This window comes from Acomys russatus, chromosome X (genome assembly GCF_903995435.1).
Source record: "Acomys russatus chromosome X, mAcoRus1.1, whole genome shotgun sequence".
Classification (NCBI taxonomy): domain Eukaryota; kingdom Metazoa; phylum Chordata; class Mammalia; order Rodentia; family Muridae; genus Acomys; species Acomys russatus.
Window position 1 is genome coordinate 87,949,184 of NC_067169.1, and position 72,089 is coordinate 88,021,272.

The window sequence follows — 72,089 nt, forward strand, 5'->3', positions numbered from 1 at the left end:
GAGAACAAAGCGACAGCCTACAGACTGGGAAAAAATCTTCACCAACCCTACATCTGACAAAGGTCTAATATCCAAAATATATAAAGAACTCAAGAAATTAAACACCACCAAACCGAATAACCCAATTGAGAAATGGGGCTTGGAACTAAACAGAGAATTCTCAACAGAGGAGTATCAAATGGCTGAGAAACACTTAAAGAAATGCTCAACCTCCTTAGTCATCAGGGAAATGCAAATCAAAACAACTCTGAGATTCCATCTTACACCCATCAGAATGGCTAAGATGAAAAATTCAAGCGACACCACATGCTGGCGAGGATGTGGGGAGAGAGGAACACTCCTTCATTGCTGGTGGGAATGCAAACTAGTACAGCCACTTTGGAAATCTATCTGGTGCTATCTCAGAAAAATGGGAATAGGGCTTCCTCAAGACCCAGCTATTCTGCTCTGTTTTACATGTTGGTGCTTACCTTAACTTCCTAGTAAGAACAAATATGTTTGGGTATAAGAATGTTGGGTAAATAATTCAAGGAAATCTGTTATTCCTACCACCATTGTGGCAGACTCGTGTACTTACTGAATGTGAACACATCTTGTAAATCAGTCTCAGTTATCCCTGAGTAGCAAGGGTAGTTTGTGCTTTCCATGAATATGACTTCTGAAAAACATGCTCCAAATGTCTTGCCCCAACTGGAGGTGTAATCTGCAATTCATACTTGCTCCACTAGATGGCAAATGTGCAGCAGTAGCCAAAATGTGGCTGGGTTTCCAGAACCCCCAGAAGGAATTATAAAATAGGTCTAGGACTAGGGCAGCAAGTACTGAAACATGAGTGCTTTTAAGACAAAGTACAGTGACTCTGTAAGGGAACTAAATTGAATATAGCCCAATTCCTTGGCAATTTGTTGACACATTCTTAAGGTTAAGCACTCAGATACCTCCACTACATGACAGAATCTGCCTCAAAGACTTAGTAGCTCAAAACAAAAACCAAACATTTCACATTGATAATGGAGATAATTTTGTCTATGTTTCCAAGTATATACTGTGAAATATTATGAGGACATAAAATTATTTCACTGTAGTAGGCATCCCTAAATATCTAGATTTGTTAGAATGCTTACATATTTCCTAACCATGTCTAATTTGGGTATACATTTATATTGCATTTAATTTAATAGTGCGGCACCTGTGAAACAGAGATTATCCCTAATAAACAGTGCCAAATGCAAAACAAATAGTATAATCTTGTCATCAAAGCATTATATTTAAACATCAAGAACAAGAAAAATGTCTAGTGATGGAACAATAAAATTTTTAAAATATTGATGCTTCCCAAATGAGAAGATGACAGAGACAGTTAGCTACCTGAATAGTCACCTAAAATTGGAAAGCTACTAACCTGCACTCCCAGCATACTCAGGTAGTCAAGTTCTGAAGTCTCTGATGGGTTTGAAGACCAGATAGTTTAGAATCTTAGTTGTTTAGGAGTTACGATGTTTTTAGGTTTAGATAAGTGTTTTAAGTTGCTAATGACAAGATGTGATGGAGACTGAATTACATTCAGAATTTTATTTATTTATTTTTATTTTATTTTATTTTTTTTTTTTTACATTCAGAATTTTAGACGCACCAAGATAGGAAAGATGTTTTCTTTAAGGCTGCCGAATACAAATAGCCAAAACACTAAGAATGTAACATTTATATAACTCCTGATTGTGTCACGGTTCTTCTTGCTGTAGGGAGTTTATTGTATATATGTGTAATAATATAAATGTATATTTTAAAATGTTTAATCAATAACAATGTTGATGCTTCTACCTGAATGTCACACTTCTGTTTAATCATCATTAAATTTTCATAATCACAAAAAAAATTTTGAGAAATTGAGGTCAGAATGAAAATGTAACAAGAGCTGTAAATGTGACATGATTCACTGCCAGGACTGATCAGGTGGAAGGAAGACATAGAGTCATGGCAGTGGGCAGACTGCTGTGCATCTCTGTGTCAAGCAGACTGCTTCCTCTCTGTAAAGAAGCCTGCTCTCAACAGATACATGTGAGATGATATCTCGATAAATCTGAGCTGTGCTAGAGAAATAGAGAAAACACCACAGAACCTACAAGTTTACTGCAGACTGGTAAATAATTATATTTTTTTGCATTTAATTTTATCTTCTTTATTTCCTGTTCTTGAACACATTAACGCACTCAGAAGTTATAATGTTCAAGAACCTATAACAACTAAGATGTTGTTCTAGGTACTAGGACTCAATCATTAAGTGTAACATCATTTGGGGGACTGTAATGTCAATTAACTAAATTATTTGACAGGAGAGGGATGAAAGTTAATCATGTATACATCTAAAATCAAATTTAATATATACCCACGAAAGCATTTCCATGAATATTTTATGAATGAAATATGGAATTCCAGAAACTAAAATGACTGCTAAATCTAATTCTCTATTCATTGAGATTGAATTTGGGAATTTTGAGGTAGTTATTCAACATAGTCAAGCAAGCACAAACACTTTAAGCTTATGATTTTTGAGTGGGCATTTTCCTGGAATATTTTGTGATTCTCTTAAAGCTTATTTAGTAATGCACAGCTTTTCTGAATGAAAATGCCCCCTAAAGTGATTTATTTAATAAATTTCAACCCTACAATCTGTTATTTGTCATTTAAAATAAGAGCTATGGAAACTGATTTCTTTCATAAAGCATTTAGTGACAAAGCTTGGTGCAGCCTAAAGCAATTGTACTGCAAAGTCTGTGAGTCTGTTTGAGGGTTTTAGGTACTTCATTGAACACACTCATAGATTTCCACCTAAAAGTTCATGCGTTTGATTATGTAATATCACCCACAACCATAAAGAGCTGGTGGGTGATATTACATAGCACAGACTATTCACCTTCCTAAAATTCAAGCTAGTTTAAACTATAAGAAACATTTTCCCCCAAAAGTTTCAGATAAACAATTGAAGAAATGTAATTCACCAAGACACAAGTCACTATAAACTAATCTTAGAAAATCATCTGGGTATAGTGGTGCACACCTTTAAGCCCAGTACTTGTGAGGCAGAGGCAAGCAGCAAATCTCTGAGTTTGACGCCAGCCTGGTGTGCATAGTGAGTTCCAGGGCAGCCAGGGCTACATACTGAGATACTGTGCCACAAAACAAGCAAACAAACCAACAAGCAACAACAAAGCATAAAGTAAAGAAAGAAAGCTTGTGTACATTTAGTCTCAGAAATTCATACCACATTGTTTTATTTCATTAATTTTGATCACAAATAAAGGGCTCATCACCATGTAAAATTGGGTGAGTCAGCAAAACACTAAGCATTAAAAGAGGACAAAGGATATGAATGAGTAATTTCTTTTAAAAGCTGAATAAAATGCCTAAACACACAAAAATCGTAACTAAAGTCTACCTATAAGTGAAATATAAATCAAGGATCTGTTAAATATAATGAATCAACTTTTAGTTTGGTAAAAATTCAGAAGCTTGACAGGCCTGGGTGGAACGTTGCAAACATTAGCTCTTGTGCTCTGCCAATGGGAATTTAAAATGACACCAATTGGATAATGGAGAAGGCAATGTAGTTAGGTAAACTTTAAATATGACTTTGCCCTTGAAATTAACACTCTTACAACTAAGCAAGTCTTGAATAACCAAAGAAAGAGTTCTATGCACAATTTTATTTATGTTATTATGGTCTTATTAAATTTATAGTCACAGCATACCAGAAACAATCTAAACTCTCATCCTTTGGGAGATTTATTTATTTATTTATTTTTAGTAAAACATGATGTATGTAAGCTGTAAGGAATAAGAAAAATAAAAGTTAATAATGGTCATTTTCAGAATGCTAATTAAGTGAAAATAGACAATATACTGTACAATATTATTGTGTAAGAGAAAAGGGACAACATGAGTTATGAGCATGTGTCCATATATGCCTTTATTTTAACAAAAGGGATTCACAGGAAAGGTAATCAATTTACATCTATAACATATAGATGGTGGCATTGGTAAGAGTAAAAAGAAAGTGAGGCTTCTCTAAAAATCTTGTTTGTATGTGACATTGGTATTTCAAAACATATTATGTTTCACATAATTAAAATGTGACATTTAATTAGCAAGAATAAAAGGGCTAACATTGAGTGCTATAGTAAACAAATGGATTTAATTATTAATCACATTTATTAAAAAACAGACACAGAATAAATAGAAGTAACATTTGAGCACACTGTCTTCAATATTCTCACAGGGTCATATTCTAAAGACAAATAATTGCAAAGAAGCCACAAACAGTATTTGTAGGTTTGCTATTTATAGTGTGCAGCAGTAATTATAGGCAAGTGCTCAACTATTGAGATATATCCTGGCCCTGCAGTGGTAATTCTGAAAACAATTTGTGTGGAATGCAGAAGTAAATGAAGTGGTAGGTGTGATATTCAGATAGAAAGAAAATTCAACAGGTAAAATAAAACACAAATATGTAACAAGCAAAGAACCTGCAGGTATTAGATAAAAATTTCAATACATAATTCATGAGGCAAACACTTTGGTCAAAGGAATATTCTAGGTTGAATGACACCCCATAAGCAATAAGATATCTACTACCTGCATTTTGAAAGCTAAGTGTTCTCTACAGTAAGAAAAAAAAAAAAAAAAACCAAAACCAAAAACAACAACAACAACAACAAAAAACAATGGGATGTAGAAATAGCTTGTCAAGCTAGAATGCAAGGTAGTATTTAAAGACTCAAGACATGTCAAAAGTATGTGAAAATCATCTTGGGGAAGAATTGACTTGATCATTTTTAAAAAGAGATTGGCCATGTAAAATATTGGTGATAGCGTTGGCTTGATGGAGACCGAATAGAAAATATCCTATGGGTACACTATAACAGTAAAAAAGTACGGAGAAATTTTTTGGTTTAGAAAATTCTACATTATGAGAAGAATGATAGAAATTTAAAAGCAATATTTTACAAATACAAATCAAGAAACATCCATGGACAAAGGCTGTATGGACAAAACATTCACATAATCTAAATATACTCCATGGCACACTATTTCCTAAATACAAGGGAGGTTTACTTTACCAGAGAACTCTGTTAGATATCACATTAACCACACAATCTAAATCGAAATTACAAATAATGGGGCAAAATGGCTTCATTCTGTGTTTAACCAGGAAAGATTAAAAAAATCAACATATGGAATTTCTGTCACAAATGTTTAATCTAAATCTAATCATGAAGAAATAATCAAATTGAGATTATACAAAAGAATGGGCTGAGAGTCCTCAAAAATGTCAGTTGTACAGAAAGCAATAAAAACGAGGAAATAAAAAACTGAGGAAATCACAGGGAAGTTATTCTACATTAAAGAGGTTAAATATTTATAATTTTATCTTTGCTTAGATACTGGATCAGAAGTAATGGTCTAACAATAACATGGCTGAGATAAATGACAAACTATAGTTATGGATTATAAATTTATATAATAGAATGGCATCAACATAGTTAAGTGTAATAATTGTGCTGTGGGTAAATGAAGAAGTTTCCTTGTTCTTAAACATTTATAGTATAGCATTAGAAGTAAGTTAATTATCATGACATTTTAAAAGTTTTACAGATCATTACATACATATAAATCCAGTTTTTCTGTATGAGTCTATTTACACTAACAATGAGTGGATTAAAGCAAGTGACACATGCTTTACCAGAATTTTGAGGTGTCCCATTGTGTTCCCCAAATAATGCCTGGAGAAAATAGGAACTCTTCTTAAGGTTCTTGGTCTCATTAATATAAAAGAATCTTTTTGAAAATCATACTAAAATAGAAGTTTGAGAAAAAATTAGTAGAGTTTAAAAGAAAAACTCCTTTGGCAGAAAAGTTGTAAAACCTAGCAGCTGCCCAGAGGAAGAGAACAAGGGAAACAACAGAATATAGCTATGCTATTTAAAACAGCATGCAGGTCAAATTCATGGCAAACACAGTCACATGATGTTTAACCTTCAGGCTAAGTAGAGAAATTCTAAGGAAGTACAAAGGATCAGAAGCAGCATACTCTGGTTCTGGTACACATCTGAAAGTAAGAGGCAGGAAAAGGGAAGAAGAAAAGCTTCACTTTTATGACTTAGGACTAAGAAAGATGGGCAGATGCGGCCAAAGCTTGCAAGAACTGAGCTAGGGCAGTATTCTGTGAAGGAAAAGTAGAATATCTCATCAGAGAAAACCTAATCTTAGCTATTTCTTTAGCTTGGCTTAAGGTGAGCCCAACTTTCATGGCCTTAGTTAGGTGACCTATTTGGCCCAACTGGAATGTTAGGTCCCCACTCAGGCCAGGGATTCTATTTTCCTGACCAGAAAGCTTTCCCTTAATGCTTCTTTATTACTAGTCTAATGCATAACAGTTCATTATATCACCCATATAACTTGTGTATAGGTGAAAACTTTTTTAAAAGAAAAAATTGTGGCATAAAGGATATAGGTAGGAACTTAACAGATGGTATATTACAACGAAGGCAAATCTCAGACTACATTCTGTAACACTTAAAAACATTAACGATCAGGGGAAAATGTCACACAACCTGCTCTTGTATATTCTTTGAACTCTTTATCATCTATCCTTAGACACTTGGCAATTCACATGAGAGCTTCTTCCGGAAATGGGTGTACTAGCATTCTGATGGTAGGATCCACAGTTTTACAGGCACATAGAACAGCAGATTCCCATATTAAGAATAGGGGCTGTGGGTGTAAGGTTGGCAGCAGTGTATGGAATATGAGAAAGTTTCTTTGAAGTTATTAGTTGGTTGAGCTTGTCAAATTCTTGTATATAAGGGTAGAGGCTTATCTCCAACTTTTTAAGCTAACTATTTTAACATTACCAATGAAAAGCTGTTTTTATATGAATTCAAAACACTTCTTTGTATATTTAGGGACAAGTTGATTAAATCAGAATAAGGCCTTGGGAGAATGATTACTGAACAAAAGGAATGTGGGTCCTTGGAAAAGAATACTTCAAACGTGAACTCACCATATGTGAGTTATGCACTCATATTTACTCTTAAAGGTATTTTTATCACATGATATATAACCAACAAGTTTTAAGTAAATGACAAATTAATGTAAGCTCAATTTCTTGCTGAATTTGTTTGTACATTTATTCATGAATTGTTTTCACTTACTCATTGAATCATTCTTTACGGGAAATATTGAGTGGTTGTGTTGTGTCACACTATCTATTTGACACAGATAGTGATTAAGAATAGCATTTTCTATCTAAATGGCAGAGACTGAGATATATGGCCGCTAAGTACTGGATATAAAGAATAGGAAATTTACTTAACAGGAAAACTGGGATTTGATCTGGTTCTTCAATGATAGGAAAATAGGCAGTGGTTGTAAAGGGGACAGAAAAGCATTTTAATAAAAGGAAATTTGATGTATAAAGGCATATTGAAAAACACAAGGTGCTGGAAAGGAAATGAATACACAACAGTATGATGTGGCTTCAGAATATGCTACATGAAGTATGTAGACATTACAGACAAAGCCATGTCAAGTTATGATGTTCCATTGTTACTGAAAATCATTTGTATTTGAGACTTTTCTCAAGCCCAAGTATTCAACAATCTTGCCTGTCCACAAGAGTCATTTAGCAATTATATAAAATTCATATTCTTATGACCTCAAAGTAAAAATTATGTTTAACAATTCTTGAATTAATTTTTTGCAAATAATACATTACATTAAATCCCTATATGTAGGAAGACTACAGTAGACATGTTTAGAAATAATATTTTCTATCAAGTTACTTTCTTTTGTTTTGTTTTTGCTTTTCTAATGTATTGTTCAGCCACAAGATACTTTAAGCAATAAATAAAAAGAAGTGTGCATATTTTTATTTTACTTCATTATTGAAATTACTGATTTAAAATACAGTGTTTACAGCCATGTGTCAGAAATACAATTGGTCGCACTGTGAAGAATATTTCAGATGCGAAAAAGAGCTAATTTAAGAGCCTTTTATAACAGGTCAAGAAGAATATCAGGAGGCCAAACCTCCTAACTGAACAATGGAATGATGATGTAGAACTAGACATAAGCTTTATATAGAAGGAAAATGGATGGAGCTAGTTTTGATTATAAACAAAATAAGAAGCTGAAGTGGTGCTGCACACCTGTAAACTCAGCACTGGGGGAGGAAGAGGTGGACAGATCTCTGAGTTTGAGTCCAACCTGGTCTACAAAGCAAGTCCAGGGATATCCAGGGCTACACAAAGAAATCCTGTCTCAAAGAAAGAAAGGAATAGAAAAGGGAAGGAGATCCTGAGAAGTCTCACAGTATTTACTTTTGGTAATGAGCTACCCACATGTAGAGACATTTTAATCAAGCATGAAAACAAGGCCCAGGACTGTATGAAATAAGGAAAACAATGTGCAAACTGGCTCAGATATGATACATAATGTCAAATATACTAAATCAAATTAAATACATTAATGGAACTATCTGACGTCATTTTAAAAGAGACAAAGAAGTCCAGGAAAGGGTAAGTAACCAAAGGACAGTATCAGTAAAGTGGTGTAAGTTATTTTTAAGTGAATCAAAGAGAAATTATGAAGTTAAATATTACAGTAAGTAAAATGAAAGATACAGTAGAGGGCATCAACAGAAAATGTGTGTTTACAGGAGAAATAATGAATGGATTTCCATGCAGATCACTTGATATTATCCACACCACAGAAAGTAAGATGAGAAAAACTGAAGAGAGCTTCAGAAAAATGAACCTATCAACATGTACCTTATAGAAATAGAGAAAGCATAACAGGAGTAACAAAGTATTTCAAGGTTTCAAATTTCTACAGTTTGGTGGAAAACATTAATGATGCCACCAAGAAATACAATAATTAAAATTGTTTGTATGAATGTATGAATCATGAACATATATCAAACTCACACAGTTACTACAGAAACAAACTTAAAATTGATCATGAATGTAAACATAAATAAGAGAACATCAAAATGTTTTAAAGAAGCTGTATAAGAAAATCTTTATGACTTTGAATTTAAAATGAGTCTTTAATAAGATAGGAGGAGTGTTATACATTATAACATTGTAATAGGCTGTGGTCACATGGTGGGGGAAGAGGGCTGCCTGTCAGAGGACTAGGGGACAGGAATTGGGTAGAATGTCATGATTGTAGGAACATGCTCCAAGACTAGACTCATGTGAGATACTTCTGAGTGCTTGTGAGAAAATTCAGACACACAAACAAAAAGGACCAAGAGTTTGTGACTTCAGTTTCTTTAAAACATGGAATGTGCTTTTGTGCTCCTCCCAGGTGTGGTGGGGGCAGTTTACTTCAGATAAATCATTATAGCTAACTGTTGATATTCAAATAAATGTTTACACACCCCTATGAAAAAATATCATTTTGTGGCGTGTAGCTTGTCCTTGTAATTTTTATATAGCTTGAACTCATGAGAACTATACTCAGGTGATTTTTCTTAACACTCAGTACAAATTCTCTGGAGCTCTGAATAATGTTGGTTATAGCCTGTGACTTTAGTACACTTCATTTATCAGCTCCATTCTCACATGTCCCATCTCCTATAGAGTGGTAAACACATGATGGCTTCTTTAATTATATATATCATATATATGGTATATATATACATATATATATATTGATTCATATATATGACTCATATATATACATATATGTATATATTTATAATGAGTCAAATGATATATGTATGACTTTTACATGAAGAGCTCTCATAACTCAATGCTAGAAAGTAAAAAGAAACAATAAAATAATTTGTAACTACACAGAATCTAACAAGTACATTAAAGGATGTGCAACATAATCAAGGATGAGGTAAACATCAACTGATGTCAAAATATGATGTCACCATTCACTTATCAGAGAGGAATATTCTCTGAAAATACTTAATGCTTGTGAAAATCAACAACTAGAAAACTAATAACTATCTGTTGTGAGTACAATTGGTCATTTTGGAACTTTATAAGAAGCTTGAGTATTTGGCTTTCAAGTGACAAAGCAATACCACCCTAATTATTTCTTGATCTTAGCAAAAAATAGTAACATAATTATTGTATACAAATGTTGGTCAGATTATAAAGAATTTGATACTCATATATTCTAATATTAGGGAAGTAAAAGCACAAAATAATTTTGTAAAATTGAATTACATTTATCAAAATAGCAAAAGAAGTATTATTTCGCCCAATAATCTATTCCTAGGCATTAAACCATAAAATGGAAATATTTTATCACATAAATTTATAAATGAGTCCCTAGTACAACTTTGCATATAGTTTAGCCATGTAGAAAAATGTACACATATCCTATAAGAAATAAACAAAATGGAGAAAGAAATAGTTGTACAACAATGAAAAGTTCAAACTATTGATCTGTAAGGCAGCATGGATGAAAATCAGAGACATTATTCTAAGTGAATAAAGCCAATGTCTAAAGGTTATGTGCTTTCTATGAGACCATTTATGTTACACTGCCAAAAAGGCACTTTTAAATCTGTAGGAACAGAATGCAAACCAATGCATTCAAGTTTTTAGAGTAAAAGTTCTACACCTAAAAAAGCATAGTGTAATGGAAAGTTTTAACTTAATATCTCTTTCTTGTATGTAAATGGTTATAATCATTCCAAACACAGACTTATGTATTAAATTCAGAACAATAGCAATAACAAAATTAGTTATTTTACTATATTAATTGTAAAACTGAAACAGTAAACACAACAGATGCCATAGTGAATAAATATGAATTATTTTCATTGATAGTTAATATAATTTGTTAAGCTAACAATGCTAATAACAATTATATATACTTAAATGCATACAGGGGAAAACCCATTAGGCCTCAACCCTAAAAACAAAACTACAGGCAATGAAGGAATGCTGAAAGTAGGAGAAATAGCCTTCACCAGGGAAAGAGAACACCAAGCGGTTATCCAATACCAAATTGCCAGCACTGAAGACATACATAGAAGTAACATTATAAACTCTGAGCATTTTTTATTTATGAATGTATTTATGAATATACATATACACATTTGCATGTACAACAGTTTTTTAAATTTGTCATAAAATTGAAAGAGAGCATGTAATGATGAATGAGAGAGTTTTGAGGAAAGAATGGGACTGGAGAAATAATGTCATTCTTATCTCAAAAATAAAGTGAAATATGATTTCTTTGAAATCCCAGTATTCATCTATGTAATCTTTTCTTTAAAAAACTTTTATTACATTTGTACGTGTGTGTGTGTGTGTGTGTGTATGTATGTATGTATGTGTGTGTGTGTACAAGTGAATACTTGTAAAAAGATAAGAAGACAAATTCCATAAAGGGATCCAGGAATAAAACTCAAATCATTAGACTTGAGTATTGTTTTGTACCCCTGGAAGGTTTGTATGACTTCACATCTTCCACCACTCTGGTACTTTCTACCTATATGTTAACATTCCCACTCCACATCAAATATTCATTGTTCTTTCCTAATTCGATGAGATTTCTATTGCAATCAACTGAACTCATTATTTGTTGTTTTAAAGTAAAGCAACAAAGTGAAAGTCAGCGCACATAGATTCTGTCAAAGAGGAAATTGTGTATCAAATTTGACTTCAATGAATGTAACTGGATGGTATCTGCAGTTTTAGAGTTAAACAACACTTCCTTCTGTAGGTAGAATGAATGCTACTTTGAGTCAAAGAGATCAACTTCAAAGAGGTGAAACAGAAGGCAACAAGCAGATTCATCCTTGCAAAGTTACTTTCCTCATAGTGTTAAAATGGAAAGCACTTCCTTTTTAAACTGACTTGGGTGGACTGCAAATGGGTGTGTGTGTGTGTGTGTGTGTGTGTGTGTGTGTGTGTGTGTGTGTGTGTGTGTGTGTGTGTGTTCTTTTCTGGAAAGCTTGCTTGTTTCAATATTTGGTTGATTACATGGCACTAAGGATAAGTCATTCTATTTTTTTCTATTTTTGTTGGATCTATTATTCTAGAGCCTAGAGCAAGAGGCTAGTCCAGAAGAATGGGCTCCCATAAACTTAGTCTGACAGCTTTTGTCTTGACACCAGGCCCGCTATGTAACATCAGTTCAGTCACATGTTTTACCTCAATTCTTAGTTTCTATGTACCTATCTTTTGGAATGAATAACTTCACACATCTGCCCTTTATCTAAAACACTGATAATTTTATTTATTTTAGAAAAAGTTAAATTTCCCTTTAAAACTTTCATTTGGAATATTGTTGCAAAACTATGAGTCTAAGAGTTACTTAGAAAAATGTTCTTTGCAAAATCTCACAAATGAAAATCTATACTCAAAAATAGCCAAAGGAAAATAAGAATTGAAGTACTATAAATCTTCTAAAATCTCATAAAACTTTTTGTACAAATTTATATAAAAGTCTCATTTCCTCATCTTGTAAGACTTACTTGTTGGCCCTAACAAATCTTTTTAAGAATCAACCAAGTGAGAAATAACACTATCAGCATCAGTCTGCCCTATGGCTAAGCTATTTGTTAATTTCCTTTACAATAAGTAACAAAAATATCCTCTGTTGTTGGCAAAATGCTTACTCACATGATTTAGAAGTTGAGGCTGGCCCTATCAATCATGCCTGCAAAAAAGGATTTTGGTCTTGAAGCTCTTTTAGATGATTCCCTGAAGATACTGTCCCCAATGTTGATACCATTTTAAGGCAATAAAAATGTTGGTCATTAACAGGAAATTCTGTGCAAAATAAACATACTTTTTATCCGAAAAATAATTATTATAGTTGGGGTTATCACACTTAATGCCAGAATGAGCAGAGACTTGGAGAAGGCCCTTCAAAATTCAAGAGAGTAGGGAAGACATATGTTACAGTAAAACAAATTACACTAGTCTATGGATATCATATATATGGGAAGAAAACACTTTTGAGATATATAAAATAATGAAAGTGGTAAATACTATTTCTTGATATATAAAAGGATAAAGATGATAGTTAATATATATTGAGTACTTGCTGTGTACCAAGCACATTTCTACCTATGTCAAAAATATTTTTCCATTTAGTAGACAAAATTCTGGGTGAATTAAAAACATTATATGTACAAATCAAAAATATAATTTAAGAATCTGAAGTACAGATATTTATTTGTTTGAAGTCATATTGTATGTAGCAAAATAAGACTGAACCAACTGTTTCTAAAACTTGCTTGAATAGCATATTTTATTGCATTTTATAAGCATTTTCCATGCACACATGGTTAACAGTTCAAATGCTGTTCTCTAACCTACATTTATACATACATGCACACACACACACACACATGCACAAACACACATTACATACACAAGGATAAACAAGGGGAAATTTTCACAGTGTCTTAATATAAACTACATAGGAAAAATGGTGTACTGTGGTGGAACAAAATGAGAATGTTTCAGTGGGGGAGAAATGTGAGTGGCAGAAGAAATTATTAAAGAGATTGAACTAATCATTCCACAAAATTCAGTATCACAGTTTAATAAAACTGTGCTTTTATCTTTATGGTCATTAAAAAACTGATGGATGTTTGAAGCAAGGAAGTCATCTAACCAATTTGTATTTTACAGTGATGACTATATTGTTTGCAGAAAAAAATAATAGGGACCAATGTCAAATGAATAAAGCTGTTGAAATATGCTATAAGAGGCCACAGTGGCTGTTAGTAAGACAGGCAATAAGAATGAAGAAAGATGTGCTTGGATGAAAATATATAAAAGAGAAAAGAGACAGTATCAGCCCATTATGGGAACATTTGACATAATCCAGTTTTGTTTGGCTGCCATTAAGTTTTAAAAGGAGGACTATATGTTAAGGATGAAGTGGGTGTAGGAGTGTCCCTGTGTTGTGAGTCAAGTAGCAAGGTGAAGAGATTATTTCATGACATTATGTCTCAGCCCTATGAGATAAGCAGGTCTATATATAGGTCTGGATCTCAGGAGAGAATTCTGCTACAGATACAACTTTCAGAATCATCAGAATATACATGAGCAGGGTCAAGCTATCTCAGGAAGAATGAAGAGAGGCTACTGTCAGAATCTTTATATCTAAGACAGTATTTGCTAAACGTTACAGAAAGTACTTATAATCAATCTAACATTTGAAATTTTCAGATTTTTACACTTAGAGATTCTAATTTAGTCTTTCTGTGCCAGAACACAGATCTTCATTTTTATTTTACATTTTAATGTGTCTACAGTTATGTGACATAGTAATGTAATATACATATACAATGTGTAATTAAATTGGGATAGTAAGCCCCCTTTTTGTTTATGTGTGTGAGTGTTATGTGGTTGTGTGTGTCTGTGTGGGTCTGCGTGTCCTCATATGTCAGTGAGGGGGGCACACATGACATGGTGCAAGTGTAGAGGTGAGAAAATGATATAAAAAAATCTCAAGTATTTGACCTCACCTCTTATCTTGCTTGAGGTAGGGTCTCTTTTTTGCCACTCTATATACCAGGTTGGCTGGCCTATGAGCTTCTGGGAATTATTCTGTCTCTACTTCCCAATACTCCCAAGTATACGAGTGCTTAGATTTTAGATTGAAGCCAGTGTTCCCAGAATTGCATGAGTTCTTGGGATTCAAAGACATTCTTTTTTTTTTTTTAATTCTTTTTTTTTATTAATTTATTCTTGTTACATCTCAATGTTTATCCCATTACTTGTATCCTCCCATTCCTCACCCCCCATTTTCCCATTATTCCCCTCCCCTATGACTGTTCCTGAGGGGGATTACGTCCCCCTATATATTCTCATAGGGTATCAAGTCTCTTCTTGGCTACTTGCTGTCCTTCCTCTGAGTGCCACCAGGTCTCCCCCTCCAGGGGACATGGTCAAATGTGAGGCACCAGAGTACGTGAGAAAGTCGTATCACACTCTCCACTCAACTGTGGAGAATATTCTGACCATTGGCTAGATCTGGGAAGGGGTTTAAAGTTTACCTCCTGTATTGCCCTTGGCTGGTGCCTTAGTTTGAGCGGGACCCCTGGGCCCAAATCTGCCTGCTCCCATGACACTCACAGAGCCATCCTCCAAGCACAAAGCTCAATGTCTGTTAGTACAGTGCTGCTATTGCAAGATGCTATGGACTTTTAAAACAAAAGGTTCCATGAAAGGCTCTTTGGTCCTTGGGGTAATATCCTTGAGAAGAAATTTATAAGATAGTGATAACTTCTTTTAATTTTTTTGCTCCCATGCCATGAAATAAGGAGTGTACTCTATTATACATTCCCTATAATTGCCCTACTGCCCTTGACACTGAAACCCAAAATGAGAAGTCAATTTGATCTTGGAATGCAACCTCTAAACTATGAACCCAAATAAGCAGTTTCTATTTAGAAGTTTCTTATCTCACGTATTTCATAATAGGATAGAAAACAAGCCAACACAACACATAAAGAGATAGTCATTGAAAAGTGTAAGAAATACTTGGATTATATTCATATTTTCTATGCCCATTGCTTGAAAAGTGATGGAAATTTATTATAAATGACTTGCATTTAGAATTGCAGTGAACACTTTAAATGAAAAAGCAATTCATATTGATATTGTGAAATTAATTCCTGTGATCACTCTTTGATATTTCATAATTTAATTTGTCCGGGCAAATATACTGAAGATGAGTCTGTCTGAATTTAAATTATAATTTTCTTACTGTGACATTGCAAAAGCAATAAAGCAACTCCCTCTTTCACTGATAACAGTACGTTATAGAATTCAAGGTAAAATAGAATTTAGATACTTGCCTTACAAGAACATTTTTTTTAAAGAAATGAACCTGGTTGGCCACTGTATTTTCCTTTTTGAATACACCTACATTGAACACATTGGTCAGATCAACATTAATCTCAGTTAATTGAGCCCCCTGAACTATAAAAACAAGCAATGCAGAGAAACATTCAGATAAGATCTTAACATACAGTAAGGTTCTCTGTGACATGCATTGAATTCTGAACCATGGAAATGAGGAGAGTTCAAGAATATTGAGCTGATCTGTTGCAAATAAGATGACTTCTCAAGGCGCAGACGGCTAAGCAAAATGGACTCGGTCATAAATCTTGGGTGTTTGCTTAGTTATTGTGTGGGATTCTTCATGTAACGTCAAATACTTTGGCCAGACTTCTGCTTAAGATACCAAATTTCCCGTGGCTTCACTGAAGCCCTGCTCCCTCCCTACGGCTTGTTCCCACAGCACTTTCTCCATCCTGTGTCTTCACTCAGTTCCTTTCACAGCAGCTGCTACCCATGTGGTGCAAATGCCTGGGGGTGTGGGCTGACTGCCTTAGCCACCTTGGAGTCCTGCAAGTGTTTGCCAAGATGGATTCTCAGTGACCACATAGTGATATGGATGCTAGGCTCAGTGATGAGTGGTTTGGCCTCCAGAAATACAGCATTGATGTAAAAAAGAAAAAAGAAAATGTGCTGGAATTCTCAAAGAAGCACCCCTTGACCATTGCACCATCCTCCGATAAGGTTATGGCCAAACGGAGAGTTAGAATGCTGACACACATTCTTGTCAGATTTGCTTGGAAGCCTTTGCTTAGCATTGATGGGGAAACAGAATAAAGATAAAAGGGTCATTTCTTGTTCCATTTATTATGCAAAAGTCTATGCATGCCCCGATAGCATCCAACCTGGGCACAAGTGCCTCTCAGCTGGTTCAGGGCACAAACTGCTTACATTCACTATGTGGTCACTTACAAGAATATTTTAATGTTAATAAACACTGAATTAACTAAAAATATTTTGTTATTATTTCTAGTAAACTAACAATTTACTATATAATAACAAGACATTGAGATATTACTGTTTTCATTTACTGCATTATCACTGGACAGTCTTGGAAAAGATGAGGAGCAAGACCATTTAACTGCAGCTTAAACACAGTAACTTACTGTTTTTTGTTTGTTTGCTTCTTTTTTGCACCAGAAGTTCCAAATATACAACAAAAAAGCAGGAAGGGTAACAAATAGGCCAAAAATTCAAGTCTATTTTGTTTATACATTGTAGAATATAGGTAGATTTAAGAGTGAATAGTAGTTATGTCTTTAATGTATTCATTTACTAAATTTTTATATTTGCCATGAGAAACATTTCTCCTGTTTCACAAACACGTAAAACTAATCTATCTTACCCCTTCCTGGATTCAGTTTAAAATTATAATTAGTGACTAATAGTAGTTTATGCTGAGGACTTTTGAAATGATGTTTACAAAAAGCACTATTTTAAAATAAGAAAGCAGATGATTATAAAGATATTATGTTCAAATGGTTTGCTGGAAATGACTTGCCACATCAGTAATATAGTCACTCACTGTACTATGTGGAGCATATGTTACATAATAAAAATTAACATTCAGAGAAAAATCTACAAGGAGAAACTGCGAGAGTATACATTTAAAAAATTTATTACATGTCACTTCTTTTATATATGCCTTTCTTTTTAAAAAAACAAATTTAAGAATGGTTGGCAAATGGGTGAAACTAGAAACGATCATTCTGAGTGAATTAACTCAGACCCAGAAAGATACATATGGTATATATCCATTTATAATTGGATACTAACTGAACATGGATGTCCTCTAAGAGTCTTCATTCAGCAGAGGATTGAGTTAGATGCTAGGACTTCTATTATGATTCTAGGTGAGAGAGGTATGGGAAAGTGGGGAAATATAAGGACCCAGAAGGTCATGGAACCCTACAAGAAGACCATCAAGGCTGACAGATCTGGACCCAGGGGGAATCCACACAAACTACTGTACAAACCAAGGACAGTGCATGCAGTAAACCTAGACCCCCCTATCCAGATCTAACTAATGGACAGCGCATTCTCTAGAGTTGTGTGGAGAGCAGGGACTGACTGTGACATGAACTCTGGTGCCCCCTATTTGACCACTTCCCCTTGGTGGGGAGGCCTGATGGCACACAGAGAAAGAATAAGCTGGCTACCTGGATGAGATCTGATAGGCTGTGATCATATGGTGGGGGAGGAGGTCCCCTTCTGTCACAGGTGTAGGGGAGGAGAATATGTTGAAAGAGGGAGGGAGGGGGGAAAGGAAAGATACAAGTGTGAGGATAACAATCCAGATGTAATCTGAATAAATTATTTTTTAAAAAAGAATGCTTAAAACAAAAGTTGGTATTTGAACAAACTAACATGTATGTGGTTGTGTTGTCTCAGTGAAAATGAAGTGGCCAAGTGACTTAGCTAATCACTTTATTCCAATTAACTTATTACAAAGAATAAATGAACACAGGAGTAGGCATCTGTTTGACAGAACAAACTGGAACTGGGTTACAAAGGTTTTCCTATTTTCCCAGAGAAATCTTCCTTTTGTTCAATCTAGCAGTGCCTTTTGGTTTGGGGATTACTGTTGTTTTACAGAACTAAGAAAAGGAAACAAAACAGTCATTCAGAAAGATAAATAGACATGTAACCAAAGAAACTCTAAAAGTTTTCTTTGAGGCTTGGAGTCACTTGGAGAGCAACACTAATAGGAGAGGTGCTAGAGAAAATTGTGTATTCTCAGTAACAAAACCCACTCTACAAAGCATAAGGCACATGGGTGTTGACAGGTGTGAAACACACATGCAAACCACTAACAGTACTTAGAAAACAGCATGTAAATGAACACAAATATTTAAACAAAGCTTTTCATTAGAGGTAAACAAATGAACATAAGAAGAGTGCAAAGATCATAGGGACGTCTGTTATGAGATATTTTCTTAGAGGAAAAAAGAGGATATGAAAGAACAAAGGGGATGAGTCTGTGAGAAATTGTAGAGAAGTAAATATGAGCAAACCATGTATGAAATTCTCTAGAACAAAATATGCTTAGAGAATATATATACACTATTATATATATAAATATACATAAATACACAGTCCATGGTGTCTATTCTCTCCCACCATGTGACCTGACAAAAGGCAATACAAGGGAGAGTTTATTTGGCTCACATTTCAAGAGTATATAGTTCAGTGTGGCAGGAACTAGATAGTAATAGAAAGGGGAAGGAATTCCTATGCTTCTGTGGCTTTTGCCTTCTTCAGTTATTGAGTCTGTGACCCCAGCCCTGTATATAATGTCATTCACATTCAAGGTGAGTCATTCCTTCACAAGTCAGACCTCTCTAGAAAGTTCTTTATAGATCTAACAACAGATGTGTTTCCTGTGTGATTCTAAATGTACTCAAGCTAACAATGAATGATAACAGTCACAGGCATGGATATACTTTTCTTGTGGTAAATTTTGGGATCTTATGATATCTTTACATATCAAGAAATCACGAAGTGTTTCTCAGAAGGGCTGAACTGTATATTTTGCATTATAAAATGCAACTAATGAGAGCAGATTGTAAATACGGAGCCACCAAGCACGGAATGGTTTCTCTCCCAGCTACTCCAATTTGCAAGTATTGTTGGAAAGCAGCCAGAGGAAGTTTACTTATTTCCAAAAACAGTCATCAGTTCCTAGTTTGTTTATCTCTTATGAGAGCTAAAAGCATATGCAGAACATACAACAAAACTGAAGCAATAATAAAATATCCACCAAAAAGAGAGAGAGAGAGAGAGAGAGAGAGAGAGAGAGAGAGAGAGAGAGAGAGAGAGAGAGAGAGAGAGAGAGAAGCCAGAAACTGGACACATTGATATAAGAACACTCAAAAATTTTAAGGTGGAGCTAACATCAACCTTTTAAAAATTTATTTCACAAAATGAAAAGTGAAAAAGTATTACCAAACTTATTCTTCAAAGCCAGCATCATCCTAGTACCACGATACAGGGTAAGAATGCAATATAAAAAGACAATTTAAAAATCTGAAATGCCGGACTGGAGAGATGGATCAGAAGTTAAGAGCACTGTCTGATCTTCTGAAGGTTCTGAGTTCAATTCCCAGCAACCACATTGGGGCTCACAACCATCTATATTGAGATCTGGTGCCCTCTTCTTGATTGTAGGCAGACATGCAGACAGAACACTGTATATTTGATAAATAAATAAATTTGAAATGCATAAATTACCAAAGAAAATATTGGTAAAACACTTCAAGATATAATTTAGATGAAAATTTTCTAAATGAAGTTTCTGATAACACAATAAATAATGCTATTTATTTATTTCTAATAATAATAATAATTATTATATGGAATTAACAGCCTTCTGTACAACAAAATAAATTTCCAAAAGAATTAAGAGACATATATCAGACAGGAATAAGTATCTAGAGTGTATAAAGAACTTCAATAATTAAACACACAGAAATGATTCTTCTGATCAATATATGTGCTAATAAATTGAATCAACAATTCTCAAAAGATAAATATAAATTAATACAAGATAAAGATAAATATAATTTAATGTAATCCTAGCACTCAAGGAGGCAGAGACAGGCAGATCTCTGTGATTTATAGGCGAACCTGGTCTAAAAAACGAGCTCAAGACAGCCAGGGCTAAAACAGAAACACTGTCTTGTAAACCAAAAAGAAAGGAAAGAAGGAAGGAAGGAAGGAAGGAAGAAAGGAAGGGAAGGAGAAAGGGAAGGAGGGAGGGAGGGAGAGAGAGAGAGAGAGAGAGAGAGAGATTTGATGAGATGAGAGATGAGAGAAAGGGTACAGTTTTCAATTTATTTTTGAACAGGGTTTCCTGTGTAGCCTTAGCTGTCCTGGACACTCTTTGTAGACCAGGATAAGGTTTCAACATCTTTAAGTATCAGAGAAAGGAAAACTAAAAGTACTTCAAGATTCAGTTTTACTCTAGTCAAAATCTCTACCTTTAATAAAATAAATGATGACAATATGTTGATGAAGGTGTAGAAAAAAAAGGAAAACCTTTCTTAACACTGGCGGGACTATAAATTATCAAAAACCATGTAATTTAGTGTGAAGTTTCATAATAAAAATAAAATCATCGTAGCACCCATCTGTACCAAAAGAACAATTAAATTTGTAGGCATTAATTTTCTAGCATTAGAATTGGTCAATCCCCAAATAAATATCTGAGGTAGAATATAAAGCTATAATCTAGACAGCAACAAATTCACTTGCAATTTTATAGAAAAATATAGCAAGAAAAAGAAATACAGGAAGAAAAAGGAAAAGACATCAAAGCAGTTATCATACGGTAGTCTTTCTGTCCTTGATCTAAGATGTGTATTTCATTCACCATTACTGGCCACCAAATTGTATGGCCTGGGGCCAGAGACAAGCTCATCATGTGCTAGCATGTCAGAAGAATCCTGATGTAGGGAAAGGTGATGCCAGTTAAAACAGTAAGAACATTCCTATGCATATATACTTTTCAAAATACACATAGGGTTTATTGTTCAACTAGTTCTGGGTATAGAAAAACAGAAAGAGCGTGAGGAATTTCCTTATAGCTCAACTCTTCTGTCCCTTTCCCAGTATTAACACCGTGTACTAGGATGTTCCATTTGTAGGAAATGATGAAACATAACTGACTGCCCATTCTTACAGGGTATGGAGGTTTAAATTTACTGTTGTCAAATCAAACTTAGAATATGTATTTCTCACTCGGATGTTTCCAGTATAACAAAATGATACCCTGTAGCTATTAAACTGTGATTCCCACTCTCTAGCTTTCTACATTCTGCCTGTAAATATCTGACTACACTAAGCACTGAAACAAGTGGATTATTTTCAGTGTGACTATATAACCTGGAGAAACCAGGAGAGTAATAAAGGAATAGTGAGGGGCAACAGGCCAATAGAATAGCAAGACACAAGGGATTTGAAGGGATAAAAGGGGGAGGAGGATATTAACACAGAAGAAGGAAAGAGAAGGTAAAGTAACAATAAGGCAGTCTGAATATGTCACAAGGAATTATATTACTTATTACTAATTATATACAATACATATAAGTCTGTACTACATAGATCATTTAAATGAAATTTCCTCACCTAGGCTGATAGTGCTCTCCTTAAAAGCAATAAACTATCGAACAAAACCCCAAAACCAGGCTTTTCCTAATCCTTTGAGATGTTATCTCTTATAAATGTCAGTAAAGCTCTACTCATAAAGATATGGTAATATGAAAGGGGGGACTCTCAATAGATCTCAACCGTAGACACTAAGGGATGCTGAGGGTGGGAGAAAAAGTATCCAACAGGAAAGAGTACACATCAATTAATTGATTATCAAATAGGCTTATCAAAGCCTATGGGGTCTCATCTGGGTAGTCTGCATCCCCTTCTTCTGTGTTACCTAGCACAGGGCCTCTCTGCTAAGGGGCAGTGATCAAATAGCAGGCCCCAGAGATCTTGTCAGAAGCAGTCCCAACACTCCACTCCTTCCCCATATGGATAATGAGCTGTCCATTGGCTACCCCTGAACAGGGGTTGCTCCTTTGCTTGCATTGTCCTTGGTTGGTGCATTGGTTTGTGCAGGGCCCCCTGGGTCCAGACCTGTCAGCCTAGGCCCTAAGTTCAGCAATTAATAAATGGGACCTCGTGAAACTGAAAAGCTTCTGTAAGAGCCTACACACTGAGAAATGATCTTCATCAATCCTACATCTGACAAAGGGCTAGTATCCAGAATACATAAAGAACTCCAGAAATTAAACAAATAATCCAATTAAAAAATTGAGTACAGAGCTAAGCAGAGAATTCTCAACAGAGGAGTATCAAATGGCTGATAAACACTTAAAGAAATACTCAACATTCTTTTTTTAAATTTTTTATTAATTTATTCTTGTTACATCTCAATGGTTATCCCATCCCTTGTATCCTCCCATTCTTCCCTCCCTCTCAGTTTCCCCTTACTCCCCTCCCCTATGACTGTTCCTGAGGGGGATTTCCTTCCCCTGTATATGCTCATAGGGTATCAAGTCTCTTCTTGGTAACCAGCTATTCTTCCTCTGAGACCATACTCAACATTCTTAATCATCAGGGAAATGCAAACCAAAATGACCCTGAGATTCTATCTTACATGTATCCATATGGCTAAGATCAAAAACTCAAGTGAGAGTACATGCTGGCGAGGATGCAGAGACAGGGGAACACTCCTCCATTGCTGATGGGAGTGTAAACTTGTACAAATACTTTAGAAATCAATATTGTGCTTTCTCAGACAATTGGCAATAGTGCCACCTGAGGAACCAGCTGTATCACTCCCTGGGCATATATCTGAAAGATCCTCCATCATACAAAGACACTTGCTCAATTATGTTCGTAGCATCTTTATTCGTAATAGTCAGAATCTGGGAACAACCTAGATGTCCCTGAACTAAAGAGTTGAAAAACAAACTCTGGTACATTTGCGCAATGGAATACTATCAGCTATCAAAAACAAAGAAATCTTGAAATATGCAGGCAAGTGGACGGAACTAGAAATGATCTTCGTAAGCGAGGTAACCCAGACCCAGATACACATGGTATATACTCACTTATAGGTGGATATTAGCCCAACAGAGATGTTCTCTGAGAGATTCCACCTAGTGGGGGATAGGAACAGATACTGGGACATGCAGCCAGAGTCTGGGTGATCAGCTGTGAACTGTATGGAAGAGTTGGGGGGAAGGAAAGACGTGGCAGCAAGAGTTGTTAATAGCTCCACAAGGAGATTTCCAAGGCTGGCATATCTGTACTCAGTAGGGCCTGCGTAAACTGAGGCATGAATCAAGAACATTGCAGGCAGAGGACCTTGACCCCTGATCAGATGTAGCCAATGGACAGCTCATTCTCCACATGGTGGGTAGGTGCACAGAGCACTTCCTCTGAGAAGAAGTCGGGTGCCTTCAACTTTATCACTGTCCCTTAGGGGAGGGGTCCTTTCAAACACAGAGGAAGGGGGTGCAAGCTATCCAGATGAGACCCGATTGGCTATGATCAGACAATGGGGGAAGAGGACCCCACCTGCCAAAGGTCATGGGGAGGGGAACAAAATGGAAAAGGGAGGGAGGGTGAGAACTGTAAGATAAGAGCAGGGGGTAGGGGGGGCCTGTTACAACCATGATGCAATGTGAATACATTATAGTAATAATAAAGATTTTTTTAAAAGGCAATTGTTGTGATGGTCTCAGAACCAGGCATGATCCTGCACATCTCTGTAATCCCAGCACCCAGGAGGTAGAAGCAGGAAAGTCAGGAGCTCAAAGACAGGCAGAGCTGTATCACAGAATCCTGCCTTGCACAACCAAAGAAAGAAGACAGTGGTCTCAAGCAGGAGTGGTGGTGCACTTGTATTATCCCAGAAATCACATGGCTGAGGCTGGGCGATTGCTTCAGCTCAGGAACTGAGATTAGCCTGGAAAACACAGTAAGACCCTCAGGATGTTCTCTGTCTCTCCCTCCCCCTCCCTCTCCCCTTCCCCCATTCCTTCCCTCCCTCTTTCCCTCACTCCTTCCCTCACTCCCTCCCTTCCTCCCCTCTCTGCTTCTGATTTGGGGGTAAGCAGAGTGTGGCATGGAGTTCTAGCATGGCTTTTCAGAATTTGTTTCAAATAACTGAGAATAACAACTTTATATATATTTAAGACCTTTATTAACAAGTGATAGCAGTGCATTGACTTTTTAAAAGTAAACTTGTAAAATGTATTACAAATTAAAGTCCTTAAAAATCTGAACTTGACAGGATATTTAACAATTTAAACACCACTAAAGTTGTATTGAGAAAAAACAGGTCTTTAAAAAAGAGTGTGCTTGTCATTACAAAACCGGGACATCGTTATGAGAAATAATAACCCGATGCAGATAGTTGTAGAGGTCAACTCGCAAAAGCAGGCATGTTTAAGGTCTTAAGCTCTAATCATTGTTTTTTTTTTTTTTTTTTTTTTTTTTTTTTTTTAATGGCTAGAAAATCATTTTCACTTTTCATTGTTGGATGACCAAACCGGATGATTAGCCTCCATTTAGTCAGCCCCGCCCTGCTCAGCCTGGGGAGCCTGCGGATTGTCAGCTGGTGGATCTGCTGCCTTTGTCTCTTTGCCATCTTGTGGTTTACGGATCGGGTGGCTGCATCTGTAAGTGAAGTTGCGGCCACGCCGACCTTGAGGTGGCTGCTGACCTTCGGTCTCAGAGGATCCTTGATGTTCCTTGTCCTCTTCCTTGTGGTCCTCGCTAGGCTGTCTTTGGCGAGGAGGGCCCCTGCAGAATCGTGGTCTGAAGGCCTGATACATACTTGGTCTCACTGGTCTGCCTTGCTCTCGTCGTGTACTCTGGTTGTAAGCACCCTCCATCGCTTTTCCTTGTACAGGCCGGCTAGAATACTGTCGTTGACGCATATAGCGTCTCCGCATGGAGAAAAGTGGGAACTCTTGCTCAGGAAATGGCCAGCGCTGTGGAGCCTGGTCTTCAGTAGAGCTTTCCGCTCCCTCACGCTTTTCCTCACTTTGGCTGTTCTGGTAGTTTTGATGGCGATGGCGTGGAGGACCCCTCTGATCTGCACAGCGTGTGTTCCGGTCTGCCACATATTTACTGCCTTGAACAGCGATTCCTCCAGGGCCTGTAACATTTGCTGCCTCCGCGCCCCTGTCTCCTTCAACAATATCAAACTCCACAGTCTCTCCATCTCCTACACCGTGAAAGGGCTTCCTGGGGTGGTTCTTCTTTATGGCCCTATGGTGCACAAATAGGTCTTCCCCGGTGTCATTCCTTGTGATGAAACCGTATCCGTTCTTTAGATTGAACCATTTTACTGTTCCCAAAACCTTGGTCTGGATGACCTTCTTCTTGTCCTGGAGGGCGGGCGCCTCTGATGTGGCATCCCCTGTGCCTCCACTGTCTGTGCCGCTCCCCTTGGAGCTGGGCTTGGTGGCTGCTGCACTGAGGGCGGCAGTGGGGGTAGAGGGCAGAGTCTTGGTCTTGGCCTTTCTGCCCATGGTTCAGGTGATGGTGACTGCGGCCTGCGGTAAAGGCCAAAGCTCCTCCAGGGTCTGATGTTGACTAGGCCAACAGGGCCATGGGGCCCTCAGGACTCTCTGTGGCTCGCTCTTGCTTTCCACTACCAATTGAACTAACTCGAGAATGGCAACTTGATGTTGCAACTCCGACTCTCACAGACGGAAATGAAGGTAAGTTGAGAAGAGACATCCACCAGTCTACAGACATAGACATAAAGCTCCTGGATACAGAGCAAAGTTCTAAATAGAATTCAGATGAAGTTCTAGAATCATTTCCATTCATGTCATAAACAAGGTGAGGGTGCCTGCTGTCCTTGCTATGAATACTATTAGGGGTCTCTTTTGCCAGGCCGTGGTGGTACACACCTTTAATTCCACCACTTGGGAGACAGAGGCAGACAGATCTCTGTGAGTCTCTTGAGGCCAGCCTGGTCCAAAGAGTCAACCCAGGACAGCCAAAGATACACAGAGATAGCCTGTCTGGAAAAACAGAAACACACAAACAAATAAAAAAAACTATTATGGAAGTTATACCTTAGTTAATAAATTAGGGGAAGTGAGTGATGCAGATGCTTAAAAAAACTCATAAACTCCTTATTGCCCCAATTATGTTCTTTGATAGGAGGATAAAGAAGGACAGGGATCTTTTAAAATTATGATAAATGATGATCTGTCAGAAAAACAGTCATAGGGGAGGGGAATAATGGGAAAATGGGGGGGGGAATGGGAGGATACAAGGGATGGGATAAACTTTGAAATGTAACAAGAATAAATTAATTAAAAAAAAAGATAAAAAATTTAAAAAATTTTAAAAAAAGAAAAATCATGGAGGAAGCATACTTAATTGCTCACTCATGAAATTCAGAACTGGACATGGATTCCCTTGGTTACATCATTGTTAGACAAGCTTAGTGAGCACTAGGCTATGGAAACATCCTACCCTTGGTTACCATTTGATTGAAAATAGTAGCTGGTAGAGTGACAGGAGGAAAACAAAACCCTAAATCCTTTGTAAGGAAGAAACAATACCATCATGTACCACTTGTAGAAAACATGGTTGTGCATATAAGATATCTAAGATAATTAGAGAATAAAGATTTGCATAGACAAATAAATTAGGTTCTGCTTTTACAGAGGACCTGGGTTCAATTCTCAGCACCTACATGGCAGCTCACAACTGTCTGTAACTCTATAATCTGTCATTCTCACACAGACATACATGCAAGTAAAGAATCACACACATAAATAAAAATAAATAAATTTTTAACAAAGCCTGGAACAGGGTATGGTGGTACATATCTTTAATCCCAGCACTTGGGAGGCAAACAAGCAGATCTCTAATAAGTTCAAGGCCAGCCTGGTCTGCCAAATGAGTCCAGAACAGCCAGGGCTAGTATATAGAGAAACCTTGTTTAGAAAAAGCAAATATGAATAAATAAATATTAAAAAGCTCAGATTTTAATAAGAATGGGGATGATTTGTGTGTGTGTGTGTGTGTGTGTGTGTGTGTGTGTGAAAGAGAGAGAGACAGAGAGAGAGACAGAGAAAGAGAGAGTTTAGAGCCTAGTAGATTTATGAAGTAGATGCTTACTCAATAAATATCAATTAAATGAATGAATGAATGAAACATTTATTCATTTTTTAACCAATGCTAGTGTTACAGTACCCTCTCCCTCCCTGTGGTACACACTGTGATGTGCTCCTCTGCTCTCCACATTCAAGGCCTCTGCCTACAACAGACAGATGCTGAGCTATTTGTATGGTTGAGAAAGAAGCAGCAGATGGAGAGTAGAGTTTAAAGGTTCCCAGCATGTAGGTGTACTAAAACCTGAGTCGATGGCAATACTAACTGCCTTGATTTGATCATTACATATCTGATTATATATATCGAAGCACAGTAATCCTCCATGAGTAAGTGTAACTATCATATGACAAACAACACATTTCAAATAATAAATGGAAGAATGATTCAGGCCTCCCAATCCTGCCCCCCAGAGAGCTCATGGTCTCTCCAGGAAGAGGAGATGGAAGTTGTGGGTCTGATGTTCTGATACCTTGGGCATTAACAGCCATCGTCACATGACTTGCATGGCCCTTGTGCACTCCTGCATCCCTGTGAGACTCTCATAACTCCTTGGTTTCCAGGATTTGAGAAGAGCAGCTGAATAGGCCTGTTTTGTAATAGGAGTGGTTTTACTCCTATTTAAGAGAGAGAGAAACAGAGACAGAAACAGAGATGCAGAGAAAGACAGAGAGTCAGAGAAAAGGGGTGGGATCTCAAGAAGTATAGATTGGAGTATCTATGCATTCACACAATCTCATTGTCCCAGCCTCTGTTCTTATGGCTGTCCTGGACATCTCTGCGTAGGCCAGGTTGTCAACAAAGTCACAGATCTGCCTGCCTCTGACTCCCAAGTGCTGTGATAACAGACTAGTGCCTGCAATATGGACCTAAATTGCTCTAATGACAGGATTTATAGAAACTTACTGAAAGCTGATGGGTGTGTAGCATAGTGGTACAAGGCGTGAGAGTATAGAACAAAGTGGTGTTGTTAAGACAGGGTCTCACATCTGAGGTTGGCCTTCAACTCACTATGTAGCCCAGGATGACTTTCTGAATGTCTTATTCCCCCTGCTTTCACCTCTGGAGGGCTGGGATTACAGGGATGTGCCATTATGGCTGGCTCTATACAGTGCTGGGGATAAAATCAGGGCTTTGGGCCACTTAGGCAAGCACTCTACCAATAGAATGAAATCTCCAAACCACGAAAATGGTGGCCTATTGACATGAAAGAGCAGTTAACACAATAGTATGAAGAATGATATTATTTAATACCTGATATATTTTTATGTGTATGCATGTAAAGGGAGAGGAGGGAAAAGACTTAGGGAGAGATATGGATACATATTAAGACAATGAATGTGTTGGTGGATCCAAGATGATGATCAGAACACAAACCTTGTTTGAACAGCGGGATAGCAGTGACTGTACAGCCACCTAAGGACAGATCAGAAAAACACAGAACACCAGTGTTGTTGATCCCCAGGTGAGATGGGGTACAAACTGTGCAGAGAATGGGCGGGTCTGGCCTTAAGCTACCCAGAGAATCCACAGAAAACTCCCTGAGACCATGCAGGGAAAGTCAACCCACTCTAGGGTGTAGCCACAGCAGGCCTTGTGAGAGTGTAATTTCTGACCTCTGGGGCCCAGATGGTGCTGTGTGCTGTGGAAACTCCAGCATCTGCCATTGATGGCCCACTGGAGATCACATAGCCTAGAAAACAAGTTGATCTGACCTCAGATCCCCAGGCCAACCCACAGAAGCTTCCATGATCTCAACATGCGTGGGTGCACCCCCAGGGACTTGAGGCAGCACGCCTGACCTGAGTGCAATCTCTGAACTCCTGGGCCCAGAAGGAACTGTGTGCTATGGAAAGGCCAGCATCTGTGCCTGCTGTTTCACTGGAGACTGCACAGCCTAGCAAACAAGCTGATCTGACCTCAGATCCCCAGACTAATTCATAGAAAGTTCTCTGGTCCAGCCAGGCAGTAGCATGCACCAGAGACTGGCAACAGCAGGCTTAGCCTGAGTGCAATCTCTGACCTCATGTGGTCAGAGGGAACTGTGGTCTGCTAACACACCAGGGTCACACATTGCCCTCTGACTGCTAGAGGCAAGCTGTCCCGGAGCAGCTCTGAGCTTCGATCCCTTTCCACCTGCTCCTCAGCTTACCTGGTACACAATCAGGGAGCCAATAGAGATAGTGAACTAAACAGATGCGTTTGACATCCCTGGGTCATAAAGAGCGAGAAAAGAGACAATCATCTCTGTAGAAGTAAGTAGGGTATGGGACCAAATCCCAATTGTCTATACCTTCCACCAAACTCTCTATCACAGACCACCAAACCAGCTAACAGCAGATATATCACCATGAAGTCAGAGTGAGAACACAAGTAACAGCTACCAGGACCATTTGCTACCAACAGAAACCAACAGTCAGGCCACCACAACAAACGCTGGAGGTACTATTACATCTGAAGCACAGGAGAAAGGATTCAAATCTGTGGTTACAAAAATGATAGAGGCCTTAAAGGAGGAAAATAAATCTCTCAAACTAGAACAGGAATACACAAAGAGATGAAAGAATTGAACATATCGCTTATAGAAATTAGTGAAAGATAAGAAAATACAGTCAAAGGGAGTAGTAAATCAATAAAAGGTTTGAAGTCCTAAAAATGGAGATAGAAGCAATGAAGTAAACACAATGTGACACAATCCTGGAAATAGAAAATCTAGAAAAGAGGACAGGATCTACAGACACAAGCATCACCAACAAAGTACAAGAGATGGAAGAAAAAATAGCAGGGATAGAAGATATGACTGAAGAAATCGATACAACAGTCATAGAAAATGTTGAATCTATAAAGCTCCTAACAGAGAATGTCCAATAAATTGGGGACAATATGAAAAGACCAAACTTAAGAATAATAAGAATAGAAGAAAAACGAGACTCTTAGCTCCAATGACCAGAAAATATTTTCAACAAAATCATAGAAGAAAACTTCCCCATCATAAAAAACAAATGTCCATAAACGTACAAGAAGCCTACTGAACTCCAAGTGGATTGGCTCAGAAAAGAAAATCCTCCAACCACATAATAATCAAAACAGTAAACATACACAACAAAGAAAGAAAATTAAGAGCTGCAAGAGAAAAAGAACAAGTCACATATTAGGCAAACTTATTAGAATTATACCTGACTTATCAACAGAGAATATAAAAGCCAGAAGGGCCTGGACAGATGTCATGCAGACACTAAGAGACCACAGATGCCAACCCAGACTACTAAACCCAGCAAAACTTTCAATCACCATAGATGGAGAAAACAATATAATTGACAGCAAAACCAAGTTTAAACACTACCTAGCCAAAAATCAAGCCCTATAAAAGATACTAGAAGGAAAACTCCAACCCAAAGAGGATAGCTTAACCCAGGAAAACAAAGGACATATATAATCCCACATTCACAAAACCATAAGAAATGAAACTCATACACACATTCTACCACTAACCAACATAAAAAAATAGGAACCAACAATCACTGGTCATTAATATCTCACAACATCAATAGTCTAACTACCCAATAAAGAGACACAGGCTGACAGAATGGATGGGAAAGCAGGAACCATCAGTCTGCTGCATATTAGAAACACATCTCAGAAATAAAGACAGACATTACTGGATAAACATCCAGTAAAGGGCTGGAAAAAGGTATTCCAAGCAAATGGACCCAGGAAGCAAGATGGAGTAGCCATTCTAGTATCTAATACAACAGACGTCCAACCACAACTAATCAAAAGATATGGGGAAGGATACTTTATACTCATCAAAGGAAAAATACACCAAGATGATGTCTCAATTCTGAACATGTATGCTCCAAATACCGGAAAACAATCCACAGTCATAAAAGAAACATTACTAAAATTTAAATCACACATCAGGCTCCACACATTAATAGAGGGAGATTTCAACACTCCACAGTAGACAGATCATCAAGACATAAACTAAATGTAGAAATAAAGAAACTAATAGATGTCATGAATTGAATGGACCTAGTTAATATCAACAGAACATTTCACCCAAACCATTATTTTTATATATATATATATATATATATATATATATATATATATATATATATATATATATATATATTCTTGGCACTTCAAAGACCCTCCTGCAAAATTTACCATGTACTTGGTCACAAAACAAACCTCAACATATACAAGAAGGTTGAAAGAATTCCTTGCATTTTACCAGACCACCATGGATTAAAGCTGGAACACAACAACAATAGAAAGAACAGAAAGCCTACCAGCTCATGGAAACTGATCTACTGACATCTGGGTGAGGGATGAAATAAAAACAATTTAAAACTTCTAGAAATCAATGATAGTGAAGGCACAACATATCCAAACTTATAGGACACAATGAAAGCAATTCTAAGAAGAAAGTTCATAGCACTAGTTGCCTTTATAAAGAAATTGCAGAGATCCCATACTAGAAACTTAACAGCTCACCTGAAAGCTCTAGAACAAAAAGAAACAGACACACCAAAGAGGAGTAGATAGCTGGAAATCATCAAACTCAGGGCAGAAATCAGTAAGTCAGAAACAAAGAGAACAACTCAAAGAACCAATTAAACCAAGAGATGGTTCTTTGAGAAAACCAACATGGTAGACAAACCCTTAGGCAAATTAACTAAAAGGCAGAGGAAGAGTATTCAAATTAACAAAATCATAAGTGAAAAGGGAAACCTAATGACAGACACTGGGGAAATCCAAAGAATCATTAGGGCTTACTTCAAAAATCTATATGCCATAAAACTTGAAAATCAGAATAAAATGGACAGTTTTCTTGATAGGTACCAACTACCAAAATTGAGTCAAGAGCAGGTAAACAGATTTAAATAGTCCTATAACTCCTAAGGAAAGAGAGGCAGTCATAAAAAAATCCCAAACAAACAAACAAACAAAAACAACAACAAAACAAAACAAAAACAACAACAAAAAGCCCAGGGCCAAGATGGATTCAGCGAAGAATTCTATCAGAACTTCAAAGAAGACTTAATACCAATTCTCTCCAAACTATTTCACAAAATAGAATCAGAAGGACCATTAGAAAAACCTTTCTATGTGTTCACAGTTACCTTGATACCTAAGCCACACAAAGACCCAACAAAAAAAGAGAATTTCAGATCAATTTCTCTTATGATCATAGATGCAAAAATACTCAGCAAAATACTCAAACCAAATCCAAGAAACATAAAAAATATCATAGACCATGACGAAGTAGTGTTTATCCCAGGCATGCAGGGGAAGTTCAATATACAGAAATCCATCAATGCAATACATCATATAAACAAACTGAAAGGGAAAAACCCTCACGATCATCTCCTTAGATGCCATAAAACATTTGGCAAAACCCAATATCCATTCATTTTTAAAGACTTGGAGAGATCAGGGATACAAGGCATATACCTAAACATAATAAAGGCAATATACAGCAAACCAATATCCAATGACAAAGTAAATGGAGAGAAACTTAAATCAATTCCACTGAAGTCAGGGACAAGACAAGGCCATCTATTTTTTGTGTAGCTCTTCAGTATAGTACTTAAAGTCCTTGTTAGAGCAATAAGAAGACTAAAGGAGTTCAAGGGGATACAAATTGGAAAGGAAGAAGTTAAATTATTACTATTTGCAGATGATATGATAGTATATATTAGTGACCCCAAAAATTCTACCAAGGAACTCCTACAGCTGATAAACACCTTCAGTAAGTGGCTATATACAAAATCAACTAAAAGATTCAATAGCCCTCCTGTAAACAAATGACAACTTGGCTGAGAAAGAAATTAAGGAAAGTACATTCATCCCAATAGCCACAAATAATATGAAGTATCTTGGTGTAACGCTAACCAAGAAATTGAAACACTTGTATGAAAAAAAAACTTCAAGTAGCTAAAGAAATTGAACAAGATATCAGAAGATGGAGAGATATCCCATGCTCATGGATTCAGAGGATCAACATAGTAAAAATAGCCATCTTACCAAAAGCAATCTACAGATTCAATGCAGTACCCATCAAAATTCCTACAAAAAGCCAGGCATAGTAGCACATGTCTTTAATCCCAGCACTTGGGAACAACAGACAGGTGGATCTCTGTGATTTCAAGGCCAGTCTGGTCTACAAAGATAGTCTGGGAAAGCCAGGGCTACACAAAGAAATCCTATCTCCAATACAACAGAAACAAAAACAAAAGAAAAATCCTACAGAATCCTTTACAAATCTTGAAAATCAATTCTAAACTTCACATGGAAAAACAAAAAGCCCAGAATAGATAAAACAAATCTGAACAATAAAAGATCTTCTGGAAGAATCTCCATCCTGGATCTCAACCTGTACTATGGAACAACAGCAATAAATACAGCATGAAATAGGCTGATTGATCAGTGGAATCCAATCACAGACCCAGAAATAAACCCACACACATGTGGACACTTGATTGTTGACAAAGAAGTGAAATCCATACAATGGAAAATATATAGCATCTTCAACAAATGGTGCTAGTGTAACTGGATGGCTACATGTAGAAAAAGTGCAAATAGATCTATATTTATCACCCTGGATAAACCACAGTCCAAATGGACTAAAGACCTCAACATAAAACCAGATGCACTAAAACTGTTAGAAGAAAAAGTGGGGGAGAAGCTTGAATTAATTGGCACAGGAGATGATTTCCTGACAGTACACCAACAGCTCAGGTATTAAGATGAACAATTAATAAGTGCAACCTCATGAAACTGGAAAGCTTCTGTAAAGCAAAGTACACTGTCATTAAAAATAATGACCTCCTACATATTGGGAAAAGATCTCGCCCAACCCTACATCTGACAGAGGGTTAATATACAATGTATATAAAGAATTCAAGAAATTAAACACCAGCAAACCAAATCCAATTAAAAATAGGATACGGAAATAAACAGAATTCTCAGCAGAGGAATATCGAATGACCAAGAAACAGTTAAAGAAATGCTCAACATCTTTAGTCATCAGAGAAATTTAAATCAAAATAACTATGAGATTCCACCTTACACCCATCAGAATAGCTAAAATAAAAAACTCAGGTGAAAGCATATGCTGGCGAAGATCTGGAGAAAGGAGAACACTCCTCCATTGCTGGTGGGAGTGAAAATATGTATGACTACTTTGGAAATCACTATGGCACTTTCTCAGAAAATGAGAAATACTGCTACCTAAAGACCCAGATACTCCACTCCTGAGCATGATCCATCATACAACAAGGACATTTGCTCAACTATGTTCATAGCAGCTTTATTAATAATAGCTAGAATCTGAAAAAAAAGCCAATATGTCCCTGAACTGAAGAATGGATAAAGAAACTCTGGTACATTTACACAGTGGAATACTACTCAGCTATCAAAAACAAGGAAATCTTGAAATTTGAGAAAAATGTATGGAACTAGAAACTTTCATCCTGAGTGAGGTAACCCAGAACCGGAAAGATACACATGGTATATATTCACTTATAAGTGGATATTAGCACAAAATAGATGTCCTCTGAGAGACTCCGCCCAGCAGTGGATCCATGCATGCAACTAGACTCTGGGTCGAGCACTGAGAGTTGTATGGAAGAGTGGAGGATGGAAGGGTGAGAGGGCTTGTTTTCAGGTGCTCACATGTTAATTTTGGACTGGTTTACTTCACTTAGCATAGTATTTTCAAGGTTCAACCATGTTGTAAGTATGTGTCAGAATTTCTTTTCTTTTTAATTTTGAATATTAGATTGCATGCATATAAATAAGATGATTTCTTTATCTATTAATCCATCAATGGACACTTATTATTTCAACATTTTGGCTAATGTGAAAATTCTGTAATGCATCAGGATATGCAAATATCTGTTCCTACTTTGAATTTTTCAGGATACAGTTTTTTAAAAGGGAATTTCTGGAACATATGTTTTCAATTTTTAAGTTTTGAGAAATAGTCACATTTTCAATAGCAGACATATCATTTTAGATTCCATTAGCAGTGAACAATGGTTCCAGTTTATACTTAACCTTGCCAGCATTTAAAAATATAATAGCCCTTTAATGAGTATCAAATCATATTTCATAATGGATTAATTTGCATATGTCTCATGATCAGTCATGTTAAGACTCTTCCTGTGCTCTTGGCCATTTCTATATTTTCTTTTGGAAATGTCTATTTCTATGACCAGTTCTTAAAATGGCTTCTTTGAGATATTATTGGTAAGGTATGAGCATTCTGAACTGTCCTGGATTTAATTTCTTAATCAGATATGTTTGGCGAGTATACTCTTTCATTATATGCATTAACTTACTACACTATTGGTAGTTGTTTTTTGATGCAAAACAACTTTTATATTAACTGCTCAGATTATAATTTAATTACATTTCTAATTACAGTTCTTTTTTCACTTTCATCTCTCCAAGCCCTCCCTTATATCCATCTCTATCTTCCTTCAAATTCATGGCCTTTCTTTTCATTAATTATGATTGCATATGTATTTGTATATGCACAGTAGTTTCTAAATATAACCTGTTGAGTCCATATAAGGTTACTTGTTTGTAGGTATTCAGAGCTGCTTTTTTGGCATTGGAAAATTAATTGGTGTGCTCTTCTCTGCAGAAGACCACATCTCCTTCTCTTAGGTTTATTCAGCTTTTAATTTGATACTGACCAGATTGCTAATCCCTTTGCAGCCTATGCTTTTGGTGGCACACTAGGGAAATCAATATGCGAAAGAATTTCACAGAAGATTTTTCACCAATGTAATCTTAAAATTACAGTTTGTCTCTTTTGTTCAGACAATTGTTCTATTTGTGTTCATTGTTCATTGTGTATATAGTGTGAGTAAGAGCCAAACTTGATTTCTTTACATTATTGAGCATAGTTCTCCCAAATATGATTTGGGTAGGCAGCTTTTTGCATTTCTAATTCTCTGTCCTTAAATGATTTTAAGCCGCATTATAATAATATTGCCAAATATTTGAACTTCAGGAATAGAAAGAGCTGTATGGTATGATAGTTGGGATTCTGAAAGAAAAGTTTTTGATATCTTAATGAGAGAAAAGACAATATGTGGACAACTAGATATAAATTGATTTTTAATCCCTCAATTAAATTACCTAACAATTATATAGCCTTATATTCATAATCATAGTTAATAATCAATAAATATTTGACTATATGGTAAAATAGTTTAACTCAATAATTAATTGCAATTATAATATTCATTCTCTAAAAGTCTACCAAATTTTTTATCTTTTATTGTTGTTGTTGTCGTTTCAAGATAGGGCTTCTCTGTGTGGCCTTGGCTGTCCTGAAACTCTCTTTGTAGACCAGACTGGCCTCAAACCCACAGAGATCCCACTGCCCTTTCCAGTATCCCTCCATCTTCTAGCTCAAGGTAAATTTTGCCTGAATGCATGGACTCTCATTTCAAAGTCCCCACAATTTTTAATAATTTTTCCTTTAACTTTGTGTATATGTGTATATGACTGTATGTATGTGTTATGTACATGTGTGTGTGTTAATCATCTATGTGGTATCTATGTGTCTGGTGTGTTGGCATTTATGCATATAAATGTGCATCCCTGTGAATGTACAGAAGCAGGAGGAGGGCTTTGTGCATCCCCATTTATCACTTTCCTACTTGTTCCTTTGAGGCACAGTGTCTTGTTGAAGCTGGAGCTTGTGTGTTTCTCTGCTTGGCCAGCAGTTAAATTGCTCTGCCAAGTCCTCCTTTCTCTGCCCACTCCCAGCAGTGCTGGATGTGCAAGGGTACAATGGACCAAACGCAGTCTTAAGTAGGAACTAGGATGTGAGTCACCATCTTAAGGTTTGTGAATTAAACACATTGAGTCACTGAATAATCTCTCCAGCAGCTTTATCTGACCATGAGCTTTGACTTTATAGCAAATGCAAGTGAAAGATATAGAGATTTTCTTCAAGTCTATAGCCTTTCTTATAAAATTGCTCCAAGTGGAAACCCATATTCACACATTTATCAGTCATGATCCATAGTTTTTTTCTATTTTTTTATTTATTTTATTTTATTTTTATTTTTTTATTTTTATTAATTTATTCTTGTTACATCTCAATGTTTATCCCATCCCTTGTATCCTCCCATTCCTCCCCCCCCATTTTCCCATTATTCCCCTCCCCTATGACTGTTCCTGAGGGGGATTACCTCCCCCTATATATTCTCATAGGGTATCAAGTCTCTTCTTGGCTACCTGCTGTCCTTCCTCTGAGTGTCACCAGGTCTCCCCCTCCAGGGGACATGGTCAAATGTGAGGCACCATAGTACATGAGAAAGTCATATCACACTCTCCACTCAACTGTGGAGAATATTCTGACCATTGGCTAGATCTGGGAAGGGGTTTAAAGTTTACCTCCTGTATTGTCCTTGGCTGGTGCCTTAGTTTGAGCGGGACCCCTGGGCCCAAATCTGCCTATCATATTGTTCTACTTGTAGATTTCTAGGACCCTCTGGATCCTTTTATTTTGCTATTCTCCCATGCGTCTCTCATTTAGAGTCCCAATAGGATGCCCTCCCCTCTGTCCCAGTTTCCTGGTAAGTGAAGGCTTTCGTGGGACATGCCCCTTGGGCTAGTATGCAGATATAAGTGAGTATATACCATTTGATTCTTTCTGCTTCTGGGTTAACTCACTCATTATGATCATTTCTAGCTCAATCCATTTATCCACAATTTTCGGGAATTCCTTGTTTTTAATAGCTGAGTAGTATTCCATAGTGTATATGTACCACAGTTTCTTTATCCACTCTTCTACTGAGGGACACTTAGGCTGTTTCCATGTTCTGGCTATTATGAATAAGGCTGCCATGAACATGGTTGAGCAAATTTTCTTGTTGTGTGCTGGAGCATCTTCTGGGTATATTCCAAGGAGTGGAATAGCTGGGTCTTGAGGAAGCCCTGTTCCCATTTTTCTGAGATAGCACCATAGTTTTTAACTAGAGTTCACTGTTAGTATCCATTCTATATGTCTTTGTACAAATGCATAAGCCTCAAACTTCAATTATGATATACAAAATAGTTTTCCTGGCACAGAAGTCATCTGTGCTATTTAATCTCTTCCTCCCCTTGTAACGCTAGGAAATCATAGGTATTTATACTACGTCTTTAATTTTGCTTTTCCTGTCTGTCATATCACTGTACCCCTAAAATATGTAGTCTATTCAAAATAGCTTCTTTCATTTAATATTAAGCAACTAAATTTCCTTCATGGGTCCTCCCTGGGCTAGTCCAGGATCAGTGAACAATGTCCTGTTCCTGGTGTACTGCATCTCCTGGTTCATAGCTATGCTTGCATTCCCACAGGCCTGCTGGCATGAGGGACAACCAGGTGAGACTACTCCCTCCTCCAATCCCTTAAAGCACACCCAATAGCATTAATCTACACCCACTATCCTGTTCCCCATTTTCTGAACTGCAACACTGTACAATGGGAGAGGCTATGCATGTGCTAAAGTAAAAGCATGACCTTTCCCAAAAACATTTAAAATAAAGAAAAACATATTTTCATTTTTTTACCTTGCCTTTTTATTTTTGATCCAGAATCAGTAGACTACTTTTATGTGACTCTATTTTGGGAATTTCTTTTTTAACAAATAATTTCCATGCTGTCTGAAATACTGCAACTCTTCAGTGAGTTTTGAAACTAGGTGATGGTACTTCTATGACACTTGTATATTTCTTTATGTCAACATTGTACTACTGATTATGGCTATTTATATAACATTTAGAATCACTTACCACTAAATGATTTGTAGGAATATTGATTTAAATGCACTGAATATCTCTATCATTTGAAAGAATGTATATCTAAGCAACACTGAGATATCTAGGAATATCTTGTCTAAGAATATAAACCATTTCCTAATTGATTAATTAATTCTCTAATTTCTTTTGTCAGTATTTTGTAACTTTCCTTATAGTAATACGGTCCAGATTTTGTTAAATTTATGCATTAGCTTTTTATCTTAGATGGTGTTAATATTCACAATATTGCTTTTTAAAAGATTACTACTTTTGAATAAAATTTTGTAATTTTTTTTTTTAAAAAAATCAAGACTACATAAGATTTTATTTCATTCCATACAGAATATCAGTCATCAAGAAAACAAACTGCAAATGCTGCCAAGGATTTGGAGAGCACCAAAAAATTCTTATACACCAAATGATTTAATTATAATCTGGTAGAATCACTATGGAAATTAATATGAACATTCTTCAAAAGAAAATGATTTAATTGTCTATCATATGACATAACTATAACAATCCTGAGTAACACAAGTAAGGTTACTACAGAGACATCTGTACATCTATGTTTATTACAGCACTATTCAAAATAGACAAAACAAAATTCTAGTCTAGATGCCATCAAAAGATAAATGAATAAACTATGGTGTATTTACCATAATACCATTTTGTTTTTTAATAATTAATTATACACAGACAGATAGACAGACAGACAGACACACATACACACACACAATATGGTGCACATTTATGAATGTCCTGGCACACATGAGAATGTCCAATAATCAGCTCTATCCTTCCACTTTGTGGGTTCCTGGGATTGAATTCAGGTAGTCAGGATTTTGGTGGCAAGCACCTATATCTGCTGAACCATTTTGCCGAAGTCACAATGAAACTTTATTCATCCACAAAGAACAGTTGAAATTATAACATTTGAAGGAAAATTAGGTAAAACTGATTACCATCATGTTGGGAAAAATAAGACAGACTCAGTGAAGGAAGCATATTTTTTACATAAGCAGAATCTACATTAAAATATGTATGAGTTGAGACATCATTGTGGTGTATTTTTCCTTTGATGAATATGAAATATCTTTACCCATCTCGTTTGATTAGTTTTGGTTGAAAGTCTATTTTATGAGATACTATAATAGCTACTCCAGCTTACTTCTTGGGTCAGTTTGCTTGGAATACAGTTTTCCAACCCTTTACTCTGAGGTAATGTCTATCTTAATTGCTAAGGTATGTTTCTTGTATGCAGCAGAACAACGAATCCTGTTTTTGTTTTTTTTTTTTTTTTTATCCATTCTGTCAGTCTGTGTCTTTTTACTGGGGAGTTAAGGCCATTGATGTTAAGAGATACTAATGACCAGTGATTGTTAGTTCCTTTTATTTTGATATTGGTGGTGGTAGAGTGTATGTACATGTCTGTGTCTGTGTGTGTGTGTGTGTGTGTGTGTGTGTGTGTGTGTGTGTGTGTGTGTGTTTTGTTTCTGTGTTTTGGATTTGTGGATGTGGAGTTATTTATTTCCGACAAATATGTGTGGCAGATATATTGGGCTACAAGGCTGAAAATGATGCTCCAACATTATAGAGAGTTTTGGGTGACTATTCAGGTAGCAAACTGTCTCTGTCATCTTCTCATTTGGAAAGCTACTAAACCTGCGCTCTCAGTTATACTCAGGTAATCTATTTCACTCCTTCTCAAGTCTCTGATGGGGTTGAAGACCAGATGGTTTAGTTTTATAATTAAGATCAGTTGGTTATAACGGTGAGATAGGATAGACATTGACTTACATTCAGAATTCTAGATGCACCAAGATAGGAAAGGTGTTTTCTTAAAGGCTGAAAAATACAAATAGCCAAAACACCAAATAATGTAACATTTATATAATTCCTTATTGTGTCATGGTTCTTCTTGCTATAGGTAGTTAGTTGTATATATGTGTGATAATATAAATGTATATGTAAGAAATAAATAATAATAATAATAAATGAAAAGAAAGTTTAAAAAGAGAAAAATGTATATGAGATAAATAAGTGGGACCACAGAGGAAAAGGATGCAGGTTGTCTTGATGTGACTTAATAGGCTGGGCTCAGAAGGTAGGGGAGGAGGGCTCCCCCTTTCTAAGGACTATAGGAAGGGGGAGGGGTGAAAAGGAAGGGAGAATGGGCCCAGGAGGAGACAAGGAAGGGGGCTACTATCAGGATGTCAAGTGAATAAATTAAAAATAAACAATCTTATATAAGCTTGAAATAGCACTTTGAAAGTATTAGAAGTAAACCTATATTAAAATTGAGTTGTATGGGTATAATACCTCAAATTAGAATATATTTACATTAAGAATTTTAGATACACCAAGATAGGGAAGATGTTTTCCTTAAGGCTATCAAATACAAATGGCCAAAATAGTATGAATGTAACTTTTATATAATTCCTGATTGTTTCATGGTTCCTCTCATTGTATATAGTTTATTGTATGTGTGTGTAATAATATAAACGTATATGTAAAAAATAAAATTAAAATAATGCATAAAAACAAAAACAAACTTTAAAAAAGCATATGAGAGAGGGGAAACTGAGGTTGTGATGTAATATATGAGAAATAAATGAAAAAATTGGTGGTAAAATCTTTCTCAGATGGAAAAGAGATCTCCTTCACTGGGCTGCAAATAACGTGCATGGTGACTCACCAGATTAGGCCTTACTTGTACAAGCCTCCTGTCTTTCCTGACTGTTGTTTTGTGGGTATTGTTGTTGTTATCATTTTGTTTTTCAGTAAGGATTTTGAGAATTTCCTATACTCCTGTACTTAAATGAAATATGAAAAGATAAGAGAGAGAGAGAGAGAGAGAGTGTGTGTAAAGGACCCCTGGGCCCAGATCCATCCATCATAATGTTCTTCTTGTAGGTTTCTAGGACCCTCTGGATCCTTCTATTTCTCCATTCTCTCATGCTTCTCTCATCTAGAGTCCCAATAGGATGTCCTCCCCTCTGTCCCACTTTCCTGATAAGTGAAGACTTTCATGGGACATGCCCCTTGGGCGAGTGTCCCGTTATAAGTGAGTATATACCATTTGACTCTTTCTGCTTCTGGGTTAACTCACTTATTATGATCATTTCTAGTTCAATCCATTTGACCATGTCCCCTGCGTGAGGAGGCCTGATGGCACTCAGAGGAAGGACAGCAGGCTACCAAGAAGAGACTTGGTACCCTATGAGCACATACAGGAAAAGGAAGTCCCCCTCAGTCACAGTCATAGAGGAGGGGAGTAGGGGAAAAGTGGAGAGGAGGGAGGAATGGGAGGATACAGGGATGGGATAACAATTTAGATGTAATATGAATAAATTAACAAAATATATGTAAAAAACAAGAAAAATAGAAGTGGGACAATTTAAGACTAGGAAGAGGGCAAACATTGATGGTAGGATGGGAAGAGAAGGCAATGGATCAATATGTAATATATAAACATACAGAAATATCACAATGAATTTTAGCTTTGTACAATCAATGAACATTATTGAGCCAAATGTAAAAATAATTTTATATATTTAATATAATTCTTTTATAAAGAAAATACTTTGGTAATTACTGTGTTTAAAAGTAGACTTAAAAATCATGTAAATTGTTCCCTTATACAATATACTAGTTTGTTATTCAATTATGTAAATTTATACTATACACACTCATATGTTTTGTGATATTATGTTCATATACAGTAGATACATATTTATGCTCGTATATAGCAATCTAAATATACAAATAACTTTACAGATCACTCAAATTTTTGAAATCAATTATTAATCTCATTTCAAGACACAGGGGCCCAGTATCTACTCAGAATATACATATAAATAAAAGGAAATATGTAATAAGAACAAATATAAAATTCTATAAAACAATTTTTGTAATCGTAAAGTCAATAAGTAATGTTATTTAAAAGACTAAAATTCTATTTTTTCCAAATCAAACTTTAAGAACTTTGCTTAAATCTTTTCTAGATGTGTCATTACCAATGTTGTTTCATTGATGCCCTCAATTGATGTCTGTTTCCTAAAAGTTTTCTAGAGTCAGATTTTCGATTTGCGAGCCTGCACAAGTTTTCATTACCAACCCAAAATATATTTTATATGTCAAAAAGATAAGAAACCCACAGTTTATTGGGGACCCAATACTCATGTATATACTTTATTATGTCTATACATAAGTGCTTTGATAAAACCTGAATTGCAGACTGCCGATGTCTGCTTTTAAATTATGTATTTTTGTTTATCTAAAAACAATATAAATAAAGGAAAACTAAAGGTAGATCAGTTGCTACTTCAGTAGCCCACACTGATGCTTTATTGTCTTATATGTGTCTGTATTACCTCAATTAACAAGACTTATGTTCACATTTCTGCATAAATACCTTCTTCTTTGTCTAATCTTTCTTCATTTAAACAGGCTGTTTCTACCTTCCAGAATCTAATTTTAATATCAGTGGTGTAATTGCTCCCTTGATACCTACAAACAAAAGGTTACTCCTTCTGTAGGATACAATACTGTTTGAATTTAATATCTTACTTGGAGAAGTGTATCCTAGTTTTACTCTTCTCTAATGCTTCACTTGACTCTATACTCTTGGCGCATTCAACCCATTGCTGATTGTAACATACCACCCAGCTCACTTTAAGATCTTACTAGGTTCTTAATAAATGAATGAATAAATGGAAGATGTTGGAATATTCATAAATAAATATTGTTAATATTATCAGATATAGAAGAAGAGCCCACGGAGTATACTCTTTGACCAACTTAAGCACATAAAGCATATTCCTTACATAAAAGAACTATATTTTCAAGCTCATAAAATTCCCATTGCAAAGTCTTTCTTGCAAAAGTAACTTTTATTCACCCAATTTGTCATCCTCCCAGGCTTACTGTCTCCTTCTGCTAAGCTAGGCCTACTGCTGGAAGCTTATATCCTCTATATGATGTAATCTAGGCCTAGAATGTTTTCAGCCTCTGAGACTTACTGCTGAATAATGAGTTCATCCTTTCTACCTCTTTCTGAGCTCGAGCTGGCTGGTTCAACCCAAATGTTTGGGCTCCAATTCCTCCTCAATCTGACTGATTCAATATGGCTTCTCTCTTGGTTTCACTGAATTGCTCTGCCTGGCCTCAGATCACCTCTAGCATTCAGCTTTAATCTTCTGGCTCCTTCTCATTGTCTAGCTCCTTCTGTCTTTACTCTTTTTCTTACTTGTTCTTCCTTCAACCCATCCAGGTAAACTGCTCCCTGTGAGAACTGCCACTGATTTCCACAAACTGAACAGCCACAAACTCAACTCTCCACTGCACTGCCTCTCAACTCACTCTCAAGAAAACTGCCTGAACAACAGTACTCAGAGATCTACATGCCTCTGTCTCATAGATGTTGGATTAAAGGAACTAAGCTATTCTCTTTCTCTCTCTCTCTCTCTCTCTCTCTCTCTCTCTCTCTCTCTCTCTCTCTTCTCTCTCTTCTCTCTCCCCCTCCTCTCTCTCTGTCTCTCTCTCTCTGTCTCTCTCTCTTTTTCTCTCTTTCTCTCTCTCTCTCTGTCTGTCTCTGACTCCCTTCCTCCCCCCTCTCTCCCTCTCCCTCCCTCCCTCTTTTGAGTAGCTATCAATAATTGGTTTTTATTTTTATTTTGACGATATAATAGATTGGCAAATAATTTCCAGTGGGCTAGTTGAGAAGGTATTATGAGCATCATTGTAAAAATGCAAATAATTTCTATCTATTAGACCTAGAATATATATATTCTTGTGATAAAATTAGACTAGTTTTTGACATGATCATGATTTGCATCAATATAAAAAATTCAACACCATTGAATTTAAAAATAACCTTATTTGTGACTAACAACTAAGGCCTTGATCTGGCTGGTCCATCCAGGCAGTGGGACCACCAGGGAGAGAGCAGCTACTGTCTTCTGATTTTTGTTGGTTGGCTAGATTTCTGCCCTATCCCCTCAGGCCTGCCCAGGCTCCCCCAAGAGCATTGGTGACCCTGCTTGGCTGTTGAGCCTTGCTAGGCCAGGTCAGATCTGCCCAATTGTGTAGGAACAGTCTGCTGGGGAAGTTAACTAGGTTACTGCACGGTCCCATTCAGATAGCACAACTGTGGCTATTCAGTCCCACTGGGTTGGGGTCGCTACTTAGTTTTCTGACCTTTCCACTAAGGTCTACCCAACCACATCTGCCCAATTGTACAGGAACAGTCTGCTGGGACCAGTAGCTAGGTTCCTGCCCAGTTCTGTTCAGAATGCTGAGATGTGGCTGGATAACATGTTGTGTCCACAGCCAACTGGGCACCCATGTGGCAGGCGGACTGGCACAGGGGTGGTAGGGGCTGTCTAAGGACAGATCCACCCATTTTCCTGAGATTTTTCCAGGCCAGGAGCTCTGGTGCTTCACTGCCTGGAGTTCAGTCCAGTATACTGAGTTTGTGTTAAAGAGCCCGCCTGTAGTTCACAGGCGGGTTCTGGTCCAAACACTGGGGACTGGGCTCCCATCCTCCATAGGCCATTGGTTGACCAAGGCAAGACCCGCCTATGGTCTGCACTTTGCAGGACCCCTCTCACCTAGTGTTCTCCTGGTCTTGCAGTCTGTGGCTCCTACTCAGGTCCCTATTCTCCGTGCATTATATCAGACGCAGTGCTAACTTGTATAACTACTTTGGAAATCAATCTGGTGTTTTCTCAGATAATTAGGAATACCTCTACTGCAAAACTGGACATATGTCCTAAGGATGCTTCATTATAGAATAAGGACATTTGCTCAACTATGCTCATAGCAGCTTTATTCATAATAGCCAGAATCTGGAAACAACCTAGACATCCCTCAACCAAAAAATTGATAGAACCTGTGATACAAGATCTACCCAATGGACAGGACATTCTTCACAATTGAGTGGAGAGTGGGGTCTGATTTTCACACAAACTCTGGTGCCCCATATTTGACCACGGCCCCTAGATGGGGAGGCCTGGTGACACTCAGAGGAAGGATAGCAGGCTACCAAGAAGAGACTTGATACCCTATGAGCATATACAGGGGGAGGAGGACCCTCTCAGTCACAGTCATAGGGGAGGTGAGTAAGGGGAAAGCAGGAGGGAGGGAAGAATGGGAGGATACAAGGGATAGGATAACAATTGAGATGTAATATGAATAAATTACTAAAATATATGTAAGAAAACCTGTGATACATTTGAATAATGGCATACTACTTGGCAATTAAAAACAAAGAAATAAAAAAATGCAAATCAATTAATTTGTTATCTTATCTAGTATTGCCTTCTAGGGAAGGCAGGAAGTGTTGGAAGACTGGATTCCATGTCTTTTTATCACCTGAGACACCTGTCTGTTTATAAGAATGAGACAGAGTCCAAAGAAATTAGAAAGGTGAATATGGTTAGTATTCCATTTTCTTGATTGGAGCAAAGGCAGTGGGTGATAAAAGAAAGTAAATCAACGTACCAAAAAAAAAAAAACAAAAAAAAAAAAAAAAAAAAAAAAAAAAAACAAAAAAAAAAAACAAAAAAAAGATAAAAAGAGAGAGAAAGGAAACATAAAACAAAAAGTGTCATCTCACATCTCATGACCTCATAAGGCAGCCCTCTCATGCATAACAAAAATCCTATCTCCCTAATGTCTTTAGAACCTTCTAAGATGACAGGATTATGGCTTAAGCTTTTCTTTACCTGAAAGTTGCTGTATTCCAGGTTGGCTTTGAACTCAGAGATCCACTGCCTCAGTCTCCTAGGATTAGAGTCCTGTCTGTATTACAGATGGAACACACAAATCTAGACAGTCAGATTTCTTTCAAGAGCAGCCATGTTCTAAAATAAAGTTCTTCTACACTTTCTCCAATATATTACTATATTTTTCTTACCCCTGGACCCTATCTCCCCCTTTTTTGTTTGTTTTGTTTTTTTTGTTGTTATTGTTGTTTTACTCTCTGTTTTGTGATAGGGATTCTATGTGGATCCCTGGATGTTCTGGAACTCATTTTGTAGACAATGTGTAGCCTTGGGTGTCCTTAAACTCCCTTTGTAGTTCAGGCTGGACTCAAACTCACTCAAGGAGATCCACCTGCTCCTGCTTCCCTAGTGCTGGGATGAAAGGCAAATGCTACCACCACTTGGCTATCTTACTAACTTTTTGTTGTTATTGTTTTGAGATAGGGTTTTTCTGCTGTGTATCACTCCTGAGTGTCCAGGAACTTGCTTTGTAGACAATGATGGCCTCCAATTAACAGATATCCATCTGCCTCTACATTTTGAGCACTGTGATTAAAGGCCTGCTCCATCACCATCTGACTCTTAAGGTTTTTGTTTTTGTTTTGTTTGTTTCTTTTGTTTTGTTGTTTTGAAACAGGATTTCTCTGAGTAGCCTTAGCTGTCCTGGACTGTCTTTGTGGACCATGCTGGTCTTGAACTCACAGAGATCCACCTGTCTATACTTCCCCAAGTTCTGGGATTAGAGGCTTGTGCCACCACTCCCAGCTTTTAACAGCTTTGAAACAAAAGAAATTTCTTTGGGGGTTCTTTTTTAAAGATTTATTTATTATAATTTATTCATATTACATCCAAGTGTTATCCCCTCACTCCCTCTTCTACCCTGTTGCCCTCCAATAGACCTCTGATGTGGGGGTGGGGGGAAGTTACATGATATGAGGATCAGACAAAGACATTAGGAGATATTATTTTTATTTATTATAAACTATTCACATTATAATTCAATTGTTTATCACCTCACTCATATCTTCCCATTCCCATGCTCCCTCCATCTTCTGCTCTATTCCCCTTACCTAGACCTATGACAGAAGGGGACCTCCTCCCTCACCATATGACCACAGACTATCAGGTCTCATCTGAATAGACTGCTTCTCCTTCCACCAAAGGGAAATAATCAAACTGGGCCCAGAAGAGTTCATGTCAGAGGCAGTCCCAGCTCCCTCACCAACAATGGATAATAATCTGTCCATTGACTAGATCTGAAAATGATGTCTAGTTTCACTGCATAACTGTCCTTTGTTGGTGCAACAGTTTATGCATGCTCCCCCCTGAGCTCAGATCCACTGGCCTTGATAGTCTCCCTGTGGGGCTTCTGAACCCTCTGGGTCCTTCCATCCCCTGATTCTCCCATATCACTCTCAATGCCCCACCCAGAGTCCAGCAGAAAGTCCCAGCATCTATCCTGATACCCTGTTGGATGGACTCTCTCAGAGGACATCTATGTTGGCCTAACCTAATACCCATTTGTAAGTGAGTATATACTATGCCTGTGTTCTGTGTATGGGTTACTTCACTCAGGAAGATCTTTTTTTGGTTGCATCCATTTGCCAGCAAATTTCAATATTTCCTTCTTTTTAATAGCTGAGTAGTATTCCATTGTGTAAATGGACCACAGTGTCTTTATCCATTCTGCGGTTGAGGGACATCTAGGTTGTTTCTAGATTCTGGCTATTACGAGTAAAGCCACTATGAATATAGTTGAGCAAAAGTTATTGTTGTATGGTGGAGAATCTTAGACAGTTCCAGACTGATTTCCAAAGTGGTTGTACAGGTTTGTACTCCCATCAGCAAGGGAGGAGTGTTCCTCTTCCTCCACATCCTTGCCAGCATGTGCTGTCACTTTAATTTTTGATCTTAGCTATTCCTGTAGGTCTAAGATGGAAGCTCAGAGTCATTTTGATTTGCATTTCCCTGATGACTAAGGATGCTGAGCATTTCTTTAGATGTTTCTCATTCATTCAGTATTCCTTTGTTGAGAATACTTTGTTTAGCTCTGCACTCTATTTTTAACTGGATAATTTAGTCTGGTTGTGTTTAATTTCTTGAGTTCCATATATTTTGGATATTATCTGAAGATAGCCCTAATGATTCTTTGGATTTCTTTGGTATCTGTTGTTATGTCTCCCTTTTCACTTCTGATTTTGTTGATTTGGACAGAGTCTTTCTGCCTTTTAGTTAGTTTGTCGAAGTGTTTGTCTATCTTGTTGATTTTCGCAAAGAATCAGCTCTTTGCTTCCTTTATTCTTCAAATTATTCTCATTGTTTTTAATTTGATTTCATATCTGAGTTTGATGACCTCCAGCCATCCACTCCTCTTAAGTGTGTCTGCTCCTTTTTTCTTGGGCTTCAAGATGTTTTATTAAGTTTCTTGTATGAGATGTTTCCAATTCCTTTTAAAGGCTCTTAATAATTTCAGTGTGTCCCATAGATTTGGGTATGTTGTGCCTTCATTTTCATTGAATTTAGGAAGACCCTAATTTCTTTTTTTCCTCTCTGGCACAGTTATCATTAAGTAGAGATTTGTTCAGTTTTCAAGTATGTAGACTTTTTGTTATTTTTGTTCCTGATATCCAGTTTATTTTTTCCATGCTGGTCTGATAAGATACAAGGTGTTATTTTACACTTCTTATTTCTGTTGAGGCTTGCTTTGTGACCTAGTATATTGTCAATTTTGGGGAAGGTACCTTGAGATGCTGAGAAAGTACAATCTATTGTGTTTGGCTGAAAAGTTCAGTACATATCTGCTAAATTCATTTGATTCATGACATCTGTTAGTGTGGGGATCAATATGTGATTTAAGATTTATTAATGTTTCTTTTATATATATGGGTGCCCTTGTATTTGGTGCATAGATGTTCAGAATTGTGATGTCATCTTGATTGAGTTTTCCTTTGATTAGTATGAAGTGTCCTTCTCATCTCTTTTGATTAAATTTCATTGAAAATCTATTTTATTAGATATTAGAATGTCTACTCCAGCTCTCTTCTTGTGTCCATTTGCTTGGAAGACATTTTCACAACCTTTACTCTCAGGTAATGCCTATCTTTGTGGCTAAGGTATGTTTCTTGCATGTGGCAAAATGTTGAGTCCTGCTTCTGCATTCATTCTGTTAGCTTGTGTCTCTTTCTTGGAAAGTTGAGATACAGTTTAGAGAGATTAATGACCATTCACTGTTAGTTCCTTTTATTTTGGTGTTGGTTGTGGTAGTGTGTTTGTGTGCTTGTCTAATTTTTGTTTTTTCCAAAGTGAAATTATTTATTTCTTGTGTTTTCTTGAGTATAGTTAGTCTCTTTGTGCTGGGGTTTTCCTTATAGTATCTTCTGTTAGTCTGGACTCTTTCCAGGCTTTCCTCAGTTTGGGTCTTTATTATTGTTTCCATTTTCATCTGCAGATCTTGAAACATTTTATTAATTCCCTTCACCTGATTGTTTGCATTTTCCTGGATCTTTTCCAGTGCTTTCTTCTTTCCTCTCTATTGTCCTCTGTCATGGCCTCTCTAAGGGCCTCAATCTGTTTGGCTGTATCTTCCTGTATTTTATTCATTTCCTCAGTTATCATATTCTTTAGGAAAGATTTGAGGTCATTTTCTTGTGTTTCAGTTGTGTTAGTATTTCCAGGCTTGATTGTTTTGGGATAACTGGGTTTTTGAGATGCCACATCATTTTGACTTTTGTTTCTGTTTTTAGGCTGGACTTTAACCATCTTGCTGTCTCTGGTGTCCAGTTTCACTGGCCATTGAGTGTATCTTGTAAATAAGTGGCTATAGTTTGTGACCCCTCACCTGTTGGGATCAAGGAACTCTTCAGGTAGATAAGGCAGGTGACCTAAGATCAGACTGGGAACTTTCTATGGACTAGAGAGGTGACCTGTGGTCAGAACTACTTGTGTTCCACATGGTGGTGTCTACTCTCAGCAGGGAGACTCAGACACCGTTTATAGCCCACAGTTCCTTCTGAGACACAAAATGCATGTGCTGGGAGCCCCAACAGGCATGTGGCTAGACCTTGGATCCTGCAACTGTGCCTGCCTGGATCCAGGAACGTTCCTTTGATTGGTTGGGTGATCTGAGATCAGATCCACTTGCATTTCAGACTGTGGGGTCTCCTCTACACTAAAGTACCCAGATACTTGTGTTTTGTAGCCTATAGTTCTATCTGAGACACTGAGATTGTGTTTTGGACACTGCCAGGCATGTGGCTAGACATTAGAGCCTGCATCCATGCCTGCATGGACCTGGGAACTTTCTGTGAATTGGCCAAGTAACTTGAGGTCAGATCGGCTTGTGTTCCAGACCATGAGGTGTCCTCTGGGCTAGAAAACCAAGACACTGATTTTTGTAGTCTCCAGGTTTTTCTGATACACAGGGTGGAGGTACCCTGAACATGTAGGCAAGTAGTTAGACTTTGGAGATTAAACACAAGCCTGTAGTAATCCATCAACTTTTTTGTGTATTAACCAAGTGGCCCAAGGCCAGACCCACCCATGCTCCACACAATGTGGACCCCTCTCATCTTGGAATCACCAGTACTACTGTTTTGCAGCTCTTAGTTGAGTCTTTAGGGTGCTCTGCAGTCACTGGTGTCCTGCTGACCAGACACAGTGTGTGTTTGGCAATGCCATCTTGGATTCCCCCACCTCAGAAAATTCTTAAATTAGTTTACCTTGTCTCACTTGTTATATCACAGGCAAATTAGAAATCAAGGCCATAAAAATTTGGAGACAAAGTTTCAAGAACAATCTCTAAAAGTGGAAGTAGAGAAGAATGTTTGTAGGATGGTAAATATTTATAATTCATAATCAGGATTATTCAACCTTAAGGCAAATTATGTTCAATGTTACTTATTTAGGAAGGTAGGAATACATATATAAAGGAAATAAGGAATTACTTACATGGCTTTCTGGTGAAAAATAGGTAAGATGGCAAAAAAAAGTATTAGTTCCATGATGTTATTTTGAAAAATGGATTTCTGTAGAAAACTTTATTTTTCCCAAAATAGTGAAAATTCCAATTAAGAATGCAGCCTGAGAAGTTAAGATGACTGAAAATGCCTCTTTGGAGAAATTCTTGAAATTATTAAAAAAGACCATGACATAATGCTTTGTTGGTTTTGAACATGCAATAAACACCTGTATTTAGCTTAGGACAAGAAACCTACTATCAACTTGCTCACAATAAGAACAATACTATAATTCAACATAAAATTATAAATCATTGTGCTAGGTATGCAGTATCATATTTCCCTAAATACCTCTTTAGAAAGTGATAATTAGTTTGGATTAATAACCACAAAAATCCACTATATTCAGAAACTTGTACAAAGGCAGAATCCACAGTTAGCCAGCTCTCTTTTCTTCTTCTGAATGGATTAGATCAAGTATTTGAAAATGACCCATACATGGCTCATTAACAAGATTGCCAATGATTCATGAAGTTTAACAAAGCATAGGAAGAACAGTTAGATATATTTCTCGGATAATTTGAAGTAGAAAGCTATGAAAGTGAAGCAATTACTAATATGAGATGAAGCAGAGAAAATATTATAAAAATAATAAGGATCTAAGAGATCTAAAATGTACAAGGATTTATCTCTGTACAAAGATATAAAGAATAGGTATTTGGAAACTGTAAATTATGTGACAGGACTAGTGAATTATCACATATATCGTCATTAAAACAATATAATCAAGTGTTATTATATAACTAAGAGTAATTCTAACATTAAATAGATTTGTTTTATACTAAAATATAAATCCACAAGTGACGTAACTAGTGAATTATCACATATATAGTCATTAAAACAATATAATCAAGTGCTATATAACCAAGAAAGAGTAATTCTAACATTAAAAAGATTTGCTTTATACTAAAATATAAATCCACAACTTGGGCTTCCAAGCTTCAGTAACAAGTTCTACAATGTCATCAAAGAGACAGTATTATACTTTTTCTTTAACTTCATTATCCCCCATGATAGTTTGCACTTTTGGGCTAATTCTCCTTGTGTAATGGATGTAAAATTGGCCTAAACCAGACTCCATATTCAAAAGATAAATGGTATCCCATGCAGCCTCTGTATATAGTAAATTATAGCTGAAAATGCTGGGTAAGGAAATAATAGTGTGAGTATATATACCCTTACACCTAGCAACTGTGACACAGATAAAATTCCAGCCAACCAGACAGAGGATGAGAGCTATCAAAACACAAAACCAGGACCCATAATGTTGCTGCATACAATAAGTATAGCTCAGCAATTAAGAGAAATACTACTATTAAGATGGCATAGTGGGAAGAGACTGGAGTTTGTGCATAGAACCTGTGTAAAAGTGGATGGAAAAAACTCCAAAAAAATTGTTCTCTGACCTGCACATGCATTACCCACAATGCGTCATGAATGCACACGCTAGAACTAACTAATTTAATACATAATTTAAATCATAAATATAAAACTTATATGTGTATATTGTGTACATCAGGAGAAGTTAAGCCTACATTTAAAAGAATCCCAGTTTATCAAGGACAATACAGGAGGTAAACTTTAAACCCCTTCCCAGATCTAGCCAATGGTCAGAACAGTCTCCACAGTTGAGTGGAGAGTGTGACATGACTTTCTCACGTACTCTGGTGCCTCACATTTGACCATGTCCCCTGGAGGGGGAGAACTGGTGGCACTCAGAGGAAGGACAGCAGGTTGCCAAGAAGAGACGTGATACCCTATGAGAATATATAGGGGAAGGTAATCCCCCTCAGGAACAGTCATAGGGGAGGGGAATAATGGGAAAATGGGGGGAAGGGAGGGAGGAATGGGAGGATATAAGGGATGGGATAAACATTGAGATGTAACAAGAATAAATTAATAAAAAGAAAAAAGAAAAAAAAAGAATCCCAGTTTATAAAAATATGCTGCATTGAAAAACAATACAGATGACAATAAAATGGAAAATTCTAGAATAAAAATTCCTTACATTGAAAGGAAAATATAGACAGAATAATAGAGATGGAATGAGAGAACATATTCAATATATATCAGCTGAAATATGTACCATTTATACATTTGTGGATGATTAGCTAAGTATCCATAACCAAGCATCGTATGCCTCTTTGTGTGCAGGTCTTAAGTCCAATTAGAGAGCTCTATTTTATCACCAATACATGCGATGTTACTTCTGAAACCTTAGGCTTATTGGGTCATACTGGTCATTGATGTGCTTCATTTGTATCCTCTCAAACATACTTTTTCAGTCCTATTGTTGATCTTTGCGATTTTGATAGGGAAACATGAAATCTCAGAGATATTTTCATTTGCATTTGTCTAATTGCTAGGAACAGTGAACATCTTTGGCATCTTTTTTAGCCATATTTTTTTCTCCTTTTGAGAAATCTCTGTTCAGGTCCCAGGAAGTTTTGGGATATGCACTGACTGTTTACCTTCAAGAAATTCATAGTTTGTTTTTATCATTAGGAGCAATGTAACAGGAGAAAAGTAACTAATAATTCATAAATACCCTTGTTTTTAAGTGAGCTGTGAACTTTTCATACTATATCTTTACAAAATAATTTTTGTATTCCTATTCACTTTCAAGGTTGTGCATTTGAAAATGATGTGGGTTTCAGTGATCCTTTGGTGGATTTCTATTATGAAGGAAAGTACATAGTCTGAGCAGTTTTCTGTGGAGTGTGTGATCTTTCATTAAAATAATGTAGAAAGATATTGAGTGTGATTTTTTGCTGACATTTCCAGGTGCACTCTGTTTACTAGTTCCCAGAAGCATAACATATTAAAGAATCCTGCTGCTAGAAGGGACTTGGAGAGTTGAAGGAGTCTTGCCACCTGTTCCCACACATGACATTATCTAACACAAAATTTCCAGTTCATTATTAAGCATTAAAAGAGAATTAGACACTTGCAGTGTGCTATATTTGACCTGGTAATACAGCAGATTTTTCTTACCATCTCTGGAAAAGCAGAATAAAATTCTCTTTTTAGGTGTTTGGGTTAAATGAGTTTATTCTACTTGGAAAGCTTGGAAATCATATTTTGAAGATATTTCTCTATACCCAATTCAATTTATTTCCTCTGATATTTAATACATTATAGTAATGATTTAGCACCTCAACTTCTTGCCTTGTGTTCTAAAGTTAAAACCATAGGTATTTTTCTGCATAGTACCCAGTATTTTTGAAATACACAGATCACCAACATCAGAATGAGTGATAACGAGCTAGACAGATAAACCAACCCTGGACTATGTGATGGCTAGATAGTATAATGCCTTTAATGTTTGGCTTTCTTTATTATTATTTTTTTTCTGATTTTTATTTTTATTTTATTTTTATTTTTATTAATTTATTCTTGTTACATCTCAATGTTATTATTATTTTATTAATTTATTCTTGTTACATCTCAATGATTATCCCATCCCTTATATCCTCCCATTCTGCCCTCCCTCCCATTTTCCCCTTACTCCACTCCCCTATGACTGTGCCTGAGGGGAAATTTTTCCCCCTTTATATGCTCATAGGGTATCAAGTCTCTTCTTAATATTAGTTTAAGGTGCTTATAAAGTGATAATGCTTACAATAACAAAATATCTCATGAATAATATGACCTCTGATTGCTTTTAAAATTAATTCATATTAGACTGAAAAGCTTAGAGGTGATTTTCTAAAGGAATAGTTTAAGGGCCTAATTAACAAAGGACAATAGTACTACCAGAAAAACTGTCTAATTGAATAATTCATGAAACTCTTTAGAAATAACAACTTGGTTGCATTCACTGTAACCAATTTCAATGCTGGCTTTCCCCCTAGTTTGAAATTATATATTGTTTATCCTATTTTTAAAAATGGATGCAAACATCCTGCATCCTCCTTGCTCCAGCCCCAGATGCCTCTGTTGCTGTTACCCATCAGAATTGGACAGCTTCCCAGACAGGGTTGTAGAAAGCTACTGATCTCATTTGGTCCAACATTTCAATCTGTTCCACACAGGACTCTTATTAAGCCTGAAATCTCTCAACATTTAGAAACTGGACCACAAATTCAATCCTTGGCTTACTTAATCATTTCCCTCAATATTTTGGCCCCTTGTAAGGTATTATATGCCCCAATGTAGCCTGAAGAAACCTTAAGAGAATGATGTCCCATTCCCTCTAAGGGGTGTTGAGTAAGCTTCTGTTTGCTCTCTTAGTCTACAAATGCTTATTTTCATCAGGAGGTAGTTATGAGTTATTATTGGTCTTATACAGAGAGAAAACTAGGCTGAACTCAGGGATGTCTCTCTTTTCCTTTATCTTTCATCTGTAGGTGAGGAGATAGGAGCTAAAAAGAAAGAAAGGGGGATATAGAAATATAGAGGGAGGTTAGAACAAAAGGTAGATAATTGAACCTACTCCTTAACTCCAGGCCTTAATGTTACTCACAAAGAAGGTTATCTCTAAGTCATAGATATAGAATTTTGTATATTGATGCAAATCATTGTCATGTCAAATACGAGTCTGATTCAGCAGAAGAATATATATCCTAAGTCTAACATATAGATATAATTTTATAGATATATAAGGTAAAATAGTTAAGTAAGGTCTTCAAAAGCCTCAGAGACCCACAGAATATGGCATTTAAAGATATTTTTAATATTCTAAAGATGCTTTGAAAACAAGACAAGTTAACTCCTGACAACACCCAGCTGACTTCAAAGAAGATGATGAGCATCAAAGAACCTTCTTAAGGAGTTGGCTTCAAATATGGCAAACCAGCCACTGGGCAAAATATCCTTGTTTCGGCCACAGACACAGACACAATTCTGCCTAAAAATAGGCAAGCTTAGATGCAGGCAGAGTCAATGTCTGAACTTTGCCAAGACAGGGTAATCAAGTCCTAGTGAATAAGCCTGGCAGAGGTATAGGTCTAGAAGGCTGAAGATGAGGCTCCAACATTATAGAGAGTATTGGGTGACTGTTAAGGCAGTAAACTGTCTCATCCATTTTTTATTTTGAAAGCTGCCATTCCGCACTACCAGTTCACTCAGGCATTTAAGTTTTATTCCTTCTCAAGTCTTTAAAAAAATATGACTTTCTCACGTACTCTGGTGCCTCACATTTGACCATGTCCCCTGCAGGGGGAGACCTGGTGGCACTCAGAGGAAAGACAGCAGGTTGCCAAGAAGAGACTTGATACCCTATGAGAATATACAGGGGGAGGAAATCCCCCTCAGGAACAGTCATAGGGGAGGGGAATAATGGGAAAAATAGGAGGCAGGGAAGAATGGGAGGATACAAGGGATGGGATAAACACTGAGATGTAACAAGAATAAATTAAAAAAAAAAGAGTGAACCCCACAAAGCAATCAAATCACAGAAGATCTACCCACACAGTTTGGTGGGACTCTAGACAAAACGTATCCTGTTCTCAACCTTCCTAACACTGCAACCCTTTAATACAGTTCCTCATGTTGTAGTGACCCCCAACCATTAAAATTATTTTCATTGTTACTTCATAAAAAATATGTATGAGGAGAATATGGGAGAAGTTGGAAAACAGGAAATAATATATTCACAATATATTGCATGTTACAATTTATTTAGAAGATATCATAGCAGTATGTGCTTGAAACATAATACTAAAATATTTTATGCTCCAATTATTTAAAATATTATTTTTATTTCCTTTGTTCTTATTCTTCTCTCATACATTACACCCTGAATATATTTCTTGCTCCCTTTACATCTCCTCTCCCTGAAATCTATTCCTTCATTTCCCTTCAGAAAAGAGCAGGCAAAAATCTTTAGATACTGTATAATTCTAATTTTTCATTTAATTTCACTGTAAATCCTAGTCATGGCTTCTCAATAACAAATGTCGCTGTGTTGGTATGTGAGGTGTAGAGTTTTCCAAAAAGAAGTATCATAAGCTCTTTAAATCTCTAAAGCTACAGATGGCAAAACTTTGCTCTAATGTTTTTCCACAAGATCACACAGGGAGTTACCGGAAACACTTATACTAGAACCAAGGAACCAATCAAAATTGACTGCCCTTTCATTACTACCTGCTGCCTCAAATTCATGCACTTTGTAGTTTATTGCTTTATATTAAATCCATGCCTTCAATTTTAGTTTCAAGCTTTTGGCAAGTAGAGGAAATCTCATTCACTACTGGTGGGAGTCCAAATTGCTGTAAACACTTTGGAGAACAGTTTGGTGATATTTACTGAAATTGAACATACATTCAAGTTATGATTCAGAAATTCCACTTCTAAGTATAATCCAAAAAATTGTCACTAGACAATTTCTATATGAATGTTCATTGCACAGTTTTCACTGCTGTTCCAAACTGGAAACCCTCTAAAACACTTACAAGTAATGGGTTAAAAATAAAGTATAGAGTATTCAAATGACAAAATGAAAAGCAGTATCATACTGTACATCTACCTATATTAATATAAACGTATCACACAAACATAGTTTGAACAAAAAGTAGTCAACACAGAGGAGGATACACTTTATGAACTCATTTGCCAAAAACAAGTACTCTTAGTAGTGAAGGAAGACATGACCTAACTCTTGGCCTTAGCATAATGCTCATTTATCTTAGATAACAATGTATCTTATTTGTTAAGCCTGATAGTTGAATAAACTATAAGCTTATAATTTATGTACTTTAGCCATATTACAATATATAACTAACCTTTTTATATACCTGAATTAAAAAAAATTACACAGAGATTAGCCAGACCCAATATCTATCCATTTTTTGAGCTATAAATTCAGAATAATAATCACTCTGAACCTGTGGAACTTCACACTAGATTTTACAGTTTTTCTAACAAGTATATGTTTATGCCTACATCAAACAACAATTCTACAAAAACATCAATGATAGAACTAAAACTAACAAAAAAATTGAATTATATCCTTTCATGACTCATGCATCTCATAAACCTTTTTTTAATACAATTAAATGATACTATTATAGATTTCATCACTTTCATAAGATAGCATGATTAGATAAATAAATATAGGTTAACACTTAATGAATCTAATATATATTATAAATATTTAATGATTGGCATCTTAATATTGACAGATAAACTTAAGAGAATTATTATTCAGATTTTCAAAAAGAATGCATGGCCATGGTTTTAAAGCTCATGACATTATTTTAAAATAGAGATGAGTGGCACCATTATATTGCCCCAAAAAGGCAAATTAAGCACTTCCCCAATGGCCAATTGACTAAAAAACAACTGATGTAAGTTGTATTTCTATTCTTATTTTGACAGTCGTTTCATAATGTTTATTAAGTACTATATGGAAAGGATAAGTGAGGAAAGGACAAAGGGTTGTGGAAAACTGGACAGAGAGAGAGAGAGAGAGAGAGAGAGAGAGAGAGAGAGAGAGAGAGAGAGAGAGAGAGAGAGAGAGAGAGAGAAAGAGAGAACAATTGAGTTCAGTCTCATTGTTTACAAAATATTTAGACAAATTTGTTGGTATAAATGATGTGATTCTTCTTGCAGATTTACCATCAAGTTTCCAATTTCTTCACTGAAGCATTTTTCAAAATGACTTATATGGGGTTCTAGTTGGGCTATATGCTATTAGAGAAGATAGGCAAAAATATATCATCCCCAAATGAGTTTCAGAAATGCTACATTACTCAAAATAAAACTAATGACAACTAAATTTATTGAGACACTTTTAGAATTCTATACTAAACTAATGTGAAATAAATCGTCAAGTGGAATAATATATTATGCAGCATCTCTCAAAACAATCTGAGTGACTTTTGGCATTTAATGAAAACTACTTCCTAAATATCACTTTGGAACACATCACTACAATTAAGTATAATCAAAGGAATTTTAACAAATAAGTTAAGATGTTTCTTATTCATCTTTTTGAGGGACAATTTAATGTAAATGAAATGCTTTTACAGATCTTCCAAAACAGAGAACAAGTGTCAGTATGCAACATATATAATTTTTCAAATTCAAATGTACATGAACCTATTCCAAAGAATCAGCTTGATTACAAACACCCACAGATATATAAAATATACTTAAGAAAACATATTATTTTTATTTAAAGGCCATTTACATTTTGTTATTCAAATTGACCAATTAATAATTTGCAATTTTGTTACTATTTCTGAAACTATTACTTAACCTGTCACCCTACATATTGACCAAGAAAAATCTACTAAACCACCAAATTAAGATAATTGCCCTCCACCCACATTCATAAAAGAAATATTACTAAAGCTTAAATCACACATTAAAACCACACATTTTAATAGTAGCAGACTTCAATACCCCTCTATCACCAATGGACTGGTCATTGAGACAGAAGATAAAGAAATAATGAAACTAAACTATGTGAATCAAATGGACTTTACATATATCTACAGAACATTCCATCCAAACACAAATAAATATACCATTTTCTCAGAACTTCATTTCTACAAAATTAATCACATATTGGTCACAAATAAGCCTTCATAAAGAAATTAGAAAGCCTATGTGACCAACTTAACAGCTTGCCTGAAAGCTGTAGAACAAAAAGAAGCAAATACACCCAAGAGAAGTAGATGGTTGGAAATAATCAAACACAGGGCTGGAATCAATAAATTAAAAACAACAACAACAAAAAAAACCAGTTCAAATAATCAACAAACCAAGAGCTGGTTCATTGAGAAAATCAACAAGATAGACAAACCTTAGACAAACTAAATAAAAGGCAGAGAGACGCCATCCAAATCAACAAAATCAGAAATTAAAAGACACTGAGGAAATCCAAAGAATCAATCATTAGGCCTTACTTCAAAACCTGTACTCCATAAAATTGGAAAATCCAAACAAAATGGATGATTTTCTTGATAGACACCACTTACCAATCTCAAATCAAGACCATGTAAACAATTTAAACATACCTATGACACCTAAGAAAATGGAAACAGTCGTTAAACATCTGGAGCCAGATTGTTTTAGCACAGGGTTCTACCAGAATGTCTAAGAAGAGCTAGTACCATACTCCTCAAAGTATTGTACAAAATAGAAACAGAAAAAACATTGCCAAACTCATTCTATGAGTTCACAGTTACCTTGATACCTAAACCACACAAAGACTCAGCAAAGAAAGAAAACTTCAGACTGAGCTCATTTATGCATATTGATGCAAAAAAAACCCCACCTCAATAAAACACTCAGGAGCCTCTTAGTTCTGCTGTTACTTAAGCTGCCAGAGTGGGTTGATACACAATTAGAGCCACCTCTTCTGTGAGAAGAAGGAGAAGGAAGAATGGGGTGAAGGGACATGAGGGCAGGACTGGGAGGAGAGGAGAGAGGGGGCTAGAATCAGGCTATAAAATGATTGGAAATATAATTTTTAATTAAGAAAAAGACTCACAAACTGAATCCAAGAACATATCAAAACATCATCCACCATGACCAAGTAGGCTTTATCCTAGTGATGCAGAGATAGTTCAACATATGAAGATCCATCAAAGTAATCCTCTATATAAACAAACTGAAGGAAAAAATACATGATCATCTCATTAGATGTAGATAAAGCATTCTACAAAACTCAGCACCCCTTCATGATAAAAGTCTCAGAGAGATCAGAGGCACAACATCCACATCTAAATATAATAAAGGCCATATACACTAAGCCAGTATTTGACATCAAATTAAATGCAGAGAAACTCAAAGCACTTCCACTAAAATCAAGGACAAGAGAAGGCTGCCCAACCTCTCTATGTATTTTCAATATAGTACTTGAAGTTATAGCTAAAGCAATATGACAATGAAAGGAAATCAAAGTGATACAAATTGGAAAGGAAGAAATGATATAATAGTATACATAAGTGACTCCTCAAATTTCTACCAGAGAACTACTAGAATTGATAATCACCTTTAGGAACATTTCTTGACACAAAATTAACTCAAAAAATCAGTAACTCTCCTTTATTAAACTGATAAATGGGCTGAGAAATAAATTAAGGAAACCACTCTTAAAATAACCACAAATAAAATAATCTATCTTGGTATACCTCTAACCAAGCAAATGAAAGACTCATATGTCAATAACTTCAAATATTTGAAGAAAGAAATTGAAGAAGATATCAAAAGATGGAAAGATCTCCCACACTTATGGAAAGGTAGGATTGACATAGCAAAAATGGTAATCTTAGCAAAAGCAGTCTACGGATTCAATACAATATTCATCAAATTTCCAACACAATTCCTTACACACCTTGAAAGAATAATCCTCAAATTCATATGGAAAAATTAAAAACCCATGATAGCTAAGACAATTATGTACAACAAAATAACTTCTAGAGGTATCACAATTCCTGACTTCAGACTATATTTCAGAGCAATAGTAATAAAAATTGCATGATAAAGACTGTTTGGCTAATGGATTCAAATAAAAGACCCAGAAATAAACCCACACAGCTATGGACACTTGATTTTTGTCAAAGAAGCCAAAACCATACAATGGAACAAAGAAAGCATCTTCAAATGATGTTGGGCTAACTGGATATCTACATGTAGAAGAATGGAAGTAGATCCATATTTATCACCCTGCACCAAATGCAAGCCCAAGTGGACCAAAGACCTCAACATAAGACTGTATAAACTAAATCTGTTAGAAGAAAACGTGGGAAGAAGTCTTGAACTCATTGGTACAGGAGACAATTTCCTCAACAGAACACCAATAGCTCAGGCTCTAAGAAAAAAAGTTAATAAATGGGACCTTAAGAAACTGAAAGGCTTCTGCAAGACAGGGGACACTGCCAATAAAACAAAGTAGGAAATTATCTAAACCATCCAACAATGGGCTAATATCCAAAATATAAAAGGAACTCAAGAAATTAAACACTGACAAATCAAATAACCCAAATAAAAAGGGTACAGAGATAAAAAGAGAGTTCTCAACAGATAAATATCAAATGGACAAGAAGCACTTAAAGGAATGATCAACATTTCTAATTATCTGTGAAATTTAAATTAAAATGACTCTGAGATTTCATACACAAGTCAAAATGATTAAGATCAAGAGCTCAGGCAACAGCACATGCTGGCTAGGATGTGGATCAAGGGGAACATCTATTGATGTTGTGAGAGCAAGCTTGTCCAACCACTTTGGAAATCAAGGTGATGCTTTCTCAGAAAATTGGGAATAGTGCTACCTCAAGACCCAGCCATACTACTCCTGGCCATATACCCAAGAAAATGCTCCACCACTTCACAAGGACACTTGTTCCTCAACTATGGGACTCCAGTGGAGGAACAACCTACTCATAAAACCTATGACCCAAAATCTGTTTTCACCCAGCACCAGATTGAAACAGATTTAGAGAACCACAGTCAAAAAATAGATTGAGCTCGGGGAGCTTTGTGGAAGAATGGGAGGTATGACTGTGGGATTCAGAAGGCTTAGGGACCTCCAGAAGATGACCAATATAGTCAAGCAACCTAGGCCCATGGGGCCTCACAGCCACCAACCAATGAGCGTGCATGGACTGTACCTAGATCCCCTTATGTAGGAAATGTGCAGCATGGTCATCATGTGGGCCCCTAACAATGGGAGTAGGGGCTATCTCTGACTCTGTTGCCTACCTTTGGATCCCTTCCCCCTAACTGGATGGGCTTTTCAAGCCTCAGTGGGAGAAGGTACACTTAGTTCTAATGTGTTGCCAGGGTGAGTTTGGACTCCTTGGGGGACACTCTAAGGAAAGAAGGGCATGTGGGGAGGAGGTTATGATGGTGAGTCTGGAAGACAGGAGGGAGAGGGCTGAGATCAAGTGATAAATTAATTAAATAAACAAATAAAGGGAAAATATAATTTACCTTTTTCTCCCAAAGTACATTATTCATAATCCAAAGACATACTTAAAATTTTAAGGATTTCATTTTAAAGAAGTTAATAATAATTTAATAATAAAAATTAAACTTTATTCTTAAGTAATAATCTGTCAGGACTTAGTACTCTCACCAAGAAATCATTAGTACTAGTTATTTTAATTTAAATATAGGTATAATAGCATACATTATTTGTAGAATGAAGTATTAAAACATGCTCTGAAGCCTGAAACTTATACTAACAAAATTAACTGAAATATCATTAATCTATCTTTTAGTAGTTCATACTTGGATAAAGATTATTGACAAAAATGATATTGATGAAAGGAGGACTGTGCTATAAATAACAAGACAATAAAGATTTACTTTTTTTCAGAATATGAGGTTTATTAAATGAGCATGGGGAGACAAGGAAAGGGGGAGGGGTACAAAAGAGAGAGAGAGAGAGAGAGAGAGAGAGAGAGAGAGAGAGAAGAGAAGAGGAGAGGAGAGGAGAGGAGAGGAGAGGAGAGGAGAGGAAGAGGTGGAAAGGGCAAAGATGTACTTTACTTCTGCATCCTTTGTGCAAATTCTGGTGGGCGATATGATCCAAGCTAGCCGGCATGGGTATTGTGATTATAAAATTGGTGTTTACCAACGGCCCAGGCCTTAATGTCAACCATTAATAAATGGGACCTCATGAGGCTGAGAAGCTTCTGTAAGGCAGGAGACACTGTCAAGAGAACAAAGCGACAGCCTACAGACTGGGAAAAAATCTTCACCAACCCTACATCTGACAAAGGTCTAATATCCAAAATATATAAAGAACTCAAGAAATTAAACACCACCAAACCGAATAACCCAATTGAGAAATGGGGCTTGGAACTAAACAGAGAATTCTCAACAGAGGAGTATCAAATGGCTGAGAAACACTTAAAGAAATGCTCAACCTCCTTAGTCATCAGGGAAATGCAAATCAAAACAACTCTGAGATTCCATCTTACACCCATCAGAATGGCTAAGATCAAAAATTCAAGCGACACCACATGCTGGCGAGGATGTGGGGAGAGAGGAACACTCCTTCATTGCTGGTGGGAATGCAAACTAGTACAGCCACTTTGGAAATCTATCTGGTGCTATCTCAGAAAAATGGGAATAGGGCTTCCTCAAGACCCAGCTATTCCACTCCTTGGAATATACCCAGAAGATGCTCCAGCACACAACAAGAAAATTTGCTCAACCATGTTCATAGCAGCCTTATTCATAATAGCCAGAACATGGAAACAGCCTAAGTGTCCCTCAGTAGAAGAGTGGATAAAGAAACTGTGGTACATATACACTATGGAATACTACTCAGCTATTAAAAACAAGGAATTCCCGAAATTTGTGGATAAATGGATTGAGCTAGAAATGATCATAATGAGTGAGTTAACCCAGAAGCAGAAAGAATCAAATGGTATATACTCACTTATATCTGCATACTAGCCCAAGGGGCATGTCCCACGAAAGCCTTCACTTACCAGGAAACTGGGACAGAGGGGAAGGCATCCTATTGGGGCTCTAAATGAGAGACGCATGGGAGAACAGCAAAATAAAAGGATCCAGAGGGTCCTAGAAATCTACAAGTAGAACAATATGATAGGCAGATTTGGGCCCAGGGGTCCCGCTCAAACTAAGGCACCAGCCAAGGACAATACAGGAGGTAAACTTTAAACCCCTTCCCAGATCTAGCCAATGGTCAGAATATTCTCCACAGTTGAGTGGAGAGTGTGATAGGACTTTCTCACGTGTTCTGGTGCCTCACATTTGACCATGTCCCCTGGAGGGGGAGACCTGGTGGCACTCAGAGGAAGGACAGCAAGTAGCCAAGAAGAGACTTGATACCCTATGAGAATATATAGGGGGACGTAATCCCCCCAGGAACAGTCATAGGGGAGGGGAATAATGGGAAAATGGGGGGGGGGGAGGAATGGGAGGATACAAGGGATGGGATAAACATTGAGATGTAACAAGAATAAATTAATAATAAAAAAAAAAAAGCAAAAAAAAAAAAAAAAAAAAAAAAATAAAATTGGTGTTTAAATTATGGGTCATGACTCAGCAAATTAGAATGCCAAGTTGCATGCTCTCTAATTTGCTCTATCACTTCCCTACCCCCCACCCCATGGCATGTTCTCCCATGGAAGCTATGTAACAGAAGAAGGCATTGGGATTCCAGTCTTTTCTCTGCTTCCTAGAAGCAATGAGGTGAATAAATTTGTTCCATGACATGGCTGCTATCACATTACTTGCATAGGCAGAAAATGTATACTATGATGTGCCAAAATAGCAGAAATTTGTGCAAATTTTTCTTTTCTAGTCATCAAGTGAGAACTCCGAATGTAATGAAAGGATTTTTGTTGTTGTTGTTTATTCTGTACTTTCCCCAATTTAATTTGGTATGTCATCTTTAACAAAAAAGTTATTACCATGATACTAAGTAACATGCAAATGGTCTAAATAGTCCTTACTGGCTCAAGTTTAAGAAATTTTCAATTATATTTATCCTTTTCTCACCTTTTTTGCTGTGTGCTATTTTTAACTTTTAAAACTTTTTTAATTTGTTCACTTTTCATCCTGATTATATGCCCCTCCATCCTTACTTCCCACCATCCCACCCTTATACCCTCACCCTCCCCTAGTCCTTAGAAAGGGGCGCCCTCTTTCCCTAGCATCTGACCTCAGCCTATCGTTAAGCCTCATCTGGACTGAATGTATCATCTTCCTCTGTGGCCTGGCAAGGCTGTCCCTCCAGGGGCAAGTGATCAACATGTGGGGGACAGAGTCCATGCCAGAAGTAGCCCCTACTCCCCATATTATGGAACCCACAAGGAGACTGTGCTGCCTGTCTACTACATCTGAGCAGAGAGTCTAGGTCCTCACCATGCATGGTCCTTGGTTGGCGCATCAGTCTCTGTAGCACCATCCTCCTCTGCCCAGATTTTTAGGCTCCATTGGTTTCCTTGTGGAGTTTCTGACCCTTCTAGGTCCCTTTAATCCCCTACTCTCCATAAGACTTCCTGTGCTCCACCCCCAAGTTTGGCTGTGTGTCTCAGCATCTGCTTGAATCTCCTGCTTTGTGGTGTATTTGAGAGGACCTCTATGATAGGCTTTCTTCCTGTTCCTTCTCTTCAACTGCTTTCTGGTTCTATTCTATATGTCCTTGTGAATGAGAATTAAGCTTCCTCCCTAGGGTTCTCCTTGTTATTTAGTTTCTTTAGATCTGTGTATGGTAGTGTGGTTATCCTGTATTATATGGCTAATATTTGCCTATAAGTAAGTATATACCATGTGTGTCTTTCTGGGTCTGGGTTACCTCACTCAGGATGATACTTTCTATTTCCATCCCTCAAGATTGTAACATATAAAATCTTAAGTATTCCTACAAAATTGTATACCAAATATATTGAATATTTTTGCTATTCTAAAAACATACTCTTATTTTTCATTGTAAAATTTATCATTAGCTTTGCAGCATTTAATTTTCACATCCAATAGTCCTTGATTTAAATGTCAATTTACATTTTCTTTCCTGGTGGTGAACACAATTAGTGTTATTTTACTTTGTATTTTTGATTGCTCAACATTTAAACTGATACAAAGAACACTAGAGAAGATAACTTATTCTTGGTATAGTATCAGGAAGTTCTCCCTCCTGATAAGGAAAAATTTTGCAACTGCTTTTATTCCATGAAATAAGTTACAGACCAGTTCATCTATGCCTACCAGAAAAATGGGGACATAACTGATGCTTTATCTGAAATTCCTTATTGACAAGAAAATACTCATATCTTGTTCTGTGATATATGGTGCAGGAATCACAACAGGTGTTAATTAGACAAGCAAACAACAAACTCTTCATGACAACAAAAAAATTTAAAAGACTTTACAATACTAAATTCTAACCACTTGCTTAGAAATACATTTGAATTTATTCTTTCTACATTTTCTTGTACATCTGACGTAGTTTGATAACTGCCTGAGATGCAAAAGCATTGGCAAAAATGGAATGGAAATAGTTGAAGAAACTTAAAAACTCTGGATGGCATTCAAAATCAGCAGGCCCTAATGATTGGTGACTAAAGACTCAAAAGGAAATGATGCATGTTATTGCCAAGCTCTTTGCTGCTATTTTGAAGAAAGTGCTCAGAACAGAAATAGTGCCCAAACTCTGAAATAGAGCTCATTGCCTCATTTTACTAAAAGGATGATCTTGGAAAATTGTAGATCTGTAAGCTTAACTTTATTACCTGGGATGATAGTGGAAAAAGTCATTAAGTTATCTATTTTAAAATGCCCACAGTGGCACAAAATGCTGAATAATGAACAATATGGTTTCAAAAAGACCAAATAACATCAGGCAATGTTTAGCTCTTTCCCTACTAAACTGATATTATTTATAGATAGGAAGAAAAGAATCATCATATTCTCCAAACACATTCTTAATATTTCCACCTTACCAAGTCTTATTTTTTCTTATGTTATTCTTTAAGGCTACTCTTTGGTATAGGAAGATGTGGTCTTATTTCAGACCTTGAGAAATTTTTGTTACTGTACAAAAGAAGGTATTAATTTCTTATTACTTTAATTCTTGGCTCAAGGCTCTTCAGTACTTCTGACAAGTTACATAACTATATAAGACATTAAACACTGCTGAGTATATTTCCACATTTATAATAATTTATATTCCTGTCCTTGAATTTATAGTTTTGTGCTAAGTTTGGATCTTAAAGTTTCACCCAAATAAATGTGTGCAGGGCTGAACCAACTTATTGTGATATTGGGAAGTAATAGAAATTTTAAGATGTATGGCATAGAGGAAGAGGCATTGAGGCAGCAGTCTTCTCTCTACTCCCTGGAAGCCATGGTGTGATCAGATTTGCTTCATTGCTTGTTCTCTGCTATAACGGACACCTTTACCAAAGGCAGGAAACAGCATATCATGGGGAACCAACAATTCACTGCTTTCCAAAACTGTATGCTAAAATAGTTATCCCCTTTTAAAATTTACTATCTTATTCATTTTATTAATCAGGGAAAGATAAGTAACACCATATGTATCAGTCAAACTAACAAGTGGATTTAAAAATGCAAGAAATTCAGACAAAATTATTAAATATGGTGGCATAAATATAAATAAATTGACATTAAAATTAAATAAGAAATGTTCTGAATTTGAAAAGGAGTACAAGGAGGACACAGGGTAAGTTGGATAGGGTAGGGGTGAGGTAGAAATGTTGTGAATATAGTTTTCATCCATAAATACTAAAAAAAATATAGAAAAAGAAAAGAAAATGGCATGAAATTAAAATGATTGTTCAAGCTCAATAGTTGAATGTTGCTTATATCTTCCAATTCTACTGCACAGTCCCCATCCTGCACAACCATGTCAGGTAGGCATCTTTGATTCACATCACCAATTCCAACAAAATTCGTTGACCAAGTAATAGTCCTGGTCACTTCCCAGAGATTCTTAAAGGTTGGACTTGAGAATCTTCTAACTCTACAGAAGGTATTCTCCTTGACTTAAAAACTCACCTTGCTCAACATTAAACAAGTCTACTTCTGATGCTCATTTTTAAAAGTTCAGCATTGAATTGCCTGAACACTGAGCCCTAAAACAAATGCAGTTGCTCTACCACCTGACAAATTGGGGTAAGAGGAAACAGAGCAACTCTTATTTGACCATGTGATCATAATACTAAACCAATGTCCAGTTATCTATTTTGACACCCAGAGATCATCAATTCATCTGCCAACCCTCATCAGAGCAGCTTCAACTAGTAATAGAAGGTGATAATGGGCCATGACTGGCCAAAGTGCAAAAGGTAAGAAAGTGCAGAATACACATATTTCATGCCACCTCCCACCTCTTTGTGGAGGGGGGAGCAGAAAGAATGAGTAGGAGACAGTGAATGACTACAAGGAAACAGAGCCATCTGGATCCAGGAGGTCAGCTGCATATGTGTTCTCACAGTGGTTGTGACAACATAGGAAAATGTGTTCAAGCCTTAACCTAACAAAATGTTCACAGGGAGAGGAGTGTTAGGAGAGAAGTCCCATCGCTACCTCTATGAGTTGCTCCTGGTAATTGTAGCTACGTGGAGAAGGAAAGCCAATTTTCTTTAAGAATGTGGTTCCATCTCCCCTTGGTGGGAAGGCCTGATGACATTCAAAGAAAGAATAAGCAGGCTACCAAGATGAGACTTGATAACCTATGACAATATAGTGGAGGAGGAGGTCACCCTTGGTCTTAGATCTAGGGTCAGGAAAAGGGTGAAAGTGGGAGGGAGGGAGGAATGGAAGGATACAAGTGATAGGATAACAATTGAGTTATAATCTGAATAAATTAATTAAATAAAAATAAAAATAAAAATAAAGAAAAAAAAAGAATGTGGTTCCTGCTAAGTCAACCATACTCTCCAGTGGAAGTCTACACATTCAAGAATAATTGGTCAGCAAAACTTGGTCTTGACTTTCAAAAACTATAAAAAGTCATATGAGTAGGGAATGGGGGTCGGGCAAGGTGGACCTGAGAAGAAATTGTGGTGGGAAGCAATATTATATATAAAAAAAAAAAACACAGATTGTATAAAATTCTAAGAATAAATAAAAGATTTTGAAATGGTAATGGTAATAAAATAAATAATCAATGTGGACATAGTGGCCATGCTGTGCCAGGCATTAATGAAGGGTTTTATATGTTAACATTAACATTAAAAAAATAAAAGGAAACTACTTAAGTGTAAGGCATCGTCAATGATTCCTGCTATTTTCCTGTTTGTGAGAGTGGTGGTAGTGTGTATATAATATGTGGTGCATATGTGTGTATGTTTCCCTTCTTGTTTTATTTGTGTGAGATTATTATATCCTATGTTTTTAGGGGTGTAGTTAATCTTTTTAGGTTGGAGTTTTCCTTCTAGCACCTTCTATAGGGATGTGTTTACATGTAGATATTGCTTAAATTTGACTTTATCTTTGAATATCTTATTTTCTCCCTCTATGGTGACTGAACATGTTGCTGGGTATAATAGTCTGGCCTGGCATCTGTGGCTTGTTATAGTCTGAAGCACATCTGTCCAGACACTTTTGGCTTCTGGAGTCTTCATTGACAACTCATGTGTAAATCCAATAAAGCTGACCAAAAAGTTATTTCGGGGGAGAAGGGTAATCAGTTTTATTTAGTGGAGTGACACTGGGTCTGTCAACTACATCAGAGAAGGCATTGTGCTCAAAAGCATTTGTTTAACACAAAAACACTTCATGTGTGATAGTGTGTGTGTGTGTGTGTGTGTGTGTGTGTGTGTGTGCCTGCCTGCGTACGTGCACATGCGCATGCTTTCTATATTGATTTGGCTTAGGGTTTTTTTTAATATATAAATATATGCATGTGTTTACACATACATATGTACACACCTATATGTATTTAAGATAAATGCAGAAGACTGTGGTTTTTTATTTTAATTTTATTAATTTATTCAGATTACAACTAAATTGTAATCCCATCATTTGTATCCTCCCATTCCTCCCTCCCTCCACTTTCACCCTATTCTCCTCCCTAGGTCTAAGATCAAGGGGGACCTCCTCCACCACTATATGGTCATAGGCTATCAGGTCTTATCTTGGTATCCTGCTTATCATTTCTTTGAGTGCCACCAGGTCTTCTCCACCAAGGGGAGGTGGTCAAATATGGAGCACCAGAGTTTATGTCAAGTCCTCGATCTCCACATAACTGTGGAGAACATCCTGTCCATTGGGTAGATCAGAGTAGGGGTTTGATGTTCACTACTTGTAATGTCCTTGGTTAGTGCAATAGTTTGACCAGAGCCCCCTGAACCCTGATCCACCCATCATGATGTTGCTCTTGTAGGTTTTTAGGACCCTCTGGGTCCTTCTATTTCCCCATCTCCTATAATTCTCTTACCTAGAGTCTCAGTAGGATGTCCTCACATCTATCCCAATCTCCTGGTAAGTGAACATTGTGGGGGTTTTTTTTTTTGGTTGTTGTTTTTTGTTTTTTTGCTTTATCA

General features: G+C 36.6%; 1 protein-coding gene across 1 annotated transcript; it reads right to left on the reverse strand.

The window, feature by feature from the left end:
• Positions 1-24,970: 24,970 nt before the first annotated feature.
• LOC127184967 (Y-box-binding protein 1-like) lies at positions 24,971-25,939 on the reverse strand. Its single transcript, XM_051141448.1, has one exon. It carries the CDS (start codon positions 25,937-25,939, stop codon positions 24,971-24,973), a length of 969 nt encoding a protein of 322 aa, XP_050997405.1.
• Positions 25,940-72,089: the final 46,150 nt, after the last annotated feature.

Excerpts from the sequence above, each read along its gene's own strand:
- LOC127184967 (XM_051141448.1), bottom strand. The coding sequence starts at position 25,939 with ATGGGCAGAAAGGCCAAGACCAAGACTCTGCCCTCTACCCCCACTGCC.